Source organism: Quercus lobata, chromosome 3, assembly GCF_001633185.2.
Source record: "Quercus lobata isolate SW786 chromosome 3, ValleyOak3.0 Primary Assembly, whole genome shotgun sequence".
In the NCBI taxonomy this organism is placed as follows: Eukaryota; Viridiplantae; Streptophyta; class Magnoliopsida; order Fagales; family Fagaceae; genus Quercus; species Quercus lobata.
The window spans coordinates 202800-274888 of NC_044906.1; the positions used below are offsets into that span (position 1 = coordinate 202800).

Below are 72089 nucleotides of genomic sequence, written 5' to 3' on the forward strand. Positions count from 1 at the left end.
ACAGAATTTTGTGCCAAGTGAGCTTGCCGGTTTGGTTTAAGAGAAAAGCTACAATTCATTTCAGGCGGATGCTTCCTCCAATAGATTGGTTAATATCGAATACATATGGCTTTATTTCCACTGAAAAAGGGGAGGTTTAGGTGGAGCTTTGAGTATGTCTTGATGGCTGGCAGGTCCATGTGGAGTTAGAATTGTGTTACAGCATGACTTAGAAGCGATTAATAACACTGGTAGGGCTGTTTGGTACTCTTGTTTAAACAACGGTTTTCAGTTTAAACAACAATAACACTTTTGACACGTATTTCTATAACACTCAAACACGTATTTCCACAACACTGAAAACTGAACAATAATACTTAAATATTGCTACCAAACGGGCCAAAAGGTCAAAACACTGTACGTGCAGTGTCCTACTATAAAAAAAATTTTTTTGGAAGCTCATGGGGCAATTGACTCTCTGGCCCCTGGCTCTCCCAGTATTGGCTACAATCAAGTTGTCTCTCTCAGTTCAAATACCTGCATTAAGCCAAGAACCATGCTGGCCAATGCAAGAAAGCTAAATGTCTGTGGCAGTCTCTCTCTCTCCCCAGAACCGTGTAGATTCACATGAGGTAATTCAGAATGAAGCCAAATTACAAGAAATAGTTGTTCCAGAAAGCTAAACATCTGTGGCTGTCTCTCTCTCTCCCCAGAACCATGTAGATTCACATGAGGTAATTCAGAATGAAGCCAAATTACAAAAAATAGTTGTTCCAGAATTAAATCAGCGCTGTCCTTTTCATATCTTACTGTCGTTTTATTATTCATAGTTACCTTTTCACTTATTACATAAGTCTGTTCTTGCCCATGAATGTTATTCACATTTAAAGTTCCACTTCCACATTTACTTTGTTTTCCATATTTGTTTCTCATGTTTGGTCGGAAGTATAGAGCTGAAGCAATACATGAGCTGGAGCTTATTTAGTACATTTTGCATTTCTGGGTTTGCTTTAAAAATTAAGATAGCTTCATATAAAAAACCTTTTTTTTTTCAATTTATTATAGTCTGTGCTAAACATAATTGGTGCGAGTGATTCAGTTAGAGTGGTATATGGAACTTTCTAACTGAAAAAATTTTAGTTTATTTAAGCTTGTACTCAAGAGTGTGTTCTTGGAAAAGAGTTGGTAAGTTTTTCAATTTGTTTTTCTTGAAAAAGAGTCTGCCATGGCATTTAGAGGCCATGACATCAGTTATAGGTTTCTGGGTATTGTTCTTTTTTGTGTCGAATTCTGAGAATAAGTATGAGAGTAGAGTGCAAGTGAGGAGTTTAGGTGATGCTGATTCTAAAGTGTTATCCTCAGACTCAGTTGTGGTGAATGTAACTTCTATTGGTGGGGAGAGAGGGAGAGGTGGGACTTCAATTGATCAAGGAAATGGGCATTTAAGCTCTAAAGTTTAGGAGAAGATGAGAGGATGAAGCTTTGGAAACTTTGAAGCCTTTGTGGAATGATGGATATTGGACTGAGACTGTCAGAGATCTCTTCGTTATGGCCAAAGACATTGTTAAGCATGATGGCGGGCTGCCACGGTGGTTTTGCCCTGTTTCTTGCGGACGCCCTTTGAAGGATTCTCCAATTCCCAATTCTTCTCTTTTTGCCAGGTAATGGATGCCTGACCATGGTTGATCAGCTCAAAAATGATTTTTGAATTTGCTTTGTGCTTTGTGTTTACTAGATATGTGTAGATGCTAGATTTCAGTGAACATGTTTCTTGGTTTTCTTTAAGCGATTTTGTTCCTTGATGTTTAAGGTGTTTTTTGGTGGGTTAAAACTTTAGAGATATTGTTAGTTTTTTCATATTTAAAATTGCTGGATGTTGAAACTTTGTTGGTATGAATGCATGCAGGGATGGATGTTACTGGTTTGGGACTTGTCATGCGCCATAAAGCTCTTGGGAAGTAAGTCATATTACCCTTATGTCTATGATGAATGTGAATGCTTCTATGTTTACATGGATTAACACCTTTTAAGTTAAACATCTCAATGGTAATCACTTTAAATTAAATTCATTATTATTTATCAAAAAAGAAAAAATAAGAAATAAAAGAAAGCATCTCAAAGGTGAGAATAGAAGTTAGTTTAAACATTTTCAGCCAGGAATATAAAATAGATGCCCTTACCATTTCAAACCTGGGAAATTTATAGGTTTTTAATGAGATGACTCTTTTCTATTTGGGAAAAAACTAAATTGATTTTCTTGCTTATTAGTTCTTTTCCGACAATGAGTTCCACTTCCAGAAGGCTTGGCTTTTAAGTCAGCCTAAGAATAACAAGAACCAATTCACTCTGTGTAAGATTTGAACCAACAGCATCGGTTTTTGAGACCCATGCTCTACTAAACTGAACTAAGAGTGCTTTATTACCAGTAAATAGTTTGTAACCGTGTTGTCTCCTTCCAATTCCTGGACAAAACTAAAGTGACGTTCTCCGTGTGTGATTCTCATGGAATGTGTCTTGATCACAATTGTGTCTTAATTTTAAAGCTACCCTTTCCTATTATCTTTCCATAGTAATGAAAGAAAGTTTCACCTCTTTTTTCTTTGAGATAATTAATTCCTTGGAGATTCATATTAAAAATTGTATGCAGCGAAAATAGGTGTGTTCACATTCTGGCATGGTAGACAACTTTACTCTGCCTCTATGCTGCATTATGTAACTTCTCTTAAGAATATTTTTGTTTCCATTTCATGCCAATTACATTCCTCCTGCTTGTATGCCATGAAAAGAAATAGAAGTTGAATTAGTAGAGTACCTGTCAAGCTTATGTAAGCATTATCTCATTTAAGGAAATATCATGATACTTGAATGGATTCTGCATAATTACAGCCACTCACAAGTAAAATTACTCTCGATGACTTCTACCTTAAAATGGCTTTCATGGCTCGAATTTTGTTGTGTTGATACTACATAATGAGTGTAGTTATATGTATCCGTACCGTTCTGCTCTGGCTGCATGCCTCTTATTTGTAAATATATCAAAAATGTTTTGGCAAGGTGGTACTTGTGTGGATTACTGAGGAAAAAAAGTCACAAATTTAACAGAGAGAGTTGTGCAATTTTTTATTGCAGTTCAAAGTGTTTTCTCTACTGCTTTCCTTTTTTGGTTGCTTTTGCATTCTACATCTGCAGGTGTGCATTATTTTCAGTGACTTTTGTGGAAACTTATCTTTGTTGCACACAGTGTATGTAGTAAGTATATTGAAAGCTTCTTCTCATTGCTAGGATAATATTATGTTACTTGACCTTCATGCTTTAGCATTCTTTTTTATTTTTTATTTTTATTTTTTTTAACTTGTTAGCAACTAATTTTTATTCCTTCAACGCAGGGCTTTTGAGCTCTGGTGCCTGCATATCCCTGCTCATGATTGTACACCATTTGGAGGTCTTAATCTTTGAATACTAACTTGTGTGTGCATAAAAAATTTTCATTAAGGTTTTCATGAAGTTCGATTGCATTGTTAATTCATTGAAATGATAGATTATGTCTGTACTTCTTGTAGCTATTTGACTATCATACATAATTAAAACTAATTTGAAAAGCAACTATGATTTATTACGTTGTAAAATCTGTTTTTAAACTGAAAATAATAGTACAAACAAAATAAAAACGTTCCCAATCTTTAAAAAATAATAATAAATAAATAAAACCGTTCCCTTTTTTTTGTCCGTGGGTTGAAATAATAGATCAGTGTGAATTGTGGACCATATTGAGCAGAAGTTTGGAACTTTGGCGTGATTACTAGAAACGGGGCTTTCTCTTTTCCATATTCTCAGTGCATATATATATATATATATATATATATATATATACAAACACTTACGGTTATACCCAGTTTGTGTCCATGATAGAATTAATGAAAGTAAAAGAGCTCCACCTACACACACTGTTGTAGATAAAATGTACTAATTAGCTAGTTTCTGGGAGAATAAGCTGAGGAGAGGCTTTTGGGTCTGAGTTTCTTCTTAATTACGATCTTGTCTAGTCTCGGATTCTTTTGCCTCTATAGTTTTGTTTGGTTCTGCCGGGCTAGTGTTTTGTAATAATGCTGCTTTGTTTTTCGTTTCTGGGTGTCTATGAAAACTATAAAGTATGACACTTTTTATGTGGGGTTTTTATTTTTTATTTTTTGGGGGAAAATTTGCTTAGAAATTTTTTTTTGTGAAGGGCAAGGGCTTGTGGATCTGGAATTTTACAAGTGTATGACATGCACTGAGAAAATAAACGGAAATTTAAGTTCATTCATATAGTAGAGATTATCAGTCATAATAAAGTTATTTATTTATTTTTTTTCACAAGTGACAATGGCAAACGTTTTCACAAAAAATGGGCTTTTTACTTACAAGCAGATTTGAATCATACAAAACACCAAAGCATAAAGAATTGCAAGATTGAAAGTCCTTTATGTTCAGACCGAAGTGTGGTTATCTTACAAAATCCAACAATGTTTGACAAATAATTTATTTAGGGAAAACAGATTAACATTGTCGATACTGTATTTTGTTCAGTCTCAATTCACGCATCAAAACAAAGATCAGAAAATCAAAAAAATTGAAAAAGGTGCAAAATCGTGGATTTCAAAGCCAAAAAGGGTAAAAATAAGTGCAAAAGGTTTGAATGGTACATCAAAAAGTCACATTGATTGAAAAATCTATTTTACAGCAATTAAGACCAAAACCCTAACTGGGCATGGTCAAAAAGTTGACTTTTTATCCAATCGTTAGATCATGTTGAATTTTGGATTGTCTCGGAGGGCTTATTTTTCCCTTCGAAATGATAACTATAGGCCAAAATTAGAGTTAAAACGGATGAGATATCACCAAAATACTGAAAATCCTAATAAAATCTTCACTTTGTTTTAGAAAAAACTAGCAGTTTTTTACTCGATTTTGCGAAAAGAATTGGAACGAGCGAGCTAGACCATCTTGAAGAATAAGGTCTTAGCTAATTTTCATCAAAAGGGCTCGATGATATCTACTTTGGGTTGAAAGATATGAACTTTTCAAGAAAAAACATCTAGAATTTTCAGTTTTGCATCACCTTTCTTCCGAGCATGATATCTTAATGACCATAGCTCCAAATCGAGCAAGGCTAGGATCGTTAGAAATTAAACATCCAGAGCTTTCTGTGCATATAAAATTTGAAGGAAAAAAAAAAAAAAAAGCTTTGAAAGGCCTCCAAACAGCTATGCGAAAATAAGGCGAAAATCAAGATACACCAATGCTAACTACCCTTGCTATGGGCAGCTAACACTAGTGTATCCTGATATATTTTCCACCTTTCCCTATAAATACTCCCCCTATTTTTTAGAATATATATATATAGATTTCTTTATGGAAAAAAAAATAGAGAAATAGAGAGAAAAAAGTGAGGAAAAGTCAGAAAAAATTAGGAAATTCTGAAAAAATTCTCCCTCGTCTCTCTCTCTAGGAAACCCTACACAAAAAATCCTCATCCTTTTTCTTGTTGTAATCTTTGTGGGTAAGGCTATATAGAGGGATGGGTTAGTTCCTTAATAACTAAACCTACCCCTTTATTATATTGTAATCATCACTTCCATATATATAAAAACCATTTCTTTCACTTTGCTTTTACTTTTACTATGCTCTTGCACATATTGCGTATATATCTATCTCTTTATTTCAATGTTCATATTATTGTTGTTGGCTTATATTATTGTGTTGGTATCTCTAGATGGGTATTGGAACATCTCCTAGGCTATGTACGGGAAGTACCCTTAGGGGGAAGAAATCCCATCCCACCTAGGCATCTAGGGATTTTTCTTATTGCCTTTTATTTTATGTCATCCCATTTAATTTCTTGCACATCCCCTCTCCCCTTTTATTTTATTGCACTTATATATATATATATATATATATAGACACCTGAAATAAAAGATTTTGTACTATCTCTCTTAAATGGTTTTTAAACTTCCATTAGAGCACAATGTGGGTATGTCTCATAAGAATGGTGTTGGCTTAGAACTCCCACTTCTTTATGTTGAAGAATCCATGGGGCTTGAAAGAGATTAAAATCTATTTAAGAGAGAAAAAAAAAATTTAAATCAACCTTTACAATATTCCAATCTCGTTACTTTTATGTCATTTATATTCCAAGCTCTTTATTTTATGTCATTTATATTCTAAGCTCTTTGCTTTTATGTTATTTAAATTTCAAGTTTTTTTACTTTTACATCATTTAAATTTCAAGATCCTTATTTTCCTTGCAATCAATTTTCTAGCACTTTATTATTGTTGTCTCTTTACATTTCTCGTTAATAATGTGCCATAAAATAAATATACTTGGGTAAAACATTTCCCCTATACACTATTCTAAGAAAATTCCTTTTTCTAAAATCTTTTTCCACCACTTTCTTTAAAAATCAAGTCTTTTTTTTTTAAAGGAACTTTTTTAAAAGTTTTTTTTTTTTTTTTGTTCTTCTTAAAAATTTTCAAAACAAAAATCTTTTCTTTATGCTTTTTTTTTTTTTTAAGGAAAGATTTCAAATAAGAAAAATCTGTTTTTTAGAGGGGGAAACCCGAAACTTAAAAAAAAAAAAAATTCAAAACTTTTTTCTTTAGAATGTAAAATTTTTTTAATATATAAAACTCTTTTTAAAAAAAATATATGTTTTTATAAAACTGTTTTCATAATAAAAAAAACTGTTTTATGAATCTGTTTTTTTTTTTTAAAAAAAAACTGTTTTCAAAACTATTTTCTTAATAAAAAAACTGTTTTCTAAAAACTGTTTTCAAAATTTTTTTTAAAAAAAATCTGCTTTTCTAAAAAACTGTTTTAAAAATAAAAATCTGTTTTCTAAAAAACTATTTTCAAAATAAAATTCTGTTTTCAAATAAAAAAGAAAATCATTTTTTTAAAGGGGGAAGCCTGAACCTTTAAAAAAATAAAGCGAAAATGAACTTTTGGTCCCTACCTTTGAACCAATTCTTGATTTGGTCTCTAAATTAATTTCGCTCCTGGGTCAATCCCTGATTTCATAAAATCATTTTTATTTTGGTCCCTGTCATCAATCCAATAATAGAAAAATCTGAGGTGGCAATCAAAGTGCATAGAGTGCATGTTAGATGCTGATATGGCAAATAAAATAATATTAAAAAAATTTATTTTGCGTTTAATAATTACAAGTTGGCATTTTAATTAATAAAAAATAAAAAATAAATTTTAAAATTTTAAACTAAAAAAATTTCCAAAAAAAAAAAATTTCAATTTTAAAGATTAAGAAAACAATTTATAGCAACTATTTTAATTTTTCATGAACATTCTTAAGAAACAAACATTAAATTAACACCATTTCTCATTCTAGGTTAGCGTGTTTGTGTTTGTGTTTGTATCTATTTCATTTTCTTCTTTCTTTTAAGATAAACCAAAAAAGAAAAATCAAAACAAAAATAACTTGAAAAATAAATCTTCTTGGCAAGCGTTTGTGTTTGTTCCTTTTCATTTCCTTCTTTTTTCCTTTTTTTTTTCCCAGATCCTCTCTTTCTCTCTCTCATGGGTGTATTTGTGTTTGTATCTTTCTTTTTCTTCTTTCTTTGTTCAAGCTTCTCTCTCTCTCTCTAACTTTTTCTCTCTCTCTAAACCCAACTCTCTAATCTCTGGGTTTTTCTTGTTTTTCATGAGGGTAGGTGGTCAATAATGAAGGTGGAGATCGGTGGTTGGAGTGGAGATCAGTGTGGCCATGGGTCTTGGATTGTGGGTTTGATTTATTAGATTTATTGGGTTTGATTTGGGGAAGAACATGAAGCAAGAAATACATGTTCTGGGGAAGAAGAAGAACACTGTTCTTTCGAAAAAATAATGAAAAGATAAAAAAAGGATTTATTTCATAATTTGTTTTTTAATTTTCTAATGTGGCTTTTTTATTTAATAAAATGCTAATGTGGATGCTAACGTGTATTTATTAATGTTATTTTAATAGCTACATCAGCATCTAAGATGCCACCTATGCACTCCGTTTGTCACTTCAGATTTTTCTGTTACTGGGTTGGTGGTAGAGACCAAAATAAAAATGATTTTCTGAAATCAGAGACTAACCTAAGAGTGAAATCAATTTAGGAACCAAATCGAGAATCGACCCAAAATCTAGGGACCAAAAGTGCATTTTTGCCAAAAAATAATAATAACACAAATGTTTTCAAAAAAATTTTCCAAAGTGCTTTGAAAATTTTTTTTTTTTTCATATGTTTTCAAAAGTGCTTTCGAAAATAAGTGAAAAATGTTTTTCAAAAACGTTTTCAAAAAAAGGAATGATTCTTCAAAGATACATGTTTTCAAAAGACACTTTTGCCACCTCAAATAAATTGTTTTCAAATGGAGTATTCGTTTTCCAAAAAAAAAAAAAAAAACGTTTTCTTTGTTATTCCTAAGAGAGCTGAATTTTTGCACCCAAAAAAAAAAAAAAAAGAAGAAGAAGAAAAAAGATAGAAATGTTTTCCAAGATAAATGTGCTTTACCACGTTGGAGTTTTCTTTTAAAGAAAAAAAAAATGTTTTTCTCAAAATTTCCAAATTAAAATCTTTTCTAAGAAAACTTGCTTTTCTAAAATAATAATCTATTTCCAAGCCTTTTCTTAGAATTGTCGTAGTTTGTGGATTTGTGTTCAAGGCTCATTCTCTTGAATCTTTGAATGCCCTATAAGCTTACACTGTCCCTAACATTTCTTGGTACTAATGAGTTTCTTTTTGTCATCTTGTTGCATGAATAAAAATGAAAAAGTGGTGGATGACAACAAGATGCTACTCTTCCAATCCTCTCTTTTCTTTATGTTGTGTTTGTTTTTGTATAACATTTAGTATTCATATGCTAGTTGTAAGGACTGAAATTGGATTAGACCCAATATAGAATTGGACTTTAGCCCAAGAAGCCCAAACAATAAATTTTTAGAATGTGGATGAAAGAACTAGATCTATTTTAGAAGAAAGATGATAAAATTTATTGATTTAAGGCTATCAAACACAAGTAGCATGAGAAAGTCTGTCCTCGGAGTGGCCTGAGGAGATGATATTATATTGTCTTGTTTTTCAATACAGTTACAAGAGTTCACAATCTTATCCTAAAAATTGCATGATTTCCTTTTCTTTTTTTTTCTTGTTAGTATATCTTCCCATGCTATATACTACAATCTTTGTATCATCCCTACCACACACGTGTAGGTTAGATTCGGGGAACTCCTTCTTGTCTCATCCAACACCTCCAAGAACCATCAACTAGTAGCTGTGAGGCTGCTTGACCACTATTTAGGCATCACCTCCATATTAATGTGGTCAGAGAGTTGGTTAGGAGGCATTTAATGTAGAGGTAGTAACTTTTTAAAGATATTTGTCGCGCTTCTCCTTTCTTATCCTTTGTCCAACGTCCAACTCTTAATTTTGATGTAACTTTGAAGAAAGTCCATGATGATATGACACTTTTACTGACCTCGGACCCTTGTTGCCGAGATGGCTTTTCTCCTTGGACATTCGTTGGACTTATCTCATATTATCTCTACTCTTCTCTTTACTCTGTTCTCCTTATAATCCTATCTGGACATCTTCGGATGGTCTAATGTCTTTGAATTGGGTCATAGGCCTAGTTAGTACAGCCTTAACAGTACCTCCTGATTAACTGGCCCCCACACTAGCTATATAATAAATAAATACTAACACGCTATTCCCATAAATTTTTTTTTTAAAAAAAAATACTAACATGCTATTGTATTGTATACTTGTATGCTCTGTCTCTCTCAAATGGTACGTATGTATATATCTTACATGTTTTGATTGTATATAATTTGTTGGAGTTAATATTCTCATGATAGATATATGTAAATATTTACTCACATGTGTGTGTTTATAAAACACAAAACAATTCAAACCAAACACCCTCTTGGTGTTTTGTTTTATTTATTAATTATTTTTTAATTACTATTTTTTTAAAAAAAAAGGTGAAATAATGCCTATTATATTATCGGTTTTTAGAGAAGAAGGTAACATACTATTATGATATATTTTGTCAATTATTACTAATTAGATTTAGAAAAAAAAGTAGTATGTATAAAAGTTCTTTTTATTTATAATTATATATGTGTGTGTGCATATATATATATATATAAGATATGAAAATTTAAAAAAAATTAATTTTTTTATTTATATTAATTATGATGTTAGACCATCAAAAAGTATTCCCCTTTTTATTCTTTGATCGGTTTAATTTTAAAATCATGCTTGAGGATTCTTTCTTTTCTATTTTTGAGTAAAACCGACCTTGGTTCAAAATTATTGATAACCACCTAATCCTTAATAAGTGAAAGAAAATAGCATATTAAGAATTACTAAAAAGTGTACACTAGTTTATCACTTATTTCGGTGAGCAAATACAAAAAGCATGTTCTACCAATAAAAAATTACAAAAGGCATATACTCTTAAGCCCATTGAAGAATTCAAAATTTGCATCCCCCATAAGTACATCATCAGTACGGTTAAATAATTGTTTTTGGTTCTAAACTCCTAATTCCCAGCTCTTATTGGATTTGATCGATTTTAAGGGGTTGTAATTTATTGGATTGAAACCGGTTAATTCGGTTCGAATTTTAAAACTATGCTCAGTAGTTATATATCATTTTCTCTTTCTTTCTTTTGAGCTCTCACTGTAATCAATGAACTAAGTTTATTGACCACACTTATTTATTCAGATTGAATTCTGTAGTATTGCACTAGTTGTAGGTGACTTATCCTGTATTTTTCTTACCAAAAAAAAAAAAAAATTCATTCTCTCAATTTTTTTTTCTTTCACTTTTTTATTTTCTTGCTTATTTTAATCAACCAGTGAAATTAAAAGTTATTTTTCTCAGTAATTGCAAATTGCAAGGCTGCGTTTGGCTCTATGTAAATTGAATTCCGAGTGTAAAATGAATGCAGGGGAAAATGAATTCCCGTAAGGAAAATGAAATCTGGGTGTTTGGTTTTGCATTGGAAAATAGTTCAGAAAATGATTTTCAGTGTTTGGTAACATTCTGAAAATGCTATTTTCCTATGAATGTTTCACATTTTCTCAGCTTCCAAACAAATTTTATAACAAAAAATTTCAAAATATACACTTAACACAACCAAAAATCAAAATAAAATCATTTATTTACAATATATACATGATATACTCGGTGATAGGAGGAAGAAAGAGTGAGAGATAGATTGGGAAAGAGAGAGATCGGTACGAATAGAGGATGACAGTGGCCAGATTAGGAAAGAGAGAGATCGATACCAATGGAGGACGGCGACAGCTAGATCGAGTGGGTGTGGATTGGACAAGGTGGGTGTGGGTTTGCTGAAATGGGGATTAGGTTATGTGGGTAGATGGGTAGCTTGGATGTGGATCGGAGCTCATGGAGGAGGGTAGCTTGGATGATGGCAGGGGTGGTGATGGCCGTGGTGGAGCATTGAGTGGAGGAAATGGATGACTTGGGTGGTCAGAGTTGAGCTTTGTCACCTTGGTGCGTGAGGTGGTGTCGAAGCAGTGTTATTGCCGAGATGGATGAGTGGTCACAACTGAGCTTTAAAGAGAGCGTGTGCTGAGAGTGAGGTGTGTGAGGAGTGAGAGGAGAGTGTGAATGGTTTGAAGGTAAAATAGCTGTGTAAATCATTTTACAGGTGAAGGGGGTCTTTTTCCGATCAAAGTGTAAATGAAATTCCGTTTGACTGTAATTTTTGGTGCACCCAAACACGCTGCTAGGTGTAAAATATTTTCCGAAAATCATTTACACTCAAAACAAACACAGCCTCTTATCTACCGAATGAATCTCAATCCCTTCTCGTATCTAACATTTATTTATTTATTATTTTTATTAATAATTAAATCATTACTTGGCCATGAGCCTGAGCCCAGCTCATAAAATGCATGTCATCAAGAGGATTCACATCCCGTGCAATAGCTAAGGTATTGCACCCCGTGCAATAGCTCAATTCTCAGCCATAGATTTAATCTAATGGCTTAAGCCTTTCTCTCTCTCTCTCTCTCCTACGCAGCTGAGTCTCCTTTAGCCCATTCTCGGCCTCTCCTTCAATCCATTGTCATAGCAGCCTGGTACCAGTCCACCCAAGGCCAAGCCTCTCTCTTTGCCATCAGTGTCTACTTCTATTCTCTTTATCTTCTTAGTTCATATGTGCTGTGTGCTGTGTTATGTATTTGTTTCATTAATTCCAGCATTTAGGCTAAAACCATATGTACCAAAGATCTAATTCCAGCATTTAAAATTTAGAATGATAAAGAGTGAAGCATGGATTCACAAGTGTCTGTGTCTGTGTGTGTGTGTGCGATAAAGGTGAACCTATCAGTCACAATTTCGCGAAGCCATATATATTAATAAATCATTTGCAATAATTCCTATTTTTGTGCATTCAGATATGCATTTGATATGAGCCTTGACAGGGTGTCTCAGTATAAGGATTATGAAGGTGATGGCTTTTGAATATTTGGTCAGATAGAGTTTTGGTGGTTCTGAAAAAGGAAGGTAAATGTTACAGGGTGCCAAGAGGAGGTTTGTTTGAGCTTGTGAGTTGTCCAAACTATTTTGGGGAGGATTATCCCAAGGGAAGAAAAGCTGTAATTCCCTTCTTGTATTGACACAAAAACTTTTCTTGTTTTGTTTTGGTTTTTCGGGATTCGGATGTATAATTGCAATTAGTACTTAATAAACAAAGATTTGGATTTAGCTATTGATATTGATACGGCAATGATGAATTGCTTATCTTTTGATGTTTTCCAATAATATTGATATTGATATTTGGATGATATTGACATTCGGATGTGCCCTCTTCTCTCTCTCTTTTTTTTTTTTTTTTTTTTTTTTTTTTTTTTTTTTTTAAGGTGACAGGTTCTGAGGTTTTTTTTTTTGAAATCCCCAAGTTCTGAGTTTTTTTTTTTTTTTTTGAAGGTGATAGGTTCTAAGTTTTTTTTTTAAAAAAAAAAAACAAATTGCTTAAGAAAATATCCTTTTTTTTAAAATATGACAGTTGATTTTTTTTTTTTGGAGAAGGAAATATGACAGTTAAATTAAGAGGATTGTTTGAAAATGTTACCGTTAGAATAAGAATATTTGAAAATATGAGAGCATCCACAGCCGGAATTCTCATCTCATCCTATTTTACCATCCCAAAAAGCCATTTTTTCAATTATACAATACCATTTTACCATACATCCAGCATCCCAATTTTTATTTTCTTATTCTACTCATTAAAATAATATATTTACACATTAAAATATATTAATCAACAAAATGCACTCCTCTCAGAAAAACCCAGAAACCCTGTTCCCGAAAAGAAAAAAACCCAGAACCCACCTTGCCACCACCACACCACCGCCCAACAACCACCACCACAACCAAACTCACCACCAACAACAACCACAAGAAACAACCACCAAGAGGAAAAGAAACACAAAAAATTGCCAAAAACTACCACCACCGATCGAGGAAATTGCCAAGAAACACAAAAAATTGCCAAAAACACACCAAGAAGAAAAACCACTTCAAACCCACGCTCGAGGAAATCACTTCAAACCCACCACGCCGACTCGCCGATCTCCACAAGCCACCGATCAGCAAACCCAAGCCGTTGAAAATACTCTATCACCGATTTGAAACCCACGCCACCGATTTGAAACCCATGCCATCACCGATCAGCAAATGCCATCACCGGTCCATTGAAACCCAAGCCGTTGAAAATACTCTATCATCGATTTGAAACCCACGCCATCACCGATCAACAAACGCCATCACCGCCACGCCTTCAACGGACCTTGCTTCAACCAATAGCGAGTCAGAGAGGGAGAGAGCGTAGATGAGAAAACAGAAAGAGAGAGTTGAGAAAGAAAGAAGATGTCTCAGCCCCAGAGACAAAGAGAAAGAGAAGACAGAGGAGAGAGAGAATAAAAGTGATTAAAAAATTTATACAATAGTGCTACAGTGCCATTCTATATGTAGAATGGCACTGTAGCACAATTCTAAAATTTTTTAGAATTCTTCAGTTTTACAATCCCGGCTGCTGACTCTTTTAGGCTTGAAATGCCAAAATTTCCTTAGATTTGGCATTTACAATTTCCAGTATGTGCTCTGACTGTGTAGGAAGTTAGGAACAAATAATAAAGAAATAATAAGATAAGAATTAAAAAATATTTAAATGAAGTGGTAGAATTATAAAATACCTAATAAATAAGATTTGGTAAAGTAATGAAGTAGACTTTTGATACAGAACAGCAGCTAATAGTTATTTTTAATCTCTCTCCAACTGCTACTCGTGTCTGTCTTCTCTCTCCGATCCTGTAATCCCTCTCACTCTCACTGCCTATTTCTTCTTCTGTGCTACGGATGCTCTTACGCAGCTAATGGTTATTTTTAATCTCTCTTCAACTACTCCTCGTCTCTGTCTTCTCTCTCCGATCCTCTAATCCCTCTCACTCTCATACCTATCTCTTCTTCTGTCTTATTCTCATCCCTCTCTCGTCCCTCTCTTCTCTCTCACGTGGTCTTTGCGTCGACACTGTGGTAAGTGTTAGTTCGTGAGTTTTGGTGTGGATCGGCGTTGGAGTCCTTATTTTCTCTCTCTCGTGGTCTTGCGGCGGCGCCATAGTGTGGGCTGGTGGTTGTTCGTGGTGTGGATCGGCGTCGGAGGGTTTGGTTTTCTCTTTCGTGGTACTCGTGGCGGTGCCATGGTGTGGGTTAGGGGTGGTTAGGTTTCGATCGGCGGTGATGGGTTTGCTGTGGGAGTGGTTGGTGGTGGATGGTCCTAAAGCCACATAGATCGAAACACATTTTTTTTTTCCAGGTCTGTGAATTTGGATGTTTTGATTGATTGGGGTGGTTGGTTAAGTGGATGTTTTGATTGATTGGGTTTGGTTTTGGATTAGAATTTTAAGTTGAAAGGCTGATTTTTTTTCATAGTTATTGATTGCATGTTCTGTGATTTGGGTTTAAATCTTCAAATGAACTTTGATTTATTGTGTTTTCCTCATCATTGAGTTTTGCTGGTTGGTTCCATTCATTCATTTTTTTCTTGTTTGTTTACTGAGAAAGTTCTTGGGTTTTGTTGCAAGATTTTGGTTTTCTTGCTATGGGTTTGACTAAGTTTTGTTATGGGTTTTAGGTGGTGGTGGATTTCCAGCGAGATGGTTGTGGTTTCTGTTGTGGTTTTTTTTTTTTTTGGGGTTTTGTTGGAGTATTTTGGTTTTATTGCTATGAGTTTGGTTGAGTTTTGGTATGAGTTTCTTTTGGGTTTTTAGTTGGCTATAGTGGTGGATTTGAGGAGAGAGAGAGAAAGGAGGGAGTCTCGGAGAGGACCTTGTGAAGAGAGAAGTTTGAGAGAAGGAGAAAAATTGTCTAATGGAGTTAAAGGTGTGTAGGGACTTAGTTGAGTTTAGGGTCCAATTTGATCAATTTTGAATTATCTTGGACTTGGTTGGTATTAACTCAAGCCTTAGGAGTAGTGGGCATGGGAGGTATTGGCGAAACAACTTTGACCCAAATTGCCTACAACCATCCCAGTGAGCTGGAACATTTTGGAAAAGTGATTGGGTTTGTGTTTCTGAACCTTTTAATTGGTGTAAGGTTGTCATTGCAGTAATTGAAGCTCTTGATGATTATTGTCCTAATGTAACTGAATTTTCAAATTTGATGGCAAAGGTTTGCGAATTGATTTGGCAAAGTGGCAAGGTTTTTATTGTCCTCGATGATGTCTAGACTGAGGACTTTAATTTGTGCAATTCATTCAGATTGCATTCAATAACTGTGTCCAGGGAGTAGAATTCTTGTCACCACTTGGAAAGGTAGAGTAAAAAAAAGCAATATTACGAAAAATTGACCAACAATTTTCCTCAGACAACACCCCTAGATTGATCGTGGTCTCACTTTCCATTATTTCTGCAACTCTACTTTTGCAAGTGGTGGCTAGAATTTTACTCCCTAGGGTACAATTCTTGAATGCAATCCTGAATGGATCCCACAAATTAAAGTCCTCAGTCCAGACATCATTGAGGACAATAAAAACCTTGCCACTTTGCTGAATCAATTCATAAACCTTTGCCATCAAATTTGAAAATTCAGTAACATTGGGACGATAATCATCAAGAGCTTCAATTATTGCAATGGCAACCTTATACTGATTAAAGGGTTTAGAAACACAAGCCCAAATCACTTTTTCAATATGTTCCTGCACACTGGGATGGTTGTCGGCAATTTGGGCTGGAGTCGTTTTGCCAATATTTCCCATGCCCACTAAGGAGATGACATGGAGGTTTCATTCTATGGCATTTCAAGGATGCCCAGAGTTAAAGTCGCTGCCGGACTTCTTTCCTACAATTCCTTTGGAGATCGGTGGCTCTGTGAACGTTGCCAAAGAGAGACTGGTGAGGACTGGTGCAAGATTTCTCACTCCGCTTCTGCACATTGATAAGTATATCAAAGTCTCATAAATTTGAATTAGGGCTATTTAATATTGTGTATACGCATATGTAGCATACCATGCGGTTGCTTAGATTCAGTTATCTTGTGTTGTATCCAAAATTACTTGATGGTTTCAATATATATCCACATATTTTAAAAGTAAAAGGTTGGAATTTTAGATAGGCTAATCAAATGAACATGTCACCAATTTTCACTCATTTGCATATAAAGAGAACAACTTCCATGCTTACCTTTTTCTAAGTCATTTACGATTTAATATTTATATGGTCTTGTTCAATTTATTAATTTCTGTTATGTATGCTAAGTTCAAATTACTCATATGGTTCGCATTGGGCATGTAGGTGCTGTGATACAGAGTGGCCAATATTCAGCCTTGCAGAAATATGTTCTAGTCTAGGAAAGGTAACTTCTTACTACTTTTTTCTTTCATCGTTTGGCTGATATATCAATTAATTATCTCTCAAAAACTCCCACCAAAGAAATTAATAGCAACTTCTGTAGAGAAATTTATCAAATATTGGTCAAACTTACAAAGACACTGACGTTAATACCTGCAACATTACTGGAATGTGTGAATGTTTGGAATGTTTTTTTTAAAGAACCCAGACTGAATGTTACTGAAACTTTACTAATGAATCTTTATTATTGGCATGTGGCCTTGCCATGTAGTTTAATCATGAAAGTATATTAAAAATTGTTTTATGTAGTATGGAGAAACCATCCATTGGAGGGATCATTTAGGTTTGTGTTTCAAGCATCTGATTTCCTGTTTTTATTTGAGATTTCTGATATCAGTTAGTTTTAGTGATTCCTAAATAATTATGATTTGAAAAATCTACATTTTGAACGTAAATCCATTCGGTATAGCTGCTAAAGATGGTTTTGAGAGGGTCATTTGGTATATTGCATAGAGGATTTGCTTGTGTTGTTTTGAAATGAAAGTTTCAGTATTCTGTCAATGTGCTATTCAAATTAAATAGCTTTCTTTTCTTTCTTTTTTTTGGGGGTTGGGGGGGGGGGGGGGGGGGTGGGGGGTGTATTCCATATAACTTGCTGCATATGAATTATGGAGCCACGATATGAAGTGTGGTGCTTTTGACAAAAACATTGTAGCTATATGGTCAACTTGACGAATTGATTTTATAAATGTGCATGAGATAGTAGGTTCCAATACTTCTGAAGTGCTATTCACTTGGCAGTTTACACGGGTCCTTTTGAGGAATCCACTTTGAAACAGTGTACGAATTTGCAAGTGTGAAATGTGACCAGTTTTGCATTTCTTTGCATATATTGCTGCAGTTTCTTTATATCCTTAGTAAGAAGTATATTGAAATGCTACACTAGAAGGATAAAGTGAAGTCACCATTAGGTATTTTAGCCAATCCCAATCTTTGGTAATATGTTAATGGATAAAGTTTAAAGTAATATGCAATGCAACAACATTCTAAAAGTATATTCTAATGCAACTTCTTAGCTGTGAACTATTAGATGAATTATTGAAATCAGTTTGTTCACTTCTGGGAATACTGAGTGGTAATGGTAAGCATTTTAATCGTATTACATCAGTTTTTAATTTATAGGGTCATATTTACTCTAGAAAATATGATCGCATTTGTGTTCTTATCTGTTCATTTCTTCTCTATCACTTTCAGCAAAGCGAAGACATATATATAATCAGCTTTGGATCAATGATGCGTGGCGAATGTTGCTGCTCTCCTCTAAGAACTATTCTCATACATCTCCTACAATGTTGTACCTTTGCCATGTTTTTCATGGATTAGTCTGTCTTCATTTACATTCCAGCTTCTCCTTTAATTATGTTATAATGTTATTAAGACACTGCTCTCTTTCACGATTGTGGTCAGCATTTTGCCATTTCTTTATTTATTTATTTTTAGATTTCAAATAGATGAAATGATGCAGAATCATACTTGGCATTTCATAGAATACTTGGTATTTTATAGAATTCTAGTGAAGCAGCTAGTGTAGAATATAAGGAAATGTATTCTTCTTTTTCATCTTATTTAATTTTATTTATTCATTTATCAATCACTTACCGTCGCACAAGTTAGCAAATTGTGAAATTTGAAGTGAAAATAGATGTGTTAGTAGTATTATTGCTAAAACAAATAAGGTTGCTCCTGGTGTGCAAGCCGCGCACACACAGCTACACAAGGGTATTTTTTAAATTGATTTCTGCCCGATAATAATCTGTCTTAGAAGATTATAAAAAGACAAGTTTTATAAGCACCACCAAAAAAAAAAAAAAATCTGAATAACTCTTCTTGAGAAACAGAATTTTGTGCCAAAGTGAGCTTGCTGGTTTGGTTCAAGAGAAAAGCTACAATTCATTTCAGGCGGATGCTTCCTCCAATAGATTGGTTAATATTGAATACATATCGCTTTATTTCCACTGAAAAAGGGGAGGTTCAGGTGGAGCTTTTGAGTATGTCTTGATGGCTGGCAGGTTCATGTGGAGTTAGAATTGTGTTTTAGTATGACTTAGAGGTGATTGATAACACTGGTAGGGCTGTTTGACACATATTTTTCTAACATTAACACTCAAACACGTATTTTCACAATCATTACTACCAAATGGGCCAGAAGGTCAAAACACTGTATGTGCAGTGGCCTACTATAAACAATTTTTTGGGAAGCTCGTGGGGCAATTGCCTCTCTGGCCCCTGGCTCGCCCAGTATTGGCTACAATCAAGTTGTCTCTCTGAGTTCAAATACCTGTATGAGCTAAGAATCAAGTTTGTGTCCATGATAGAATCAATGAAAGTAAAAGAGCTCCACCTACACGCACTGTTGTAGATAAAATGTACTAATTAGCTAGTTTCTGGGAGTATAAGCTGAGGTGAGGATTTTGGGTCTTTGGTTTCTTCTTAATTACGATCTTGTCCAGTCTCGGATTCTTTTGCCTCTATAGTTTTGTCTGGTTCTGCCGGGCTCTAGTGTTTTGTAATAATGCTACTTTGTTTTTCGTTTCTGGGTGTCTACGAAAACTATAAAGTATGACACTTTATGTGGGGTTTTTATTTTTTTATTTTTTGGGGGAAAATTTGCTAGAATTTTTTTGTGAAGGGCTTGTGGATCTGGAATTTTACAAGTTTATGACATGCATTGAGAAAATAAACTGAAATTTAAGTTCATTCATATAGTAGAGATTATCAGTAATAACACAGTTTTTTTTTTTTTTTCACCTGTGACAATGGCAAACGTTTTCACAAAAAATTGGGTTTTTTTACTTACAAGCAGATTTGAATCATACAATACACCAAAGCATAAAGAATTGCAAGATTGAAAGTCCTTTATGTTCAGACCCAAGTGTGGTTATCTTACAAAACCCAACAATGTTTGACAAATAATTTATTTACGAAAAACAGCTTAACATTGTCGATACCGTCTTTTGTTCGGTCCTAATTCACGAGTCAAAACAAAGATCAAAAAATCAAAAAATTTGAAAAAGGTGCAAAATCATGGATTTCAAAGCCAAAAAGGGAAAAAATAAGCACAAAATGTTTGAACAGTGAATCAAAAAGTCACATTGATTGAAAAATCTATTTTACAGCAATTAAGACCAAAACCCTAATTGGGCATGGTCAAAAAGTTGACTTTTTGATTCAATCGTTAGATCGTGTTGAATTTTGGACTATCGGGCATATTTTTCCTTTTGAAACGATAACTACGGGCCAAAATTAGAGTTAAAACGGATGAGATATCACCAAAATATTGAAAACCCTAATAAATCTTTACTTTTTTTAAGAAAAAACTAGCAGTTTTTTACTCGACTTTGCGCGATAAACTGTATCGATTGGGCAAGAATTGGAACGAGCAGGCTAGACCATCTTGAAGAAAAAGGTCTTAGCTAATTTTCACCAAAGGAGCTCGACCATATCTACTTTGGATTGATATATATGAATTTTTCAAGAAAAAACGTCTAGAATTTTCAACTTTGCATCACCTTCCTTCCAAGCGTGATATCTTGATGACCATAGCTCCAAATCAAGCAAGGCTAGGACTGTTATAAATTAGACATGAAGTGCTTTTTGTGCATATAAAATTTGAAGGAAACAAAGCTCGGAAAGGCCTCCAAACAGTCGTGCGAAAATCAGGCCAAACCTTTTTTTTAAAAAAAGAAAAAGAAAAAAGGTTTATTAGGTAGCAAAAGTGAGAGGCTAGCATTGGTGTATCAGGATACACCAATGCTAACTGCCCCTTGCTATGGGCAGCTAGCACTAGTGTATTTTAATATATTTTCCACCTTCCCCTATAAATACCACCCCCCCCCCCCACCTATTTTTAAGAAAAAATATATATAGAGTTCTTTATGGAAAAAAAAAAAAAAAGAAAAAAAAAAAGAGAGAAATAGAGAGAAAAAAGTGAGCAAAAGTCAGAAAAATTAAGGAAATTCTGAAAAAATTCTCTCCCCTCTCCCTCTCTAGGAAACCCTACACAAAAAATCCTCATCCTTTTTCTTGTTGTAATCTTTGTGGATAAGGCTACAGGGATGGGTCAGTTCCTTAATAACTAAACCTATGCCACCCCTTTATTATATTGTAATCATCACTTCCATATATATAAAAATCATTTCTTTCACTTTGCTTGTTGTTCATAGTTGCTTTTATTTTTACTATGCTCTTGTACATATTGCGTATATATCTATCTCTTTATTTCAATGTTCGCAATATATCTATCTCTTTATTTCAATGTTCATATTATTGTTGTTGGCTTATATTATTGTGTTGGTATCCCTAGATGGCTATTGGAACATCTCGTCGGCTATGAACGGGAAGTAAACTTAGGGGGAAGAAATCCTATCCCACCTAGGCATCTAGGGATTTTTTTATTGCCTTTTATTTTATGTCATCCCATTTAATTTCTTGCACATCCCCTCTCCCCTTTTATTTTATTGCACTTATATATATATATATATATATATATACACACACCTAAAATAAGATTTTGTACTATCTCTCTTATATGGTTTTTAAACTTCCATTAGAGCACAATGTGGGTATGTCTCATGGTGATGGTTTAGAACTCCCATTTCTTTATGTTGAAGAATCCATGAGGCTTGAAAGAGATTAAAATTTATTTAAGAGAGAAAAAAAAAACATTTTTTAATCAACCTTTACAATATTCCAATCTCGTTACTTTTATGTCATTTATATTTCAAGCTCTTTATTTTATATCATTTATATTTTAAGATCTTTGCTTTTATGTTATTTAAATTTCAAGTTTTTTACTTTTACATCATTTAAATTTCAAGATCCTTATTTTCCTTGCAATCTATTTTCTAGCACTTTATTATTGTTGTCTCTTTATATTTCTCATTAATAATGTGCCATAAAATAAATATACTTGGGTAAAACATTTCCCCTACACACTATTCTAAGAAAATTATTTTTTCGAAAATCTTTTTCCACCACTTTCTTTAAAAATCAAGTCTTTTTTTTTTAAAGGAACTTTTTAAAATTTTTTTTTTTTTGATCTTCTTAAAAATTTTCAAAACAAAAATCTTTTCTTTATGCTTTTTTTTTTTAATTCAAATAAGAAAAATCTGTTTTTTAAAGGGGGAAATCCGAAACTTAAAATTTTTTTTTTCAAAGCTTTTTTCTTTAGAATGTAATTTTTTTTTAATATATAAAACTCTCTTTCTTTCTTTTTTTTTTTTTTTTTTTTTTAAATCTGTTTTTATAAAACTGCTTTCATAATAAAAAAGCTGTTTTATGAATCTTTAAAAAAAAAAAAAAAAACTGTTTTCAAAATTTTTTTTTTAAAAAAAATCTGCTTTTCAAAAAAACTGTTTTTAGAATAAAAATCTGTTTTCTAAAAACTATTTCCAAAATAAAAATCTATTTTCAAATAAAAAAGAAAATCGTTTTATAAAGGGGGAAACCCGAAATCTTAAAAAAAAAAAAGGCAAAAATGCACTTTTGGTACCTACATTTGAGCCGATTCTCGATTTGGTCCTTAAATTGATTTTGCTCCTAGGCTAGTCCCTGATTTTAGAAAATCATTTTTATTTTGGTCCCTACGGTTAACTCAGTAACAGAAAAATCTGAAGTGGCAAACAGAGTGCATAGGTGACATGTTAGATGCTGATATGGAAAATAAAATAATATTAGAAAAATTATTTTGCTTTTAAAAATGACAAGTCAGCATTTTAATTAATAAAAAAATTAAATTCAAAAAATTCAAAAAAAAAAACTTTTTTCAATTTTAAAGATTGAGAAAACAATTTATAGCAACTATTTTAATTTTTCTTGAGCGTTCTTAAGAAACAAACATTAAATTAACACCCTTTCTCATTCTAGGTTAGCATGTTTGTGTTTGTATCTATTTCATTTTCTTCTTTCTTTTAAGATAAACCAAAAAAAGAAAAATAAAAAAAAAATAACTTGAAAAATAAATCTTCTTGGCAAGTGTTTGTGTTTGTTTCCTTCTCATTTTTTTTTTTTTTCTAGATCCTCTCTTCCTCTCTCTCATGGACATATTTGTGTTTGTATCTTTCTTTGTTTAAGCTTCTGATCCCTCTCTCTTTCTTTCTCTCTTAATCTCTGACTTTCTCCCCCTCTCTAAACCCGACTCTCTAACCTCTGGGTTTTTCTAGTTTTCCGTGAGGGTGGGTGGTCGGTAATGGAGGTGGAGATCGATGGTCGAGGTGGAGATTGATGTGGCCGTGGGTCTTGGATTGTGGGTTTGGTTGGAGATGGCTAGGTTTTTCTGGGTTTCAGTGGGGGTGGGTTGTGGTCGTGGAGATCGGCGTGGCTGTGGAGATTGGTGTGCGTCTTGGATTATGGATCTCGAATTTGTGTTTACAAATTTGGTTGGAGGTGGGGTTTTTTTGCATATACATGGGGGTGGGTGGTCGGTAGTGGAGGTGGAGATTGGTGTGACCATGGAGATCGGTGTGGCTGTGGGTCTTGGTTTTGTGTTTACAAATTTGGGTCTCGGTAAGTTTGGTTTCGTGTTTGTGGTTTTTTTTTTTAAATTTTTTTATGTGGATTTGTATGTTTATTTCTTGGATTTATTGAATTTGATTTACTACTAGTTTGTGGGTTGGATTTATTGGGTTTGATTTGGGGAAGAACATGAAGCATGAAGTTCATGTTTTGGGGAAGAAGAAGAATATTGTTCTTTTGAAAAAATAATGAAAAAAAAAAGATTTAAAGTATTCTTAAAAAAATTTATTTCATAATTTGTTTTTTAATTTTTTGATGCGCCTATTTTATTTATTAAAATGCCAACATGGATGCTGACGTGTTATTTATTAATGTTATTTTAATAGCTACATCAGCATCTAAGATGCCACCTATGCACTCCGTTTGCCACCTCGGATTTTTCTGTTTCTGAGTTGACAAAAGAAACCAAAATAAAAACGATTTTTTGAAATCAAGGACTAACCTAAGAGCAAAATCAATTTAGGGACTAAATTGAGAATTTGCCCAAAATGTAGGGACCAAAAGTGCATTTTCGCCAAAAAATAATTATAACACAAATGTTTTCAAAAAAAAATTTCCAAAGTGCTTTGAAATTTTTTTTTCATATGATTTCAAAAGTGGTTTCTAAAATATGTCAAAAAAATTTTTCAAAAACGTTTTCATAAAAAGGAATGATTCTTCAAAGATACATGTTTTCAAAAAACACTTTTATCACTTCACAGAAATTGTTTTCAAATGGGGTGTTTGTTTTCAAAAAAAAAAAAAAAAACATTTTCTTTGTTATTCCTAAGAAAGCCAAATTTTTGCAAAGAAAAAAAAAAAAAGGAAAGACAGAAATATTTTCCAAGATAAATGTGCTTTACCACGTTGGAGTTTTCTTTTTTTAAAAAAATGTTTTTCTCAAAATTTCCAAATTAAAATATTTTCTAAGAAAAACTTGCTTTTCTAAAATAATAAAGTTAATGTTATAACTTTTTATTTCCAAGGCTCATTCTCTTGAATCTTTGAACGCCCTATAAGCTTACATTGTCCCTAACATTTCTTGGTACTAATGAGTTTCTTTTTATCATCTTGTTGCATGAATAAAATGAAAAAGTGGTGGATGACAACAAGATGCTACTCTTCCAATCCTCTCTTTTCTTTATGTTGTGTTTGTTTTTGTATAACATTTAGTATTCATATGCTAACTATATAATAAATAAATACTCACATGCTATTGTATTGTATACTTGTATGCTCTCTCTCTCTCTCTCTCTCTCTCTCTCTCAAATGGTACTTATGTATATATGTTACATGTTTTGATTGTATATAATTTGTTGGAGTTAATATTCACATGATTGCTATATGTAAATATTTACTCACAAGTGTGTGTGTGTAACACAAAACAATTCAAACCAAACACCCTCTTAGTGTTTTGTTTTATTTATTTATTATTTTTTAATTACTATTTTTTATTTTTAAAAAAGGTGAAATAATGCCTATTATATTAACTGTTTTTATAAAAGAAGGTAACATACTATTATGATATATTTTGTCAATTATTACTAATTAGATTTAGAAAAAAAAAGTAGTATGTATAAAAGTTATTTTAATTAATAATTATATGTGTGTGTATATATATAAGATAGGAAAATTTACATCAAATTAAATTTTTTTATTTATATTAATTATGATGTTAGACCATCAAAAAGTATTCTCCTTTTTTATTCTTTGATCTGTCTAATTTTAAAATCATGCTTGAGGATTCTTTCTTTTCTATTTTTGAGTAAAACCGACCTTGGTTCAAAATTATTGATAACCACCTAATCCTTAATAAGTGAAAGAAAATAGCATATTAAGAATTACTAAAAGTGTACACTAGTATATTATTTGGGTGAGCAAATACAAAAAGCATGTTCTACCAATACAAAAATTAGAAAAAGCATATACTGCGAAGCTCATTGAAGAATTCAAAATTTGCATCCCCGCAGTAAGTACATGACATCATCAGTACGGTTAAGAGCTTGTTTGGATGGGATGAAAACTGAGTGATATCGCTCAGTTTTCATGATCCATCATCCAAACCGAGTGGGACCCACGGATGAGCATCTGTTTGGAGGAGTTTTGGATCACTATTTTCATGACTCAATGACTCAAAAAAATGGATGTGGGTGATGGAAAGTGAAAATAGGATTCAAGTGTTTTCAAAACTTGAAAACTGGAACTCAATGGCAAGTCCGTAAATAAGATGAGATTGTGGGCCCCAAAGCCAGTGCATTGTCACATCCATCTTAGGCTTTGGGTTATTACCGTTGGGGCTCCCTTGTTCCATTTCATTTCTCCCCAAAATTTTTGCTGAATATTTTCCCTCTTCTCATTTTCCCTTCCCTTTTCATCCCCAGCGAGCTAGTTCCATGGCACCACAGTCCGTGATCGCAGCACTAAACCAGGCTTGAGAAGAACATTGCGAGATTGAAGAACAACATGTGATCAAAGCACTAAACCCGGCCTAAATCTTCATCGGCGAGTCTACCAAGCTCTGTCACCGTGTCCATACCTCTCTCTCCCTCTCCCAGGTGCAATATATCTCTCTCTATCCCTCTTCATTTTCCATGTCCATGGTCTGATTTGGGTTTTTTGTTGGATGTGAAAGGGGGTTTTTGATTTAAAGTACCGATGTTGATTGTGGCTTGTGAGATAGCATTCCTCGTAATCTTTTGAAATATTATAAATTTCTTAAGTTCTACCTTCGTTTTGAACCCGACGTGTTAAATCCTTTGGCACTTTGAAATATTTTATATTTTAGTATTGGACTATTGGATGCATCGATAGATTACTACATAAATTGATTGACTTGATAATCTAGAAATCCTATATTTAACTTTAGCATTTGTTTATGGTTTTAATTCAAACTGTTTGTAGCTTTGACTCCTGGTTTATTGAGATATCTTGCCTAAGCACCAAGTTTGATGAGCTAAGTCACATGTAAATTGTTTCCTTGCACTTTGGTCGTGTGGTGGCATGTCGTATTGGTCATTATTCTTCTCCTCACATGGAGGTCATGCCATTATGAACAAATGCACATTTTTTTTACTAGGTTAGTTGAGCACTTGAGCTTTATCAGATTTTGATGTTCATGGAATTGTGGTTGAAATATCCTACTGGTTATATCTACCTTGTTAAGAGAGGACATGCCAGTAAACTTCTTGATAATGTCTTGAATTTCTCAAAATTTAACATCTTTGGCCAAATGGCCTTGTTAATGAGAGATGTGATGCAAAAGATGGCTTCTTTATATAGATGGAAAAAATTTATCATATCATAGAACCTGTGTCTAAAAAAAAAAAACAAATATGAAGAACATTGTGTTAGAATTAATATGGAACAATATCAGATTGTTGCTTCAATTGTGTCCAAGAGTAACTATAGTCCAATCTATGAACTAGTAGTGCTACAATAATATTTTTCCCCTTTCAAGGGTAATAGTTAGATTTTAGTGACCAAAAAAGTGATGTGATATCTAGCCAAATGGTAATGGGTGCATGAGTCACAGTCTCTCACATATACATGGAATAACCATTGTTGTTGGTACCACTACAATGTGGCTTTACCAAAATATGCTAGGTGACATGTTCAATAATATGATATACTTGGTAGTATTCAACACAGGGAATGTGACAAATTCCCATATGAGTCCTATGCTTCAAATGTAAAGAACCAGAAATGAAATTCAGAAATGAGAAATCATTGGAACAAAAGCCATAGCTAGAACAACATACCCTATAACAGAACATCAAGGAACAACGCTAATAAGGTCTAATTTTATGGCAGATGAATTCTATGTTAATCACTTGAATGACTATTAATTAAAGTAGGATTGATTTGTTTCTTTATTGCTTGACATTTTCTTCCATATAGCATGTTATAATGCACAACTGTCTCATCATGGATACTCTGTTATGTCTATTGTTTTTAGAAACTTACATGTGTTATTAGAAACCTTTCATTCTTATATGTGATTTTATATTCATGGGGTTGTTTATGAGTCTTTTATATGTAAGTTTACCATTCTGCCTTGAAGAGAAATATGTGGGTTTTCTTTTTTTTTACTCCATTTTAATTAGTGCAATATGTTTTAGTTGATTTTCTTTGCAAATTATGTCACTAGTAGTAGGTAGTATCTTTTCCTCTGATTTCTTTACATCTTAATACTGCAGCTGATTATGAAACTAGCACCCGAAGAATTATGAAATAAATTACTTTCTAAATAGGTTTTCTTGTCTTCTTCACTTAAGTTGAGTGGTTGGTTAGATATTTAAGTGGCCCATTCATAGAACTATTAATATACAAATATATTAACATATGCAATTGTGTTGGGAAATTTGTATTAGATGGCACAAGAAACTTAGGATGCTGATGACAAAATGTGGCCTCCCCACATTGAACAAATTTTCATTGACATTATGGTCGATGAACAACAAAAAGGGAATATGGAACAGGGTGTCTTTAAGGTTAAAACTTGGCTATCAATTACGAAAACCCTAAATGGGCAAACTGGAAAGAATTTCCTCCCTAAGTAAGTGAAAGATAAGCATAATAGGCTTAGACAAAAATAGAGAAAGTGGGGCTAGCTTTTGCTGCATACCAGGTTGGGGTAGGATGAGACAACCCAAATAGTTACTGCTTTTGAAGAGGTGTGGGCTAAGATGGTTGTGGTATGTTATATTTACTACCCTAATTCTTTGCATATTTGTTTGTAATTTTCTATTTCATATTAGCAGGATTTTGATGTATATATTGTCATTTTAGGGGGATTCTAAGGCAGCTACATTATGGAAGAAAGAGTGTCCTAATTATGACAAGCTAAAGCAACTTTTTGCCCCTAATACTGCAACCGATTCCTTTCAAATTTCCTCAAACATGCCAATCCCAGATAGTGATGAAGGGTGTGCTCTGGAGGAGGAACTTGCCAATGAGGCATGTTGTACATAGTTGGGTGATGATGATTGGTACAATCCTAACATGGAGGGCATAACCTAAGACGATCCCCTTGTTGATGAGCAAACCCAACGTGCGAACAATCGTCCCATGGAAGAGCCTACTACCAAAGGGAAGAAGGTTGCCAAGAAAGTGGATAGGGCTAGTGAGATGATCATGGCTCTTCAAGAGTACACTGTCTTAGTAAGGGAAAGGTTTTCCAAGAAAAAGGGAAAGTCTAGTCGTAGCTTTGATCATGTTGCACAATCCACCGGTGGTGGCGATCCTTGTTCACTTGGGAGAGCTTTAGAAGTGCTAAACCAATATGAAGATCTTGATGATGACACCTATGTTAACATCCCCAAGGCTTTTCAAAAGAAGAAAAGGGTGTTGTTCATGGGCATGCTAGAGCATAGGAGAAGGAGGTGGATGGAGCACCATGCTTAGCAGCGGGATAATTAATGGGGATTGCTTTTGTGATGTTTTGTTATATGACTTCGATGTGAATCACTTGGTTTAGTTTTTAAGTACTATTTAAGGACTTTATGTGTGTGTGCTTGGACAATGTTCGACGTTTGGTTTTATTTCTCTTATTTAGTTGAATACTTTTATTTAATGTAGTTTTATTGTAATGTTAAAGTGTTGTGAACTATGTCCGTGAATTTGATGTTATTTAAATTAGTGTGTGGGCTTTGTTATGTGCTCGATATTTTTTTATAGTATTATATTTTTTATAATATTTGTTATTTAGTTCATGTTATTTGTAGGGTATAGGGTATAATGGTCTCCCCCAGTGATCCTTTCTAGCAGTATAATTTTGGTGATGCTTATTTTAACTTTGATGATGATGACATGGACATTGGTGGTTGTGGTGATGACATGGACACTAGTTTCAATGATAATGACATGGATATCAATGACTGTAATGATGACATAACCACTGGTGCAGACACAGACTCGGAGTATGACAGAGAGGAGGAGGAGTTTTGGTTTGTATTTCCACTTATTGGTGAAATGGTGGCATATTTCCAACGGCATTACGACAAGCACCCACAATGTACTAGCTTTTTAAGTGGAAGCGATTATATGGCCGAAGTGAGAGATGACAATCCTACCAATTGTAATGACATGTTCCACATGACACTAGATCTATTCTATCACTTGGTTGATGAGCTGAACCATTATGGGTGCTTGAAGGAAGGGAAAGGGCGTGTTGACGTGTAGGAGGCAGTGGTCATATTCTTGTACATCGTCAGCCATAATACTCGGATGCGACATATGGTTGACAAATTTCAGCATTCCACTGAAACTGTGGACCGCAAGTTCCTTAGGGTGTTGCAAGCTATCCACACATATGGCCAACATTTAATCAAGCCCGATCTGAATGTGGTAGGCCTTCCAAAGCATTTGCAGGGGAACAACAAGTACTACCTTTAGTTTAAGGTAAATTATTTCATAATATTAGTTCTTCCAAAATGGTTGTTCACACATTACTGTATAGTATTTCAACTAATCGACACTATTCATTGTAGAGAAGCATAGGAGCTATCGACGGAACACATATTAGTGCTCAGCGTTTAGTGGAAAAACTCCAGTCTCACAAGAGTCACAATAGCACTATTACAACCAACATCATGTGTGCATGTGACCATGACATGCAGTTTACGTATGTCCATTCTGGTTAGGAGAGAAGTGTCAGGGACTCAAGGGTGTTTGAAGAAGTTATTACAGACTCGAAGCATGGATTCCCATGGCCACCGAAAGGTATGTGTCTTTAACTTAAATTCTACCTCATATGTATTGCAACCTTTAAATTTTCACTGCTACAAGCAAGCAGCAGCTAGTCCTCTGTTTCTATGACCAGATTGTGCCCTTAGGCTTTAAAGATTGAGCTTTAAACCTCAAGTTCTGACTATTACTTCTATGGAATGAGCTGGTTGCTATATGTTACTACTCTAAATTTATTGTTTTTATGCTTTGGTTGTGTTACATTCATGATTTCATTCATGATTTCATTCATGCAAAGGAGGAGAGACCTTAAAAACTTTGTTCCATCAGTCATTCAAGTCTAGAAACTGTCCAAAAAAAAAAGGGCAAACTAGAAATGAAAGAGATCGTTCCTTGAAGTTTGTTAGCTTTGGTTGCAATATGTGAATTCCTTTTTAAATCATATCTACTCTGTAAAATCTGATCTAGAGGAAAGTACCAAAACATGCTCTCCTAGTTTTTTGCTAATGTTGTGAGAATTGACCCAATCCTGCCAAAAATAAAGGAGACTATCAACTAAATGTTGAATTTTAAACATAAAACTTAAAAATTTACAAGAAGAAATTTTTTTTAATCAAACCTACTATTCCTATAATTTGGCATTGATTTCCTCTTTAACCCTGGTAAAGTTAGTCCTGTTCTTGAAAAACAAATTGCAGTAAAGTAAGTCCTGTTTTTGGTACTTTTCTCTAGATCAGATTTTACATAGTTCCTTTTCTTTTTCCATTGTACTTGAGATAGCTTTCAACTGGCCTAATATAAACTGATGTATATATGCACCCAGGCGGCCATTATCCAAATTAAAAAAAAATAAAGGTTTGGCAGATCATGAAGAATGAAGTAACATTTAAATAAAAAATCACTCACATTAGATTTGCCTGTCTTTTTAAGCTTATCTTGTTCAAGTTTGTATTACCTTTTTGTTTATAGCTATCAACTGGCTATAATACTTGATTAGTGTGATAGGTATTGTATTGTGACAGTGGTGTATTGTATACTATTGTGGATATTTGTAAGTGTGACAGTTGTAGTTGTGTAAGGGAGTGCAAGGGGTGTGTGCATGCCAATGAGGAGTGGATTAGGTCATTTTGGAGTTGGAAGTGTGGTTTAAGTACTTTTGAGAAGTATGCATATTCAGTTAAATTTAGATGTGATATTGGTGTGGAATTTACTTGGAAGATGTTCGTGTGTTGGTTAGTTCAGTGTGAAAGATTACATAGATAGTTGTTTGATTCAAGTGCTGATTTATTTACAGCATCTTCATGGAGTAGCCTTGGTATTTAGAGTAAATAAAGGAATGGAAATTTAAACTAGACCCTGCAGGTATCCACCCACCTCACCCACCCTACCTTGCATAGCAAATAGGGTGGGGACAAGAGTTAACTTTTTCTCCTGTACCTACCTCATTTATATTTTAACAATTAAAAAGTATTTTTTATACAGGTTTTTTATAAGGCATATATATCATCCCTCCATTGCTTGTTGCATTTCAAAGTTTTGTAATTGCAGACAAAGGAATGGTTTCTTTTTGTTCCTTTCTCTCCATTATTGTCTGTCTTTTCCCTCTTTATTGGGATGGATGAATGAATATATTAAGGTTGATGATCAAATTTGGTGGATAGAAATCACTTAAATCTCACCCATAGTGGGTTGATCCTTAAAACTCCATGTTTCCAAGGAGATGTACCACTTTGTTGCCAAACGATTGTTATTGTAGGAAATGTAGTCTAGTAATGCTATCTTAGGTAATATAGTTTGTGAAAAATACAATCATTGCTGGTTCTAATCACTATATGTAAGTCAAATAAAAAAAAATCTTGAGCTCTGACTTCTAAATATTCAAGATTCCTTAAACGTTCTATTCTTATCTTAAGTTTGTTTTCTCTTTTGTGCTGCTGTTATCTTTTTTTTTTTTTTTTATCCATGGTCAAGAATATAGTAAATTTTATAGCTTGTGACTTTTCCAGAGCTTCGGCATAATTTGCATGCATTGGAGATAGCCTAGTACCAGGGGAAGGAAGTATGATGATAATGAAGATATTAGAATATTCTATTTCAAGTCTATCATAGTTTGAACAGCTTTGAACTCATGGCTACTGGTGTTTATTTTCTTTTTCTGCTCTCTTGACTGTTGCCATTCATTTATATCTCTGTTGAAAAGACCAACTCTGGTATAAAATCTCTTATTATTTGTATAATAAATGTGCTTATCATGAGGATTTGACTTTATTGGTATGAGACTTGTAGAACTAATGGAGTTCATTCAACTATCAAATAAGATGCCCAAACCTCAATTTTCAAACCTCAATTTTCTAGCTAAGATAGTTTTAACTTTAATATAATTGAAGTTGATCCACATTGTGTTTTTGTGTTTAAATCAAATAATAAAACTCCAAAGCCACAACCCCTCCCCCCTTGATTATTACTAATTCATTACTTTTATCAATATGTGTAATTTTTATTATTATTGATTTAGATATGCTATTTTTGTAGGTTCCTGTTACTTGGTTCGGGGTACCCCATTGGTGCATCGTTTCTTCCATCACATAAGGCCATCCGATATCATGCCCAATAATTCAGAAGGAGTACTAGGCAACCAAAATCGGGGAAAGAGTTGTTTAACTATAGACACTCTTCATTGTGCATGGTAATTGAGAGGGCTTTTGGAGTCTTGAAGGCTCGCTTTCCCATCTTGAGTTGCGTGGCGAAGTATAAGCAATATTGTCAATGTTTGATTGTTTCTGCGTGTTGTGCGTTACATAATTTTATACGCATCAATAATTGAAGAGATGTAATGTTTAACTCATGGGAGAATCTTGACGTTGATAGGGATGATATACAAACTGGAAACAATGGGAATTCTCCTGATTCGAGTGCAAGTGCCGAAAGGAGGCATGTGAGGGAGATGTCTAATGCGGCGAAGAAAGCAACAAGCGAATTCATGGATGATATGACTGAGCACATGTGGGAGAAGTACGTGCGATGTCAATGTTGATGGTTGACATGTTTAAGGATTCACCTATTTTGTTGGAACTTTTGTATAAAACTAGTACCTATTCCTATGACTTTTTATTGGGAGTTTTGTATAGGTCTGGGTACTGTGACTAGAAGTCACTTAGCATAATACATGATGCATTCTTTTGGACATTATGATGCATTTTTTTTGTAAATTTATATTAACTGTGGACATGCTTACATGTAATGGCTAATGTCAATAACCTATTGACATTTTTGATGTAATTCCTTTTGGCAATTTTAAAGTAGGTATATGTAATACCTATTGGTAATGTAAGTACAGGTGGACATGCTTATATGCATTTATATGTAATACCTTTACGCAATGGAGTATTTTTCAAGGACCATATATTGTGTATGTGATATGGTTATAGGTGGATAATTATGTATGTGATATGTATGTGACATGTATGCGATATGTATGTGATATCTATATGTGATATGGTTACAAGTAGTTTTAGTCTTTTGTGAGGGGCTTGGACTCATAAGCTTCCTCTTGTTCATGTTTACTTGAGAGTTGTCAAAGAGATATGACAATAATTTGATAATTGGATTGGTAGCTTATAATTGTGACACTATCAGTAAATTTTAGTGGATTAAGATAATAGATGCAAGTTTTTAGGTGGTATTAGAGTTCTGCACAACTTTACAGTAATGGATGCTTGAACCTGCAATTTGTTACTTGTTGGTAAACTGAAAAACTACAGCAGATTGTTGGATACTCTTATATATGGGGCTTGATAACTAGGATACATTTTTTTAACCAAGCTGAAATTAATAAGGAGAAAGATATTCATCAAAGAGTTATTATGTTAAATTAAAATGTCAAGTGTTACATCAGATTGTTGGAGTTATGTGTCCAAAGTCAATGGGTTACATATTACCTATTACATACACCACACTCTCATGGCAGACACAATTAACTCCTTCCAACATCCCCAAACCTAGTACTAAATAAGTAGAATACAATAAACAACACCTATGAGAGAACTATAACTTGTTTACACATGTTCATCTTCTCTTTAGCAATCCTTTGTGCAACCTTACATTTTTCTGCCTTTCATTATGCAACCTTTTCTCTTTCTTGTGCTTTTTCAAACAATGCATGTGCTTCTTTCTCACCCACAGTAGCAAGCATTGCCTCATTCTCCAGCCTTTCGAACTTTGCTATCACGATAGGTGTTGTTTCCGCGCCACGCTCGTAGGTGTTGCTGTCCAACCATCTAAAAAATTTACAATATCGATGATCATCCTACAGCGTACATGACAATATTAATTAAGACAAAATGAAGGAATTTATGACATATCACAAGCAATGTAATTAAACACAAATGTAAACTCATCGGCGTCCATTCTCTACAACCATAAAACCTCCTACCAAAGTTATGGAGCTTCAATGATATCTTAACCACAGAGCGATCCATGTTGCATAGATGGCCATTGGAGTTGGAGGAGTAGTTACTTCCTTCCAATATTAGTTCAAACACCACAACCTCTGCATATAGCACAAAATAAACAATTATAGTAAAAACAAACAAATACCACAGAGGCAGAATCACACGAGAGCAATCTAGACAAACTTAGAGCATACTTGCAAGTGAAACCAAATACCCACAATCCTGACCTCAGAGCATAGTCACAAGAAACCAAATACCCACATTCTTGACCTCAAAGCATAGACACAAGAAACCAAATACTGACATTCCTGACCTCAGAGCATAGTCACCGAAAGCTAAACAAACTCAAAATTAAAACTCAATTTTCAGTGGTCATGAAGGCATACATCAGGAAAAAAGAAATGTGGGGAAAATAATAAAGCAAGTAGAGATATGAGTTTCGGAACCCATTCATGAATTTTGGTGTTCCTTTTGGGGTAGAGAAAGAAAACAAAATGAAGACCAACAAAGCAAGAGAAGCAGAGCACCATAACTAAGAAATGAAAACAAAAACTCACCGATAATCTTTGATTTTTGCTAGAGATGGTCTTCGACTTTTGCTGGAGAAGAGAAGCTTCGAACTTTGCTTTTGATGGGTCCGTGCACAACTTCATGAGATGGGTCTCTTTGTTTTCTAGAGATAGGAATTTAGGGAGATGGGTATTAGAGATATGAGATGGAATTTGTAGTGTGTTGGAGATGGGTATTTGATGGCGTGGGTTAAAGATGGAAATCAGAGAGCTTGGGATTGGATTCTACGAGTGTTGAGATTTGGGAAGAATGGGTATTTGCTGAAATTGGGAAGAAGGGAGTTAGCGTGTGTTAAAGAAGAAGGAAGGAGTTTTTTAAACATTTTTTATATGGGCTGAGGTTACCATATTGTTCCTATGGCAGGTGTGGGCTCCACTAAAAAGGGGAAAAATGAGTGATATCAAAATCTGAATGATGAACTAAACAAATTATTTTGAGTTTTGGGTTGTTGGTGAATAATGAGTTTTGAGTGATGGATAATGAGTTTGAGTTATGAGTTTTGAGTGATGGATGTTGAGTAATGAGTTAGACCCCAAACCAAACAAGCTCTAAATAATTGTTTTTGGTCCTAAACTCCTAATTCTTGGCTCTTATTGGATTTGACCAATTTTAAGGGGTTTTAATTTATTAGATCGAATTGGTGCCATTTTCTAGTTTAACTGGTTGATTCAGTAGTTATATAGGAGTATCATTTTCTCTTTCTTTCTTTTGAGCTCTCACTCTAATCAATGAACTAAAAGTTTATTGACCACACTTATTTATTCAGATTGAATCGGTAGTAATGCACTAGCTGTAGGTGTAATTATCCTGCATCTTTCTTACAAAAAAAAAAAAAAAAAATTATCATTCTCATTTTTTTCTTTTTTAACTTTCACTTTTTTTTTCTTGCTTATTTCACTCAACTAGTGAAATTAAAAGTTCTTTTTCTCAGTAATTGCAAATTGCAATAAGTCTTGTCTACCGAATAAATCTCAATCCCTCCTCGTATCTAACATTTATTTATTATTTTTATTAATAATTAAATCATTACTTGGCCATGAGCCTGAGCCCAGCTCATAAAATGCAGCTGTCAAGACTCAAGAGCTCCTCAAAATAAAATCACAAGATGCCACCATATGAATATTATTTCTCCTTTGGTTCACGCAATCAAATGCATGTCAGAAACTTTGAAGGTTCCTATTTCACTCTCCCATTCCCACTTCCGAATGCAGTCCACAACACTCACTCTATCAGTGTCACTCACGGTCACATTGCTACACGTTAATATCGTTAAACAAAAGAACAAAAATCTCTTTACTTTTCACACCTTAAATTCCAACTCTTTCAAATTTTTTATTTTTTTTAAAAAAATTTCAACTTCTTTTCACAATGAGTAATAAACCTCTCTCTTTCCCTCTCCCTCTCCCTCTCTCTCTCTCTTGTTGTCCCAGAGTTCTTCAGCAAATTTATGTCATGGACTACTCCTCATTTCATCCAACAAAGTAGTTCTGCTTCATTTCATTTTCTCACCCCACAAATTTGAGATTTTTCCAGTTTAATTTCACCCAAATACATGAGATTTTCCTCAAGTCCTGTTTCATTTCACTACAAATTAGGGATGTGCAAAAAACTGAGGAACCGAAAAAACCATTTCAAATTGATCGAATGGTTGCAAAAATTTCGGGTTAGTTTGGGTTTTGATTCGATTCAGTTTCAATTTTATTATATAAAAAACCGAAAATTTCAATTTGGTTTTCTGTGGCTGATTTGAATGCACCGAACCGAACCAAAATATATTATTGTATTATATTTTATATTAAATATATAATATAAAGTTTGTAAATATTTGAGGTTTGGGCCTTTGACCATTGTTATTACATATGCTTTGCGTTGGGCCTCTCTTGGTTTATATATACTTTGGGCCTCTATCTTATTTTAAAACAATTGGGCCTTTTTCTTTTTATGGGAATTGGGCCTTTTTTTATTTATATGATTAAACATAGCAGTTATCAAATTAATCCAGTCCTAGCTTAATGGGTATTGCTTATTTCGCTGTTAACTGAAAATAATTAAAAAATTATAGCTAAAAAAAAATATTGAAAATGGGAAAATGAAGGAGGCTGAAACGCGTCTGCGTGGACGTAATCCAAACGCAGCTAGCATTTTAAAACCCATCAAATTAATTAACTATAAGTAAACTAATTAAACTAAAACTAAGTAGACTATAAAATCCAAAGTCAGAAACCCTACCCTATATACCACTCTTTTCACTCTCACGTTCAGACAGCCTCCACTCCACACTCCCTATTCTGCCTCTGCCGACACCTCCCAACGCCACCCTCTCTTCTCGCTGTGACTGTGCGACGAAAATGACATCCGCAGCAGGGTCTCCACCATCGCCGCCACTCCAAGACAACGTCGACGCCGAGCGCCGCCTCCGGGAAGCCGAGGACCGTCTCCGCGAAGCCATAGAGGAGCTCCTAGCCTCCAAATCTGCTTGATCATCGGCTTCTCATCTCACCGTGAGTCTCTTTTGAAAATCTCGATACCCTCTCTCTTTTTTGTGTTTTGAGTTTTGTTTTATACTGAATCAATAAAGTTAGGGCTTTGAAAATAGTGAATCAAGATCAAGATGTTTATTTTTTCAAGTTTTATATGCAAATAAAGTAAGGGTTTTGAAAAATCGATAACCCGTGTGCTTGGCTGCTTGTGCTAGTTGGTTTCTTTAATTGCCTTTGTCTCATGTGCTCTTTGAAAATCTTGATAACCCTCTCTCTGTTCTGCATTTTGGGTTTTGTTTAATACTTTATCAATAAAGTTAGGTATTTTTAAAATACTGAATCTCTGTTTTTTAAGTAACAACATACTGAATACTGCATTTTTTTTTTTTTTTAAAGCCCAAACAGAAATTTTTTGGGAAAAAAAACCAAAGGCCCAACTGGCCCAAACTCAAGGGGCAAAACCCGAACACCAACCTAAAAACCGACCGAAACCGAAACAAACTGAAACCGATTGAGTTCCAACTGTTCTGTTCGGTTTCGGTTGAGAACTTTGCAAATCGAAAATTTCGGTTTCGTTTGGCCAGATAAAAAAAATCGACCGAACCAAACCAATTACAGCCCTAATTCTAAGATTTTTATCCAGTTTTGTTTCCTCTGGCCTCAAGTTTATTCAATAAATTGACGCCATTTGGCTTAATTTGTGATGTGTTGACGCAGTTGGCTTCAGTTGCTGCTAAGGAGGCAGAACAAGAGCTACGGTTGGTTATTGGGGTCGACGAAGCAGTCCAAAAGCTTCAAGGCAATCTACTAACTGTGAAGGCGCTGTGAAATGATGCTGAGCGAAGGCAGGCAGCTCACTGACGCTTGCTACGAGACAGATGATGTGGTGGACGAGTGGAACACTGCAATGGTCAAATTAGCTATTCAGAAACAAGCAGAAGAAGATGCCGATAAGGCTACTCCTCTTCGGAAGGAAGAAGAAGGTATGCTCCTTCATCTCCTCCTCTTCAAGTTCTTTCTGTCAAGTGGCTAAGCTCTGACTGTGCAATGATATTGCTCACAACATTATAGAGCTTGATGAAAATTTGATGAAATTATGAGAGAGATGTATGGATTTGAGTTGAGAGGAGGTTCTGACTCTGAGGATTGATCAATGACTACGTTTTTAGTGGATGAGTCAACATTTGTTGGTCGTGATGAGCATATTGGTTGTATATTGAGTAGTCTCTCATCACGACCAAGTAATGTTGACTCATCAACTAAAAACGACCAAGAAATGTTGACTCATCAACTAAAAACGTAGTCGTCCTCAGAGGCAAAACTTCCACTCAACTCAAATCCATACATCTCTCTCATAATTTCATCAAATTTTTCATTAAGCTCTGTGAGCAATATCGTGGCGTAGTTTGAGCTTAGCCACTTGACGGAAAGAACATGAAGGGTAGGGGAGGAAGGAGCATAACTTCTTCTTCCAAACAGGAGGAGCCTTATCAGCATCTTCTTTTGCTTGTTTCTGAATAGCTAATTTGACCATTGCAGTATTTCACTCGTCCACCACATCGTCCATCTCGTAGCAAGCGTTGGTGAACTTTTCTAACCAAAGCCTCACAGTTTCTTCCTTAAATTTCCTTCGCTCAGCATCATTTAGCACTGCCTTCACAGAGTCCTTTGGGGGCTGTACATGCTTTCTGCACTTGTTTGAATTGAAAAGCATAGAGAGTGTTTGTGGGTAATGGGGGTATGATTTAGCTTGTTGGTTGGTCAGGTACTTCTTTAGTCTTCACTTGCCTATGGGCTCCCTTGTGCCAAACCAAAATAGGTTGGCATCTCCCAAGTGAATTTAAATTGATGAAATTTTATCACATTTTATGTTAATTTAGTTACACAATTGATTTCATTAATAATTGAGATCATTTTTTTTAAAAGAATCTTAGAAATTTCCTTTGCTGCAGTGAACAAATATTTTTATGTCCTTAACAAATTTGTCATGTGCATGTTTCTTACACGTGGGTTGGTTTGTATTATCCTTTAATATACAAGATATAATAATTTATATTCCGGTGAATTTTGTTGTATGAAGGGCTGGTAAAACTCATAGAAGAAACTGTTAGGTTTGAACATGCTTTATCTCCACATAAGCCAATTTATTTGGTTGGGGATTCCTTTGGAGGATGCCTAGCACTTGCTGTTGCTTCTCGTAATCCTGCCATTGACCTAGTTCTGATATTTTCAAATCCAGGTTAGATTCCTGATATTCTGTTCATTTTTTTCTTATAAATATAATCTTGGTATGTTTTTGTTTGATGATCAATGGTTGATCATCTGAGAAATCCTGATCTTTTATCATTTCATTTTAGCAACATCATTTGGCAGGTCTCATCTGCAACCATTGTTTCCTATCTTGGAAGCTATGCCTGCCAGACTGCATAGCACAATTCTCTATCTTCTTGGCTCAGTTATGGGTACCTAATCTTTCCCCTTCAAGTCTACTTGTGGAATTGTTCAACATGTGAAAAAATCGGATACATTATTGCTGATTTAACTAATTCACTGTGCCTTTAGTCTTAGGAATACCGCATGCCAAGTAATCAGCTACTATGGTGCATGAAATATGAATTCAGTTGCTGTGATATTTGGTGCTGCTGCTGTGAACTTAGATGCTTGATTTGATATCAATTCTTTTTTAATATTATTGCTAGTATGTTCATAAAGACTTGATCATCTTAGTTTATTTCTGTATTCTTACCCTGAGTGATATTTGATACATTTTTGCCACATTCAGCAAATCTCCATTATTGGGGAACCAAGCCTATTGAGTCCTACAGTTGAATAGTTTGATGAGATACATTTATTCAATGTGTCTCACTTGCATTACCAGAACATTTCAAGTTTTGATCACCTATATATGGGTTCAAGGTTGCCAGTAAAATACTAGCTTATGCATACAGAAGGATTGCTGGTTGGGGTGGGTTTTATTTTGTCTAGTCTAAGTTGATACCTCAGTTCATTTGCCTTAAAATGTTTATTTATTTTTTTTATGTTATTTTTCATTTATAGTTTAAATTACTTATGGAAGCAGCCCAAGTAATATTGTGGTGTCAGGGCTATTGTAAGATGTCAATATGAATTTTGCATCACTCCACTTTGTTTTCAGGGTTTTGATGATATTATGCCGTGGGACACTCTTCTTTGGAAGCTGAAGCTGCTTAAATCAGCTGCTGCTTATGCCTATTCCCGTCTCCATGCTGTTAAAGCCAAAGTTCTTGTGTTGGCTAGGTTTTTCTTCTCTCTAAATTTTAACTGATTACCAGCTGGATTTTACTTGCTGAGATGAAGAATTTACTTTTAAAGTGGGAAAAATCTTAATTATTATAAAGATTGATGAAGTATTTGCATTTCAGTGGCAAGGATAACATGCTTCCTAGTAGAGATGAAGCCGAACGATTTTAAGAACTCGTTACAAGATTGTGTTGTTTGTCACTTCAAGGACAATGGGCACCCTTTTATTTGTATGTGAGAATATGTAAATCCATCATATAATGTCATGGTTAGCTCTCATCATCACTTTCACGTTAGCAAAGCTACTAATGACACCTAGATTTTCATGAGCATTGACTTCCTCTGATTTGGTACTCTCAGTCATATTGACCAAATATTTACTTTTGTTGCATTGGTTTAAAATCACCTAATCCAACCAGGTTGAATCCCAACTTTACTAACATCCTTTTCCATCTGTTCTGGCTTCAGTTTGTCCAATGGAACATTGGTGGACTACTTTTTTCATTTGATATATGTATGGTGCCAACACTGAAATGCTTCAAAATTTCTTTTTCTTTTTTTGGATAATTCAATAGTTACAATGGGAGAGGGAGATTTGAACCCTGGATGTCTCGTTTGGAAGCACTAGGAAGTGCCAATTGAGTTACAATACTATTGGAACTTCAAAATTTCTTGGATATGGTTCAATCCATTTGGAGCCCAGGACCATGTTTAGATGATGTATTTTAAAATTTCTGTAAATTTATGATTACATATCAGCTTTGAGTTATCTCAAAATATTTAAAATATTAAAGTGTCAATGGACTAAAATTCCATGATAATTGTATTCTACTTGAAAATTGAACACTAAGGACTCAATTCAGAGCAAAAAACCTGGTGATTTTAAAGATTGAGCGGACTCTTTAACATTGAGGATCAGGCAAACAAAAAGACATACCATTTATAAACTGTTGCTATTCAGTTTAAATAGAAGATGGAATACTGGTTCCTCCTATGCTTAGGACGAACGATATGGTCATGTACTTTATGTTGGAGAACCAGCAGTCTAAAACCTTAAGCTACCCGGAAGTTAGCCAATTTTTTTCTTTTTCTTTTTTAGTAAGTATAAATTGACTGAAAGAAAAAAGAAAAGAAAAGGTGCTTCGAAGTACGCGGGTTGTGTACTAAAGGTGCATCATAAATTAGTAAAGAATACTACAATCAAGAAAATCCAGCAAAGTAGAGAAAGAATGGCCACTTAAAGTAGCCATCCAATCTTATAGAGTGCATAAAAAATCGTCTTTATATCCAATGTAGATCCTTCAAGGCCTTCAAAAGTCTGATTATTCATTCCTTCAAAATATTCCACAGGATGCGCAGAGGGATTTCCTTCCAAATTTCATAATACAGTGCCTTGAAAACTGCCCCTTCCAAGAGGCCTTTAGATCAACTACCCTTTTAGGCATGAGCCGGATAATCGACTGCATATAAAGCACACGCTAAAACTTAATGATTTTTTTTTTATTGTATATGAACTGCAAATTAACTACTTGTTTGCTTCATTGTGATAAACAACTTTATGATTTCAATTGGTCTTGGCCTTTTATTCTTAATCTCGGGCTAGTCATACTTGTTGGCTGTGTTCTTTACCTTTAGGTAGGTTAATGCAACCTGTTAGAGATATTAAAGCGCAACTCAATCTTGGTCAAAGCGGTCAAGTCTGTTATAGAACTATAGTCCATGTTCATTGTATTTTATCCTGCTTGGGGTCAAGTCTGTTATAGAACTCTGGTCCATGTTCATTGTATTTTATCCTGCTTGAAGTGCAAGCAAAGTAATCTTAAGCCTACTTGTAGTTTAAGACTCAACCTTGGGTTAGTTTAGGACTTATCCTAATAATAACATCTTTTAATGAATTTCATTGTAAAATACATAGAATATAATAGTAAATATATAGTCATTTAAAGCTTTCAGGCGTAGATATAAGCCTTTAATTGTCAATGTTTTCTTTCTTAACTTTTTTATTTTCTCATTCATATTTTTATATACAGGTTATCATGAAGTCAAAGTTATGTCTTGCCTTCTCTAGCATGGTTTTGAGTTACATATTATCTTTTCTAATATGATCTTTAATTGTCAAATCCAAAATTCTTCTTTTAAGACCGCTACCACCCACTTTGCAAGGCTCGTACTAACCTATTCCCTATCATGGACAACATCTATATTCCCTCTCTCTATCACTTCTAATGTCTTAGTACTAATTTATTCCTTGTGGACAACGTATTGACAACTTCATATGAGTCTTTCCTAGATGTGATATTTTATGAGAAGACGATCTTAATGATTTCAACTACATTTAATGTGCACATGTATCTTATTATAGTGAAAATGTTGTGGTTCTAGTTTTTTATTTAATAAGTATATGCATTGCTTTTAGCTTTTGAGTATAGCTTTTTATTATATATTTTTATAACTTTTGAGTGTTTAAACAACAATAACACTTTTGGCGCGTATTTATATAACACTTCAACTCGTATTTTCACAACATTGAAAACTGAACAATACCACCTAAACACTACTACCAGACGGGCCATAATTGCCTTTGATAGCATGAATGCAAGCCATATTTTGAATGTGCTATGATATGCTGATTTGTTTCTATTTAGTTGGTTAGAAAGTGCGAGAAAGTGAATTTTTTTGGTTTTTCTTTTAGCGATCAGTCGTATATGTTTGGTTGATCAGAAAGTGAGAGAAAGTAAAAGAAAATTTTGATTTCTTTTGGTGGTTTGCATTTGTTTGGCTTCATGGAAAGTGAGTGAATATAAAATTATATATATATATATATATATACATATATATATATATATATGTATATTTATAGGATAGAGGTTGGTGAGGACTAAGATAAGGTGAGAATATATGTTGCTGGGAAAGTTGAAATTATTTTATATATTCTCCCTTTTATTGAATTAAAAAAATTCTTTTATATATATAAGATTAAAGAAAAAGTATTATGGGTTATTTTTTTTAAAATAGATTAGTGGGTAATTGGGTGGGTTGGGTCGAGTATGGATATTAAATATTTGGTTAAATCATAAATGGGCAATAAATGGTCCAATGGGTGTTTAGTACCCGGCCATTTATGATTTACCCAAATCCACCCAATTCACACCCCTAACTTTGACTTGTTTAACTCCCAGCAGCCCATGGAGCTCTCAAACTCGTCAACAAGGCGCGGACTATTCTTGGTGATGAGACCATGAGAGAAATCTATGTGACGTGCATGTGGGTCTGCGTCCTTCAATTACTGCTTGTTGGATGGACTGCATGACATTCCACTTCAAACCTAAAATGATTATTGAGGTTTGTGGAAAATAATACTTCCTCTTTCGTTTAGTAACAGAATATTTTAATTTTTTATAAGATTTTATTTACCAAAATTTAACCATAATTAGTAAAAATATAATTGATTAATTTAAAGTCATAATGCAAAGTTTATCAAGCACAAAAAAGAAACATGCAAAGTTAAATCTCTTCACAACCAATTGAATAAAGAAAAGAAAAAAAAGTCATACTAAATATTTTAAAATGCATAATTGATGATATCAACTTTTTTTCCCTTTTTCTTTTTCTAATAGATCTCTACTTTGACCTAACTTTATGCCCATGCAATGCAAGGCTTAATCAAATTTCATATATGTAAATTCAAATAAAATTTAAAAGTATAATTAAAACTAAATTATAAATAAATAGTAAAAATAAAAAAATAATTTTTTTTAATTATATGATAAATTTATATTTGCAAGTCTAACTTGTTTTATAAAAACAAAATCATGGAGTATAAAATAATTTATGATAAATAATGAAACTTCCTTTTAATGTTTTGAAACTTTTGTTAATTGAATTATAATCATTATTTTTCGGTAAAAAGATTTTTTTTAAAAAAGATAATGCTTTTGTTAAATAGTATGTATATGATTGCATTACTAAAAAAGAAGAAGTAATAGTTGAATTATTTATTATTTATAATATTTTTACTCTAATTATGCACATATAAACACAACATGACTTTAGACAAAGAATATACCTCTGTTTGTTTCTTTTATGACTTTGAGACGTTGAGAGAGATGAAAGTGTAATTATGTAACTGAAAGATGAAACCTGTTGGTGGGAGAGAAACATGAGTATTAAAAAAGTTGATAATTCATAAATAAAAAAAAAAAAATATATATATATATATATTTATATATATAAACTTGAACCAATTGTTGTGGGAAAGACAGCGTAGTACAAAAGTTGAATATTATGAATTGGATTAATCTACCTGTCAATTTTTAATGCGAAATTTAAGTACAATGTATGTGGAGTTTTTCTTTTTATTTTTGAAGCTAAAGAAAAATAGCATAAACGTAAAGACAACTCATGCACAAAACCTATTCAATTTGATGGAAAAAAGAAAAGAAAAAAAGAAGACGACAAATACAAACTTGTTAATAGGTAGGGTAGGAAGGAGAAGGAAAGAATACACAACAAAGTTATATGGTTTGGTAGGAGAAGAGAATAATACATAAATAAAAAAAATGTTTGTATATATACTCCATTATATATAGAATTTTAAGTTTGGTAGAAGTTGATATGAGTAAGAGTAGGAGTTTCCATTAAACTCAAACTGTACGGTACTATTTACATTTTTTTTAAAAATTTTTTACTTGAACCAAAAAATAATTCTTTCCCAAGAACAAAATAAATTCTAAACTGACTACACATTTTAGTAATGCAATCATATACCAAAGAAGGTATTTGGTATCAAATGATACCATGTCAGCGGTATCAAATTCTAATAAATATGAGACATGTCAGCAAAAATAATTAACCCAATAACAATTGAAAGATATGTGTTAGTGGGTAGTTAGTTTTTGTGTACATGTATCTCGTTTATTTGATTTTGATACGGATGACATAAGATTATTTGATATAAAAGATAATCAGTGTTGTCGAGTCATCTCACGCCGGTAAGGTGTGATATTGAGAAGGGGTTTATCACTTGCTCCGTGACACTAACCGTGTGAGTGTATTCTTTTATCTCATTCCCCTTCCCCCCTATATGTGTGTGTGTTTCTCAAAAAAGAAAGAAAGAAGGTTTTATTAATTATTAAAATTTTAATTTATTTTATTAAATGTTAGGATATATTTCCTCTAATCAAAAGATAAGATTTAACAATAATTAAATTTAGCTAAAAATTTATTATCTTTTTTTTAAATAAATAAAATCCTATTCCAACTAAAAATCTATTATAAAAATTTTTCAAACTTATACTATATTTTTACCATACCAATAGTCTTTTCGTATAATCCCTCTTGCGCCCATGCTTTTGTTTTGTTTTTGTTTTTCAAGTTGCAACTTACACGTATGTATTTGTATATAATAGCTTTGAATTTTTTATTTAAAAAAAAAATTGGTGCAATATGATAGCTTTTCGTCTTCCTAATATCTGTGTGAATTAATTTCACATTAATTTTACCTCTTAATGTATTTAATATTGGGAAATGTTAACCAATGCCCTTTAGGAGCTATTTTTAAAAGCATTTTATTGAGAGAATGATAAAACAATAAATGGTACTGACAACTTTTTATATATTCCATAAAAGTGGTGCCAAAACTTTCTTATTATGATTTATTAGTAATTGCCCTAAGAGCATCTGTTAACATTTTGATTCTTTCCCACAAATTCTTTATTCTAAAGTGAGTACACTGTGCTGAACCTTAAATTCACAAGGTCAATGGTATTGTCCAATTCTCTTTATAGAGGGCTTCGAGTCCTCTTTCCCTCATTTATTGTCAAAAAAGAAAAAAAGAAAAAAAGAAAAGCAGTGGCTTATTGGAAGAAAGAGAGGGCCTTCAAAGCTTCAAAATGTTTTTGTTAATTCTCAAAGTTTTTAAGTTGTAGGGTCAGATTCTTGCTAGTTATCAATTTATAAGTAATATTGTATGCTTATTTCTTATCATAGAGTTTGAAGTATTTCTGTCACGTGAAAGTATGTACTCTTCTGCATATCTCGATAATTTTGAGTATTGGATTTGTTAGTTGAATTTCTCTAGTAGTCCATCTCATATGAAAAGCAAACTGGTTGATTTTTTAAATACAACTTACAATTACCTTGGCTTTACCATCATAATCTCTTTAAGAACTAAAAATCAAGATATGCTTGTGATTTGAACTTTGAGTATTGGCCACAGACTCGTAGTCATTAAAAGTTAGGCTGAACCATACCAAGAGTACAAGCCCGTTAAGATCAATCTAAAAAAAAAAAAATCAAAAACCCTGATGTGGCATATGCTATGTTTTTCCGTTATTAACTTCCATTTTGTTTGTTTGATTTTCAAATCCGTACTTTTTTTGCTTCTCCTTTTCATATAGTCTTTGACAGCTCTGTTTTGTTGTTTGGAATTAGATTTATACTTTTTGGGTTATTATTATGCTCCTCATTTTGCTTTTAGGAGTTAAATAAGATACTGCTTTTCAGTTGATTTTAATGTTTGTAAGTGTGTTTTCATCATCTAATTCATACTAGTGGCTTGCCCTGCCTTGGTCTTAATTCCCACAGATTCTTTCCTACAAAATCATCGACTTAAAAACCTTTAATTCATACGAATTGGAAGAAAGGAAACCAAAATTAAATTTCCAGAACAAATACACTCAAATAAACTACCTGAAAAGAGGACAGCGAGGATGAAAGTGAATGCTGGAAGTGTATAGTTAATGCTCTAACAATTGTTGAGAGTCTCAAGTGTTTTAAACCTACTATCAGAGAATTGGAAAATATTTCTCAATCTCATTAGGAAACGAGCTGTACAACTTATACTATACAAAATTAACTAATCTCTACATGTGTGAACAGAAACCTTCCCAACTATCTCACGTGTTACAACTAAACGTACTAACAAATAGATACTAAACTACATGTAGTTTATCTTCTCAAGCTACTGCCGTTTTCCGCTGTTTTCAATTCTGCAAATTCACTTGTTCTTGTTTCTGTCAAGCTCTGCTTTGATCCTTGCTCTTCATACTTCTCATGTTTCTTCTCTTTCCTCTGATACTCCTCCTCAAGGGAAACTGCAGAATGTATATTAACCATTCCCATCTTGCAAACCAGATTGAAGAATTGATTGAATCCTAGTGCCTTGGTTAGCAAATCAGCAAGTTGACAATGTGTTCTCACATGGATTAACTTGATGACCTTCTCTATCACCTTCTCCCTCACTACATGGCAATCCATTTCAATGTGTTTGGTCCTTCCATGAAATACTAGATTTGAGCCAATATGTAGGGCAGCTTGACTATCACAAAACAACAAAGCTTCCCTATTATGTTCAATCCCAATATCCTTAAGAAAATACAATATCCAAACTATCTCACAAGTGGCCACAGCCATAGCTCTATATTCTGCTTCTGCAGAGAATCTAGACACTATGCACTATTTTTTTGATTTTCGTGAAACTAGGGAGTCTCTAATGAACACACTATAACCTGTCACAGATCTCCTTGTATCAAGACATGAAGCCCAATCTAAATCAGCAAACCCTTTGACATGAATTTCTGAATTTGATGAAAACAATATGCCTTTTCTTGGTTCATTCTTCAAGTATTGCAAAACTCTATACACAGTATCTAGGTGAGGCTTTCTTGGCTTAGCCATTTATTGACTTAACCTATGAGCAACATTGGTGATGTCTAGCCTAGTAACAGTAAAGTATAACAACCTTCCAATCATTCTTTTATACATACTTGGATCCTTGAGCTCTTCCCCTTCATACTTGCTCAACTTGATGTTTTGTTCATTGGTGTCTTAGCTGGCTTGCAACCTAGGAGTCTTGCATCATTCAACACCTTAAGAACATATTTTCTTTGACACAAAGCTATTCCTTGATCTGATCTACCAACTTCAACCTCAAGTCTAAAGTATAACAACCTTACTTTTAAATTTTTTTTTTTTTTTTTTTAATAGTTAAAATCGAAAATTGATTTTTCAACTACCAAATCCCCTCCATCCAAAACTGTTGCGTTAAGGTACTGCATCTCATTTCGATTTAGATTCAAATGTCTCTTTCTTAGGGTTCCATCACAACGGATAGAAAAAGAAAAGGAACTGTAGATCAATATCAATCTCAACAAGGTTATTGATTTTCCATTTATAGTAAGTATCAGATTGGGTTCAAGACTCAAGAGCAAAACTAGGCTTGTGGCACCCCCTATCTCTTAAAGGTTGTTCAAAATGAACCTAATGGATCGAACTTTCACTTTGGGTAACCTTATAGCAGACCCCCCGGCAAAAGTGGTTGGATCCACCAACTACAGTAAATAGGGTTTCTTAGCCTTGAACCCAATAGAATCGGGTTTTGGAAAAACTCACTCGTCGCTGACTGCCGAAGTAAACGAGTTTGGTGGATCAGACTTCAATAGGTGGCGGATGGGTCAGTTAGCGACAAAGATCTGAGAAAACGGCAAGGAAACTGCGAGAAAATGTGAGAAAAACCTAGATCCAGCGAAAATCTCATTGGAATCTATGAGATTTAGCCAAATCTGGCGGTAGTCTCACCGGATTCGATGAGATTTTGCTAGATTCGGTCAAAGTCTCGTTGGATCTACGTGAAATAGCGCTTGAATCCGGGTTTTATTGCCGAGATCCGGGTTTTTTTATTGCTGAAATCTGGGTTTTTATTGCCGGAATCTGGGTTTCTAGTTGGAATTTGGGTTTTCTGCTGGCCGGTTTGGGTTTTTCAGGTTTCTCGGGGAGAGCAACCAAAATTGACCTGCCAGAGTCGGTTTCTAGTGGATAAAATTTGACGCCGACAGCTGGAGTAGGTCAGGTCAGCCAGTTTTGGATCGGTTCTGGTCGGGTCACCAAATATGTTTGGATAGCCCTATCCAAGAGAAATTTGAAGTGGTCGAGATCAATGGATTTAACCCTTTAACCAAATGCATAAGTAGCTTTGAGTAAAAAAAAATCATTCTATTTAGCACTAGAATTAAAAAAAAAAAAACTACCCGGTGGTTGGCTTCTTTGTTCCCACTCTTCAACATGCACAACTTCAAAGTTCAAACATCCCCATTATCACACTTCTCTGCATACTTATATCTTTTCTTCTTCTACTTCCAATTGGGGGGTAATTTTTTTTGTCAATCTCTTCACAATTTTATATTATGAGTTTTTGCTATAAATTTAAAATCTAAATAATTAGAAAAATAAAAATTTTAATTTTAATTATTGAACATAATTCATCTTATGATTTTGAGTTTAAACATAATGGGGAAATTATTTTCTATGAAGGATTTAGAACCTCTGCATTTTTTCTTGGTCTTGAGGTAGTATACAGTTCTGATGGTTTGTACCTAATTCAAACCAAAAATACAATGGATTTGTTCTATTTGAGTCATTTGACACTCCCATATATCCCTTTTTGCGGAAACCAAGTGTGTCAATTCATGCACCAACCTTCAGCAACTCACTAGATTGCTGTTAAACGAATCTTACGATATTTGAAGAGAACTCCTGATCATGGTCTTTTTAATCAACTTTGTTCTCTACGTTTGGAAGCATATCTGGATGCTGATTATGCTGTGTCCTGTGAGCATAATGATCGTTGCTCTCTTGGAGGCTTTTGTATTTATCTTGGTCATAGTCCCATAAATTGGAGTCTTAAGAAAAATCGTATTGTATCTCACTCGATAACTAAAGCAGAATCTTGTCAATTGGCATATACTTAGCTGAGATTTTGTGGCTTCAGTCATTATTCAAAGGTTTGGGTGTCTCTCAATCAATTCCACTTATTTACTGTGACAAAATTAGTTCAATTTCTTTAGCCTCAAACTCAGTTTTTCATGCTCGAACAAAACATTAGAAAGTAGATTAATATAATGTGCATGAAAAGGTTGTTCACAAGGAGCTTGAGGTTCGCTACATGTTGTCCAGATCGGAGATGTGTTCATTGTTTGCTAAAGGGCACTTCTTTGCTTCCTTCAATTAATTATTGACAACCAAGCTTAAAGTATGGTCACACTCCATTAGCTTGCGGGGGTGTGATAAACAGGTGACTAGTGAGTCCAATTCAAATCCAAAGTTTGCTATTAATGAGTCCAATTCTGATATAATTCAAATTTTGTTAAAAATAGGTTACCAATATCACTCCCTTAATTTTCACCAAAATTTTGGTGAAAATTAAGGGAGTGATATTTCTTGATTTAAGATTTAATTTAATTTGTAATAGTTGTTTATTCCTTGATTTAGTTAATTTAACTGAGGAGTATAATTGTAAAGGTTCATGTAGTAAAACTTGTAATACCATTTACTATTTTCTAATTGTAAATCCTTATAGTTTAGCTGCTGATTAGTTTTTACTGTATTTCCTACCCAGTTTGGGGAATTGCTTTTGATCTTTTCCATATATACAAGTCTAAACACACCTCATGTAGTTTTCAATCTAAACAAAATTCCTAAGTTTGAATTCCTTTATTAAGGATGCCGAATTCCCTATAAAGGAGCATAGAGTATAGAGAAAGACAAAGTTTAGCTATAAAATTGGTTGTAATTTAAGGTTACAAAATCATTCAATAAAATAAATATTACTACATATTTTGAAAATCTAACCGTTGAATTACATGTTCTTTACGCTCTTAATACACATGTCAAATTTTGTGTCAATTAGATATGATTTACTATGTGATCTATAAGCTCATGTTTTATGCATAATTTTACATTACAAAAACTTGCAATTTAAAAATTTTATTGGTGACATAGTTATTGATCTTTAATTTTCTTGAAATTTTGTAAGTATGGAGAATATAAGAAGAAAATATAATCCAATGGTAGATTTATCAAAATTCACCTCTAATAAAAAGATATTGAGTAAGGTTATAGCCTAAGTCTACAACTAATTTTGTAATTAAATTTTGTCCTATAGAGAATTGCATAATCCTCATACGTTGGCTGAAAAAATGCTAGTGCTAGGACCACAACAAACTTCACAACTTTGGCCACAACCATGTGAAGAGTTGTAGTGTTGGAGGTGTGGACCTATATAGACTCACTACTTTTTCTCCGCTACTCCCAGGTTGTGTAGGTCTCATGAGATCACAAGAAGGCTCAAAATCAACTTTAACCAAGATTGACTAGCCTCAATTACTTTTTACCCCAAATACAATGAAGCCTTAAAAAATACATTAAAATGAGAAGAAATACAATAAAAAAAAACTTTTAATAAAGCCAATAAAAAAAGGACAACTCCAAAACTCTTCGAACTTTTTATATTTTTCTTTTTTGAGTGTGAATATTGAAAATTTAACTGTTGAATTTCATATTCTTTATGTTCTTAATATGAATATCAAATTTTGTTCAAATTAAGTGTTATTTACTATTCGATCAATATACTTATTTTTTATACACTATTTTAGATCACAAAAAATTGAAATTTTAACATTCATTTAATAACATAGAAATTGATCTTTGATTTTCTTGAAATTATGAACAAAATAATATGAACATACAATTCAACGGTTAGATTTTTAAAATTCACACTTAATATAAAGATATATGAGGAGTAATTTGAAGGTTTTTCTCCTAATTAGTTTGGAAAGAAATTTTGTTCTTACATGGATTTAATAACTCTTCTATCTTTTGACAACCTTTACTTGTGTCTTTAATTAAAATTACAAGTTTATGTGTGTATATAAATATTGTGCTTTTTTCCCCTTAATAATTCGATAGTTGCAATAGAAATAGAGGATTTGGATATTGGATGTCTCTATTGGAAACCTAGTTGAACGACAAGACTCTTGACAAGCCTTTGTAGTTTATATATGATTTGAAGAGTGAAGGCTTATTTGTGATTATTTAAAGACTCAATATTTGTGCAGGTTCCTAGAACCAAGTTTTAATGTGTAATAATTCCTTCCTCCATCATTTTGTTTGGGATGCTTGAATGTTGGATGTTGATCTTTTGTCGGTTGAAAGAAAGTTAAAACTTTTGGGTTTGGATTATGTTCAGTGCAATTAGTTGCATTGCAGCACTAGTCACATTAGGATGTAGATAAATGTTTAGTTTTGGACATGTATCTATATCTTAATGTGTCCAGTGCATTAATACAAGCCGTGTCCAAAAAGTTTTTGGTGGGTAAGTGGAGGGGTTGATTTCAATAATATATACATGATGATGGAATCTTAGCGAACAATAATGAATATAATAAACCAACATAGACCTTCCATGTTTCTATCAAAATAAAAAAAATAGACCATCCATGCTCTTAAATAATTCGTAACACCCAGGCAAGAAGCATAGTTCCTTTTTCCTTCAACAAAAAGAAAAAGTAGCCTAGCTCTTATTTACAGTAACAACATTTTGGTTATGAGGCCTGTGGCTCCATTGCGGCCATCACTGTCACATTGTTATGACCATTGTTTTATCAAGTATTTCTCTCCATCCCCTCAAGCTAGCAGACTTGGATGATTTCATGTCATGGGCAGGTGATGATCAAGTTACACGGTTCCTCCGATGGAAGACTTCTACATCTTCGGAAGAGGCTTTGACTTTCATCAAGGATGTTTGCATACCCCATCCTTGGTGTCAATACATATGCATAGATGACCGTTACATCAGTTAACACGGGAGATTGCTCTCTCTCACCTAGGTTGCACGGACACGTCATTTTTAGCGTCATGTCAGTGTCAGACACTGAAACGGGTATGACTCGCCGGATTCCGGTGTCTGGCGAGTGTCTCTCTCTTTTCTTTTTTTTCTTTTTTTTTTTTCGACATGGTTCCGACACGTCCGACACGCTAGCGGTGAAAAAAAAAAATCATAGATTTTGATTGAATACCATTGATTTTGTGATATACCCTAAAACAAAAAAGCAAGTTTAGAGTTTGATAAGTCATTAGACTGAAATTTGAAACCAACATCTCAAGTTCTCAACCCACTGTCCCACCCTCCCTCTGACCTCTGCCTGTTGACGCTACCCTCGCTGGAGCTAGATCAGGTTGATCGGCGAGCTCCATAGACGTCGACACCGTGCCCTGTCCCTTCCGATCTCTCTCTCTCTCTCTTGGTGTGGACAACAAGTCCAACCTCTTCTCTAGTTCTCTTCTCTCTCTCTCTCTCTCTCTTTTTTTTTTTTTTTTTTTTTTTTTTTTTTTTTTTTTATTTTGGAGAATGGGTGTACTATTAGTCTGTTACCCACTTATAAGTTATAAGTTATAAATTTATAATGTGTTTGTCTGTTTGTTTTTTTTTTTAATCCCACTCTGTCACAGACTCACAGTGTCATCGTCACTGTGTTATACTTTTTATTATGAATTTATTTTTGTTTCTTTACTCAGCCTTTTGTTTTGCCTTATAAATTATAAACGTATTTTATATCTAAAAATATTAAAAAAATATGCCTAAATATAAAATTTAATTAATTATTTAACCGTTGTGTCCCTGCTGTGTCGTCTCCTTATTTTTCAAAAATTGCTATATCCCTGTGTCCGTGTCCGTGCAACATAGTCTCTCACAAGCGTTCCAAGGACTTTGCTCAAGGAGGTTATGCTGAGGAAGTATTGTTACTTAGCTTTTGTTGCTGTAGAATTGTCTTGCTTCACATGATTCTCAAAGACCTCAGCGTCTTCCTTCACATTGTTCCACGTATTAGTGATAATGTATCAGTTTGTGGTTGTGGGGGAATATTGTTTGAGGGCAATTCAGCCATGACCACCACAAGCATACAACCTCACAAAAATACGACTAAGGTCAGCCAAGTTGCAGAAACTAACATTCGTTTGATTATGATAAACACAATTGGTTAAAAAGTGTAACCAAAAAACTAATAGTAGTTGAAGGATTTGAGCACATGTACAATTAACCTCTGGTTAGTAGAATAAATAGAGGTCTGTATAGTTCAAAGATAAGTGAATATAGTTCATGCATGTTCAATCTGTCACTTTCTCTATTCTCCTCTTGCTCTTTCTGTAATATATGTTAGTCTAGTTTTGTTACGTGTTTTCAGGCTTAAATCTCTTAATAAAACTCTAAGAGCTTAAGCTTAAGTGGCTTTTTTTTTTTTTGGGTGTTTTCCACATATACATGCAGCCATCCCCTGTGGAAACTCTCAAATAATTATATATAATAATATAAATATACCCCTAGACTCTAGTTTAATAGAGACAAAACTTGAGAACAATCCGGTAAAAATATATTTCCAACTCCACGTAAAAATAAAATTTCAATCTACTTTGATATTTTCCTCAAGACCAAGTACACTAGACAAAAAAAAAAAAAAAAAAAGGCCCCTCATCACATGCACAAAACACGTGATGAGACTAGTGTGCGTGTGTGTGTGTGTGTGTATATATATATAAAGTGCTAGGCGTGGATAAATAGTATTTCAAGTTTTCAACAGTGGCCTATTGATGTTATTAATATATTTGCAATGATTAAAATATCCCATCGCCATCAAAATTTAATGGGTGTTCTTCCTCCCTTCTTCCTTCCTTTTGGGTCCTTGATTTTGAGTATGAAAGCATAGGCATAGTAAGAGATTCAACTACCATGAGGCCCCAGAGTTTTTTTTTTTTTTTTAATAGTATATATTAAATTATTTTATTGTATAAAAAATTAAAATTTAACGTTTAGACTTCTAAAAATTACAATGAATTCCCTTTCAAAGAAACCCCAAAAATAGAAATTACTCGCAAGTTTAAAATGTAAGTTTAGAATTATAACATTTTTTTTTTCAAATATAAGTATAATGTCTATATCATTGAAACCTAAATTTTAAGATAAATTTTTGAATGTTTATTATTTTTATTGGCTTTTTAGGGCCTATCTCTAATTTTTAATGTCTATTTTGTTTGTATTTTTTAACCCAAAACTAAAGATTTTGGACCAAAAAATAAAAAAATAAAAACATACTTTTTAACTCAAAAATTAAGGGGAAAAGTGAAATTTTGAGCAAAAAACGAAAAAGGCAACCTACAAACCAAAATGGACCAAAGTGGACCGACACGGACCAAATAGACCCAGGTGGATCAAAATGAACTGAATGAACCAAAGTGGACTGAATGGATCAAATTGAACCAAAATGCTATGCTGTTGTGGCTTAAAGGGAGCTGCAACAATAAAGGCTAAGTTTTAGTTTTTAGATAGTATATAGATAATTAGATATAGATGATTTGAACCTTCAACTTTAACGACAAGCAGGTAACAAGAGTTTTATAATTCAACTGATTGACATCTTATATTTTCAAGGGAGATATCTATGGTTTAAATCTCTCCACAACCCAACTATTGAATTATTGAATAATTAAAAAAAAAATGCAGCAAGCAGGGCAGGGGAAGCATAGCATATGGGGGCTATTGTGTTTTTTTTTTTTTTTTTTTTGGGGAATAGGGTATGGTGTTAAAGGTAGTATAATTGTGCTTGCCTAGCCTTTCAATTAATACAATTTAGTTAACTAGACACTTGCGATTAGCCTGAAGTTCCCACATCGAACTAACATAAATGAAGAGACAGGCGCAAGGGGGTATAAATATGTAGCACTATGCAAGGTGAAAAACATACTTACCTGGACGGGGTCTATGTTTGATCATTAAGGATCATGTCCTAGGTTAGTGACCTCCATTGCACATAAAGGAGGGGTGCTAACCTAAGGTCTTCCCAAGTGGAAGAGCCTACGTCATTATTTGTTGCTATGGGGGCTTCGGCCCCTGCCCAATTTCAGTCTTAAATATTTTGGACATTTAAATGTTAATGTATTTTCACAATAATTTGTTGAAATTTTTCTGTGACTCGTATGTATTTCTATATTGTTTTATGGTAATTGATGTTATTAGTATATAAGGAATTAATTTTAATTATACTGATATCAATGACTCCGAGTAGAAGTAGCAAACATAGAAATTTAAGCATCGTATAGTTATTATTATTAATTAAAATGATAACAAATTGAATAAAATTATACAAACTAATATATAATTATTATATGTAATTTTTTATAGTAAAAGGTCAAAGGAAAACATCAATGAGAAGCAGGGACCAACAAAAGAGCACATTTATGTGGGTGCATTAATGGATATGGTTATAAAAATTAGAATTTTACGTAGGATAGTCAGATCAAATCATAGGATTTTATCAAGAATACTAATATTATAATTTATGTAAAGAAACAAAGTGAAAATTCACCTATAGTGAAGATATAGTGATAATAAAGGAAAAACTTGGGTCCAGTGTTCATTGCATCGGACCTATTGTGATAATGACACTTGCCAACTTTTGGTTACATGTTATCATCTTAACGAACTCAACTCAAATATGATAATGAATTTTGCTAATGCTTTCTTATCTCCCATGAGTGCAAGTAGAAGAAAAATATAAAATATCATGATTAATTTTTTATTTATAAAAAATAATAAATTGATGTCTTTAATTATCTTAGAAATATAATACAAATTTTAATTTGTAATTAAAAATAAAAGATTGATTTCAATCAACTTTGAAGAAAACAAACAAAGAAAATACAGACATTCCTTAACAAAATTATTGACGATGTCTATCGGAAAGCCAATCAATAGAACCCATAGATTTTAGTATTTTACCGACAAACATCTCTTGTGAACCACCTAAAGATGGAGTGCATGTTTGGTATCTATTTTGAAGCAGCACTTTTTCAATAAAACAGTCCATTTTCAAGAGGATGAAAAAATAAGTTATTTGACCTCAATTAAACTTCAAAATCCAATCAAAAGATTGAAAGAAAGTTTTTCTAAGTAGAAAAGTAGGTGGGATAAGATCAAATATAAATTTGTTTGGGCTTGATGCCTTGATATGAAGTGGAACGCACAAGTGATCAACTGTCAATAACAAATGGAGGCTAGAGGATGCATGGTTGCACAAGTAGCCGGAGAACAAACATTAGAAGAAAATCTAAGTAATTTTATCAAGACTTTAATAATATAACAGTGTAGAAATCATATGTCCGTGTGTGGATTTGTTCACAAACGTATAAATTTTAAATTGTAATAATGAGAAAATATATTATAACACAAAACTAAGAGAGAGAGAAAAAAAAAACTACGGGTGTAATGAAAAATTATTTCACTTGCAAACACATAAGCCGGAGAACAAAATTTAGAAGAAAATCTAAGTAATTTTATCAAGACTTTAATAATATAATAGTGTAGAAATCATATGTCCATGTGTGGATTTGTTCACAAACGTATTAATCTCAAATTGTAATAATGAGAAAATTATAACACAAAAAAAAAAAAAAAAACTACAAGTATGATGAAAAATTATTTCACCTGCAAACACATTATACTCATCACACCTCTAGGTATTTTGCGATTGGAAAATGAAGTAATCTCAAATTATAATAGATGCAAATTATTAACTTTTTGTAAAAAAAAAAATAGAAGAGCCTCTGACCACACACTCACATGTGTGCTCTGAGGCTATTTTGTGTGTGTATATATATTTTTAAAAATATATGTATAATGCCTATATCATTGAAACCTAAATTTTAAGATAAACTTTTGAATGTTTTAACATTTTTATTGCTTTTTGAGGGCCCATATATCTAATTTTTAATGTCCTTTTTGTTTGTATTTTAAAGCCAAAATCTAAAGATTTTGGCCCAAATAAAATAAAATTTCATACTTTTTAAATCAAAAAGGGAAAAATGAAATTTTGAGCAAAAAAAGAAAAAGGCAACCTATAAACCAAAATGGACCGAAGTAAACCAAAGTGGACCGAATAGACCAAACAAAAAGTGGATCGAGATAGACTGAATAGGCCGAAGCGGACCAAAATAAACCTAATGAACCGAAGTGGATTGAAAGGATTGAATTGAACCGAAGTCCTACGCTTATGTGGCTCAAAGAGGGAGTAATAACAATAAATACTAGACTTTAACTTTTAAATAATATATAAATATAGCTGATTTGAACCTTCAACTTTAACACGGAAAATAGGTAACAAGTGTTTTATAACTCAATTGGTTGCCCATGGTTGAAATCCTCTCATCACAACTATCGAATTATCAAATAATTTTTTTTTAAAAAAAAGAAAAAAGAAAAAAGAAAAAAAGAGAAGAAGATGCAGCAAGCAGGGCAGGGGATGCATAGCATATGGGGGCTATAGTGTTAAAGGTAGTATAATTGAGCCTGCCTGCTTTCAATTAATACAATTTTTTTTTTTATGCATTTCAATTAATACAATTTAGTTTAACTAGACACTTGCGATTAAAAACACTAAGAGATGTTAACCAGTTGAACTATAAGAATTTTAACAAGTTTTTATAAGGTACATAACCACGACAACCTACCTCTTCCCCAGTCAGCTTTGAATCCCACATAGGTTAAACATGACATAAGAGAGACAAACAAGATGTATAAATAACCAGTAAGCAGCAATTAACAATATACTTACCTGGACGGGGTTTATGGGTAACCAAGAATGCCCATGACCTAGGTCGGTGACCTCCATTGCACTTATAGGAGGGGCTCCCTCCTAAGGTCTCCCCAAGTGGGAGAGCCTACGTCATTATTTGTTGCACTGGGGGCCTTAGCCCCCTGCCAAGTACTAGTTTAAGAATTTTGCTTTGACACGGTTAAATACTAATTTTATATCATCCATGGCATGATTAATGTGATTACTAGGGCTTTTAAATTTGAGTGGACCTCATGTCCTCGAAAGTTCAAAAAGTAGTTCAAACTGCTCATAACTCATGCCACTTGAATTGCATGGTTTGTGGGGTAAATATCCGATGTTGGACTCATCACATACCTACACACATCATACAATTAATCAAATTGGGGTATCACAACAAGTTGAACATGAAATTCAAATATAACTTTATGAGAGAATGTCATGTAATTGTGGTGCATGGTCTTTCAGATCATATATTAAGTTGAGCAATTTTGGACCTAACAAGTATTTTGCCTTCTTTTTTATTCTTTTGGGAATACACATGCTCAAATATTGGTGCCAAATATGGCCAAAACATAATTTCATGCACCAAATAGAGTCCAACTCAATGGAAAAATTATTTAATACTCTGAAATTAGTACTTCTTCCTCTCAAATGAATGATATATTCTATCAAGAATTTTATTAATAAGACCCTTTATTATATGAAAAGAGAATTTATATCATAGTACTAATTACTCCAAAATAAATGAATAAATAAATAATCCAATTGTAGTAATTAATATGTTTATATTTTGAGTTTTTGAATAAATTGATTTTGACAAGGACATAGATGAAATTTCAACCCATCCTATATATAAGTTTATTGACATTTTCATGGCATTAGACTAAAGAGTGAAGACAGAAGACTCATGGCATATGTGCAGCTTCCTATATATATTTAACCAAGTAAAATAGTGTGTAATAACTCTTTCCTATCTTTTTGTTTGGAATGCTTAGAAGTTGGATGCTTATTTTTTGACAGTTGAATGAGAGTTCTCTTTATCAAAAAGATTTACTAAATGAATTGAAGTTAGAATTTTTTTTTTTGGTGGGTGGGTGGAGGGGTTGGTTCCAATAATATATTCTTGGTGATGGAATCTTAGCAAACAATAATCAATATTATAAACTAAAATATACTTTCCATGCTCTTAAATAATGCGTAACACAACTACCCAAGCCTAGTTCTCCCTTCAAAAAGAGAAGCCAAGTTCTAATTTACAATAATAGCATTTTGGTTACAAACCCTGTGGCACCATTGTTGCCATTACTGTCACTGTTATGGCCATTGATCTATCAAGAATTTCTCTCCGTCCCTTTAAGCTAACAGACGTGGATGATTTCATGTTATGGGCAGGTGATGATCAAGTTACACGGTTCCTCCGATGGAAGACTTTTACATCTAAGGAGGAGGCTTTGACTTTCATCAATGATGTTTGCATACCCCATCCATGGCGTCGATCCATATGCATCGATGACCGTTCGATCGGCTTCATCTCCATTTTCCCAGGATCGGGTGATGACAGGTGTAGGGCTGATATGGGGTATGGTATAGCCACAAAGTACTGGGGCCAGGGAATAACTACCAAGGCAGTGAAGACTGCTCTCTCACAAGTGTTCAAGGACTTGCCTAATTTGGTAAGGTTGCAATCTTTTGTTGTTGTAGAGAATATAGCATCTCAAAGGGTCCTAGAAAAAGCTGGGTTCCTCAAGGAGGGTATGCTGAGGAAGTATACCTATCTTAAGGGGAATTTAGAGGACTTGTTTGTCTCCAGCTTTTTAGCCACAAACTCCTTCCCAGTTGTTGACCCTTAGATTGTTGTGGAAGAAGTATTGCTATTGGTATGATGATATTAATTAAGTGGAAAATTCTACCCTGCAGTCATTACAATGACTTCTACAAAATTTGGAAAGTAATGCATGTAGCACTCAACCTATAAGGTTGCACTATTCAAATTTTAATGGTTTGTAGGTCAATAGAATAACTTTGCGTATAATGATGTATGTGATGTAATGTATACATTTTCTTTGATGTATTGTGTTTATGGTATTTTGTGTGATTTTTATTGCCAATGATTTCATCAAGATGATTTGGCTATGGAAATACAGAGTTGAAATGTCCAATTATTTTTTATAATTGACGGGGATCCAAAACATACATTATTTTTCCTTACTAGTCGCAAACCCATTTGATGCGCGAAATTTTCTAAGAATTTGTATTTTTGTTAAGTAAAAAATGAAAATAGTAGATGAGACTAATAAATGTTTGTTCCAAACCATTTTTTAAATAATGTGATTATTTTCTAATAAAGTATCGTTAATAGTAATACAATAGATTTTCTAAATTAATTAAACTATATATATTTTTTATTTGAAAGTGTTTTAAATTTAGTAAGATTTTTTTAAAAAAAAATTTTTTGGTGAAGGAAACCTATTGCAATTTACATCTAATCATTATATAAGGTGAGATATTTTGTAAGTAAAGTAATGTATGATTGTGTTGATGATCATTTTCGGAAGCCCAATAGAAAGAAGAAGCCCAACAACATGGACAGAAAAGAGTTAGTAAGTGGATAGAAAAAAAACCATTAAGTCCAAATGGCAGGAATAATGGATTGCAGTCCCATGAAATAAACAAATGGGCCCTGAGGAAGTAGACGGGCCTAAAGGAGCCTAGAAAGAGAGAACAAGCAAACTCATGGGCAGTATATGATGTAGAAAAGTGAGAATGGGCCATAGTAGGCCCGAAGTAATGAAAATAAGGAAAGTAAGGGGTTGATGGAAAGTCCATGAGCCTCAAGGATGAAGGATAAGGTAATTGGGCCAGGGAAGCCCAAAGGAGTTAGTAAAAGCCCATGGGAATGCAAAACTAGGAAAAGGGCCAAAAGGGCCCAAGGAAAGTAAATGGGCCAAGGATGCCCAACGTAAGCAAAATAGCCCAAATGACTATACTGAGTCATTGAGGGAAGAATAAGCAACAAGCCCAAAGAGGCCCAACATGCTTGGTTCAAATAACGCCACAGCAAGAATAGCAAAGCAGTACAGCAAGATACGCAAAGACTGCAGAAAAGAGCAAGAGAGTGGGCTCAAGAAGGAAAAGCCCATGACCAAGCAAAAGCCTAGCCCCGAAAGGAGCAGGCTTTAAAGAATGAGAGGCCAGAAAATGGTTCATGCCATAAGAAGCCAAGGATGGGTGGCAGGTTGTGTAGATCATGACGGACTCGTAAGTAGTAGGTAGATTTCGGATATACATGGAAGTGAAGCACGTGAAAGGCCCAGACATCACCAGCCTGTACCCAACCAATACAGGAGGTGGTGAGGTCATGGGTCAGAGGTAAGAGGGCATGGTTTGACGGTGGGGAGAGGGGAAAACCTATTTTGGGGTTCCTGCTTTGGCTCTTTTGGGGGAAATGTTTTGCTGAGATGACATACCACCAAAGGAAGCAAGGACGAGCTGGGACCACTAGGTGCATGCCATGAGGGATAGGAAGAGAGAGAGAGAGCACTCACACTGTAGCACGGCAGGTAAACAAACAAAATAGCCTTCTTTGTTTGGTGTCACGGTCAGCACAGGTAAGTGGTGGTGGCTGAGCGACTGGTGAACCAGTAAGTGGTTGGCAAGGACACTCAGATCAGACAAAGGTTGTTAAAGGCTAAAATAGTAAAATCCAGTCATAGCGGGCACTATAAAAAGGGGCCTTGCCGTGCACAGCAGGAAGGGAGGACAATCACAATCACAAATACTGTAATAGCAACCTCTAGGAGAGAATCGCAACAAAGTGAGTAAACACTGAGAAAGAAAAGGAAAAAAAGAAGAAGAAAGAAATGAAAAACTAGGAAGGATAGAGAATAGGGAGTATAGAATGACAGGCATGCACCAATAGGTTGATCTCTTCTCTCCCTTTAAAGCCTTGCTCTCTATCAAAAAAGACAGAGGATCCTCATTAAACATAAACCATTCAGGCCCATTCCCTCAAAGCAATTAATTTCTTTCCCCTGGGAGATTAGTCGCATTGAGGAAGTGGTTTATCTTCTTGGTTTCAGCTTCGCAGCATTACTTGGCATGGCAAACTAATTTTTTCCTCTTTAATTCAATAACCCCATTATCATTATTACTCATTTATTTCTCTACTTTCAGCCTACGAGGTGCCTCTTGTCGCTCCCTTTTATTCATTTTGTCTACTATTTCTTGTATTGTCTTTATTATATTTGTTTGTCATAACTTACCTACAACAGCTCTGCTTGCCATGGGCCTGTGATCAAAGCCTGGCAAACGGGGCATAGTTTGTGCACAAGCCGGATCAAAGTGAGTTGCAGTTGGACCGGTCCCGACTCTCTTACTCAGAACATTTGGGCCTAATACTGTAGGAGACAGCCCAGCCCAACATTGTAAAAAAGGCCCACTACAGATTGAAATTTGTTTCTAATGCACCTTACAAACAGTCCATCTTCTATATGTCTTGAATAACCTAAAGACGAAGCAAATTTATCATTTATATATAAAAAAAAATACTAAACTTTAATAATATAACAAAAATGTAATTTTATCAATAACCTACCAGCATTATGATGAGAAGGTGACATAATTGTTAATGAAGAAACTCCTCTTCCGACTCAAATCTTTCCTCCCAAAGCACCATCAAACTGGAACGAATGAACTTAAGTGGACAAAAATGGACGGAAGTGAACTAAAATGATACATAGATATCGCTCAACAGGAATGTCGGAATAATAAATATTGTACTTCAGCTTGTTGATATTACTAGTCGCAGGCCCACGTAATATGTTTATTTTTTGTGCCGATTTTTTTAAAAAATTTATCATTATTATTCTTTTTTTTAGTAAAAAGATTGGTGCTTCTTCCAACCACAACATCAATATAAAGAACTTGCTTCATGTAGTTTTGTTTTGTCATATTAACTATTTTGAGTGCTTGCATAAACATATATATATACACATACACACACTAAATTGGTCTTCAAATTTAAATTATATCATTTCACTAAAATTTTGTAATTCACTTAAAAACTAAAATAATAATATCAGCTAAGGGAAGAAAAAAACATAAAGAAAGATAATATTGAATTATTAAATTAAACAATTAAAAATAATAATATTACTTTTTGTCATCTTGGAATGAAGTGGACCAAAATGGGCAAGAAGGATCGAAATGGACACCTTTTTTTTTAGAAGAAAAAAAAAGGTGATTAAAATGGACCGAAGTTGAATAAAATGGGCTAAAGTGGACCAAAATGTATGAAATGGACCGAATTTGACCCAATTGGACTGAATAAACCGAAGAGGGCCGAAGTGGACCCAGTTGGACCGAATGGACTGAAGTGGACTAATAAGTACGAAAATGGACTGAAGTGCACTAAATGAACCAAATTAGACCAAAATGACCGTAGTGGATCATATTTGAAGGCAAGTATCAGTAACAATCCTAGATATTAATTTAGTTACAGGCATATTACATGTGTTGATGATGTGCACATAATATTTTTTTTTTAAAGTAAGTGATAGAAATTTATTTATGGATTGTAAAAAGGATTATCAGGCGTACAATAAAGATAAATATATTTTAAAAATTAGGAACGTAATTTTTCATATTTTTAGTTGTCATTACAAAGCATTGAAAGTACTACAATGTTTCCCATTAAAGCTTTGCCTTGCATGCAATTTTTTTTTGTCTAGAGTATGCCAACAGCTTCATGGCCAAGTCATTAATTCTAGTAAAATGGAGTTATGTGGGTTCATATATCAGCATATTTTAAGCACCCCATATATCAGCATATTTCAAGCACCCGATATAGGCCGAGTAACCATTTATAGCCTATTTTTCATTCTCCTCTCTGGTTTTTGCGGCCATACACGTTGCGAAAGTGAGAAGCAATAAATTGAGTAAGAGTAACGAAGAAAAAGGAAAGTGTGAAAGAAGTTATTTCTAAATTAAAGTAGATGGATGTATAAAGGAAAAATATATGTAAAGTTAAAACTATCCAATATATTATTATGGAAAAAAAAAAGTCCAAGATGAATGGGTAAAGTTAATTGGTCAATATATTTAATATTATAAAAAAAAATTAGAGGAACAAATCAATAAAAAAATGGTGACATAGTTGATGTTGCTCAATAAGAGTATTAATATTAAATGCTACCATTTGACTTTAAGATATTATATAAATATAGATAATATTGGCATACTTTGAAGAAATTATAAAATCCTCATGGTGGACAAGTGTTGTGGTCCACCATTCCACTAAAAATCTTCCACTTGTTTAAAATTGCTGAGTTAAAATTTTTTTTTTAAACAAAAACTAATTACTAACTCAGCAATTTTAAACAAATGGGAATCTTTTAGTGGAATGGTGAACAAGTGACGTGGTTCACTAGAAGACTATATAATTTCTCCATACTTTGGGCCCTAGCAAGCACCTAAATTACACTTTATCAAAATTTCTAACGATAAACTAGGGATGGCAATTTAGATCCGACCCGCGGATACCCGACTCGGCCCGACCCAAATGGGCCGAATTTTATCCAGCTCGATAAAGAATAGGGTTGGGTATGGGTTTTAAAAAAAAACCGAAGCGGGTCCGAGTTTTATCAAAAAAACCCGAAACCCGACCTGGATAAGACCCGATTATATATATAATTACTAAATTACCCTCACATATATATAGTTAAAAACCCTAAACTTTTCTACTCCTTTTCTCATTTCAGGCTTTCAACTCACACCTCCGCCTCTCCCTCTTCATCTCTCAACTCTCTCACACACACGGCCACAAGCCCACAACACACACGGCCACAAGCAAACTGAGTCCTCTGCCTCTCTCATCTTCCTCACGTCGCCGCCACACAGGCTTTACCCCACGCCGCCGCCACACAGGCTCTCTACTCTCTCAACTCCATTTCGTCCTCGTCGTCGCCGATCTCGCACTGTCACAGACAGCACAGTCCTCTGCCCCTCTCATCTTCCTTGCCCATGGCCATAAGCGTGACATGGCCTCACTCCACCTCATTCTCCATTTTTTTTTTCCTGGGTTCAGTTCGCCTCAATCATGTGAGTTTGTGTTTGTGTTTGTGTTTGTGTTTATGATTTTTGAAAGGGAAAAATGAAAATCATAGATCTGAAATTTGTGTTTGGTTTGTGATTTTGAAAGGGAAAATCGTAGATCTGAAATCTGTGTTTATGTTTGTGATTATGTTTGGATTCGTGTTTGTGTTTGTAATTTTGGGCTGAAAAATCATAAATCAAAATTTTTGTTTCTGATTCTCTCTCAAAAAAATTTTTTGTTTTTGATTTTGGGTTGGACTGGTCATGAGGGACGAGGCCCGCAGGGCCTGTGGGGCCCGTGGGGGCGGGTCCAGGTCCCGGAAAAAAAATCCGTTTAGTAAACGAGCCTGGACCGGGTCCAGGCCACGGGCCAGGGCCCTCGGGTCAGGTCTAGGTATGAAAAAACCCGGCCCGAACCTGACCCGTTGCCATTCCTACTATAAACGAGGAACACATTGAACCCTTTGAAATCACTCACCGGCCATTCTCTTTTTTCTTATTTTGGGCTGGCTCTGCGGTCATTCAAAATTTTTAAGTGCGTGGATGATTTTAGTAGACGGGTAGTCAGCAATGATAATGCAAGTATACTGTCATTATCTTGTAGTTTCCGGTTCATATCATACAGACCAAAAAGAAACAAGATCCTGGTTACACCTTTAAATTTGTAATATTAAATTTGAACAACGAAATTGATCAATTACAAATTCCTGAAGTTTGACATTATGCAAGATTTTCATTGTAAAATGGCAGATTTGGGTATGGCATTGTTGGTAGTTATGGTGTTTGTCTTTCTATGTAGCTAGTCAACAATGTCACCATGTTTTCCTACTCAAATTTAGCATAATTTGATTGCCAGATAATAGAAAACAATTGGTAAGTTTCAAATTATAATTAGAAAAATGGCCAAAGGAAACCTGACATTAAGGGGGCATCAAAATGGAACAGTTTGTAACAGCAAAATGTAATTTTACTTTCATTATGACAATGTGCCTTTTGTCTTAAAAAAGGTATGAACACATATATTACACAGTTTCAGTTCTTGTTGGAACAAACGATGTACACCAAGCTGTACAAAAAGAGCTGCTGCAGTCTTTTTGGCTGCAGCAGAAATACATACAGAACTTTAACACAAATTACAAACCTACAAGCCTTCTAATCAAATGTTCCTTTTCTTTTCTGTGTTTTTCCTTTTAAATTTTCATATACTACTCTCATGGCAAAGAAGTAAAATGTCTCCTTATTCACACTTGAGAAAATGAAACAATTCAAGGTGTAGAATTTACTGAAATCTCTTGTGGCAGAGGTGAACTTGGCTGGTCCAGATGTGATGGCATGACAAGCCGCTGCAAAGGCTTGAGAGCTACTGTGAGCTGTGCAAATGAGGGTCGCAAGTTTGGATCCCTGGGAATTAACAGGCAAGAAGAGCAATCAATTAATCTGAATTTTAGTAAAGGAATGATAGCTGAATATATGTAACTGTTCAGATTTCTTGAACTTACGTTTGCCAACATTCCCAAATTATCCGAGCAACCATAGGATCCACTTCCTTGGGGATGTCCAGGCGACGATTCTGGAAACCTACTGCACCCACCACTTGCATTGGGTTCATCCCACTCCAAGGTAATCTCAAGGTAGCTAGCTCCCACAGAATGACTCCAAAGCTATAGACATCACACCTGAATATCCCATATGGGATAATATAATTAATGTTAGTGGAGTTCTACAGTTTCAACAAGGCTGTAAACAGAAAAGCCATATTTCCAATTTCTGGGCTCTGTTTCTTTAATCCAAAGCCCAGCAACACATGGGTTTTCACAAGGGATGTCATGATCACAAGATTTGATGGTAGAGGACCATAGTTATAGGAAGTCATGATATGCTCAGTTTCATGAAGACATGATTAGTAGGGTAAATTAGGCATATTCCAAGACCAGAAAAAACATGTTCCCAATGTTCCTAACAAACACCCTCTGACCTCCCAGCACTTATGTCTTTGATGAGAAAACATAAATGTGATGCACTGGCTTTATATATAAGGAATTTCAACATTGTCTCAAGTATCTTTCTGCCATACTTTTCAGGACTAAGACAAATCCAAGAAGGCATCAAAACCCATATCCAGACCTTTAAAACAGTAAGCCAAAATAGGCACACTTCACTCAAACTTACCTTGAGCACAAACATATGCCAAAGCTAGTAAACCAACCACAAGACAACTGGAGCATTGGTGCTCTCAATAAATCAGACCTATTAATGTTGATTGATTTTGTTGGACTTTATTGAACGTGATTGATGCTGATTACCACTGACTGATGCTATTTAGAGTCGTGGATTTTATTTCCAAACATTGTTTAATCTCATTATGATTCTCTTTCTTTCCATAATTTATGTAATCTATCTTACCTCAATCTGAGCAAGGAGACCGCATGGTTTGGAAATTGTCGAAGAAAGGGGTTTTTGACATCCGCTCGTTCTACAATAAGCTCCGAAGCTCCCTGCCTATTACCTTTCCTTGGAAAGGTATTTGGAAGGCTAAGGCTCCTACTCACGTTTCCTTCTTTGTTTGGACTGCGGCTTGGGAGAAGATTCTTACAGGGGATATTTTGCGGTATAGAGGATTCGATTTTGTTGATTGGTGCATTTTGTGCCGTTGTAACGGGGAGTCGGTGAATCATTTGCTTCTCCATTGTGACAAAGCTTATATGTTGTGGAGCATGGTTTTTAGATCCTTTGGGATTTCTTGGATTTTGCCAAGATCGGTTGCAGATATGTTTTTCGGTTGGTGGAATTGGTTTGGAAAGCACTCTTCTGGTGTTTGGAATCTAGCTCCGTTGTGCCTAATGTGGTGTATTTGGAGAGAGCGTAATTGGCGTACTTTTGAGGATAGGGACAAGTCTGATGACCAGTTGCTCGCTTACTTTAGTGGCTCTCTTTTTGATTGGTCTAGGGCTTGGGGACTCACCTCTAGTGATTCTATCCCTATGTTCCTTAGTTCTCTTCTCTGTAATTAATTTGCTATTTGTTGTCTCCGTTTGTTTTCTTATTCTTTTCTTTTTCTTCTCTCTTTTTGTTTGCTTCCTTCTCTGTATTCTCTGTTCTGCCTTGTGTTTTCATGAGGTAGCTTTTAATATATATCTTTCTTACTTATCAAAAAAAAAAAATTTATGTAATTTGGAGACTCGATTTAAAGGGCCCAAAGTTCACTATTGTAAGAAGATAATTGAGGCTTAATGAAATTTGGGTTGGAAGTTTTCTACTTTTCTTCCAATACTTGGTCATGGTTCCAAGCAGGCTCAGGTGGTTCTTCATGGGTTCCTATCTTTATCTCATGCTTGGTAGTGATTCCAAGCAAATGGTGGTGATTCCTAGGTCATTTCCCTTTCTTTTTTTTTCTTTTTTTTTTGTTTGTTTCCCAAACACAAGTTAGAGTTTGTCATCCAGCATCAAGCATATCCAGTAAGTATGATAGATGGATGGAGCATGGACTAGCCAAGTAGTGTAACAATACAGGTGAACATGCACCAAGTAAAGCTGAAAATTAAAAATATACTTATAACAATAGAAACTCACTTCTCATTTGATGGCTCGTTTCGGAGAACTTCAGGTGCCATCCACTCAGGCTAACACATAGAAGAAGATGCAGTCAGATGTAAATGAAGAAAGAGTGTCAAGTAAGCTGATGAAAATTGTGTCATCTACAGAAACAACTGAAAAAAAAATATATTGATTATTGATCTCAGATTCTCACCGTTCCTGCAGTTGATTTGGATGACAAGAAAGTGTTGTGCTTTAAGCGTGATAACCCAAAATCACACACCTGTATATAAGCATCATAGTTTGTCAGAAATAGCTCACACACCAGTGGCACCACAAACATTGACATTTGACACTTTTTTATTTTTATAGTTTGACTTTCATGCAATTCAGTGAGGAGGGTATCATATAATTTCCCACAGTGCATCAACCAGCTTGTTAAGCTTCACCAATCTAAACAAGCCATACTACAGCCTGACTTCCAGGCTAAAACAATTTTTAAAATTCAGAACCAAAGGAAATTTTGGCTTGAAAAAACCCCATAGGCAGACCAAATTTACATAGATTCAAGTGCATAATGTGTCAGGTGTGGGTGAGCATTCAAGTACCAGAGGAAAGAAACGAGGAACAAGAGATCTAGCTGCTGTTTTTCTTTTTTACATTCTAGTTTTAACAAGTAGAGCTTTTTCTGTGTGGAAACCACCTGCAATGCCTGGCTGAACAAAGATTTTTATGGCTACAAAGTTTACCTTGCAGGGTTCTGAGGCTTCAATAATTTTTGTTTTGAGTCATTGATTTGAGATTTATAGGTATATATGTGCAGGGGAGAACTAGAATTTCACAATAGTCCTAAACTGTTTTTTAAAATAAGTGTTACTATATCCACAATATTTTTACAACATTTTCACAACAAATCATAGGTGATAAGTGGTTATTGGTTCTAAATTGAATCCACAACTTAAATTACTTTTTTGGCCACCTATAACAACCAATAGCAATCTACCACTTAAGATTTGTTGTGAAAGTGTTGTGAAAATGTTGTGGACAAAGAATTTTTTTTTTAATATATATTTCCTTAGTTATGTCTGAGTCTAGAATTCTCTAGGAGTTTTAAGAGTCCTTTTTTTACCCCCTAGGCTTTAATTAAATCCCTGATTTAGCATAGTAATCAAATTAGTATTGTCATATAGGAAAAGATAACATCCAAGAGCCCATAAATATTCTTTCACTGTACTGAAAAGAATCTATAGATTCATAATGGAATATTTAGTGCTTGAATGCTGAGGCAACATTGGCTAGTGTGTTTTCTCTCTTCTTATTTTTTCTTCTTTCCTTCTTAATGTTCAGCACACTATGAGAATACTCTGCACTGTATTTCTTCTTAAAAAACTAACTTCTCATCCCCAAATACTTCCCTACCTTAAGCCACCATCCAAGCAGCCCCAAGATAATAAATACAGCCATTGCCCAATTAAGCCCCACAACATATACATCAATGAATATCGAGAAACCTATATTCTTCAAATCTGCCCCCTTTTGCCTTCAAACATTGTAATGACTCAGCCCCTAATCAGTTTAAAAATAATAAGGCCTTATGTATCCACTAAAATTCTTAAAACTAGAATACATCCCTACCTTCAGCCCACCACATAAGCAACCTTAGGAAAAATTTAAGGCCAATCCCATGTCATCAGACTGTCGCATTTGGGCACGTCATAGCTCAAAAATAGCCATCTTGAAAAATGTAGTTGTATACCATTCAAACCTTAATGACAAACAAGAAATTTGTTCCTCTTTATTACCTTTACCTAAATATCAGATACATATCCAACCATGTATCTTGACTGCATATCCTATACACACACACACACACGCCAATACCAGGTGCAGGACGTGCACTTCACGCACTTTTATGTCTCCAGTAACTAGACGAAAAGGTTCATCTAGGCCAAAAGAATGTCACTCCTGGCCTCTTGAACAAGCTCCCTGATCCAAAATCAACCAGGCTTTAGTGATTAAGGGTCATGCACTAGGTAGGTTTGAACTTTGGGCAAGTTCACCTAAGCCACACAAAACTGGTATAAAATTGATTTACATTCCCACTCATTTCCCTCAAGTACCAGA

At 34.1% G+C, this 72089-nt stretch overlaps 4 protein-coding genes, 1 long non-coding RNA gene and 2 other non-coding genes across 15 annotated transcripts in view; 6 read left to right on the forward strand and 1 right to left on the reverse strand.

Moving 5' to 3' along the window:
* The first annotated feature begins 14282 nt into the window (after positions 1-14282).
* Positions 14283-18503, forward strand: LOC115979291. Of its 2 annotated transcripts, none has more exons than XM_031101291.1 (3): positions 14283-16474; positions 16827-16887; positions 18138-18503. In XM_031101291.1, exons 1-3 carry the CDS (start codon positions 16290-16292, stop codon positions 18264-18266), a joined length of 375 nt encoding a protein of 124 aa, XP_030957151.1. In that variant the 5' UTR covers positions 14283-16289; the 3' UTR covers positions 18267-18503. The 2 variants fall into 2 exon arrangements, 1 of the variants encoding a protein (XP_030957151.1); XR_004089020.1 differs by having other exon boundaries at positions 14287-16427.
* Positions 18504-25678: 7175 nt separating this feature from the next.
* LOC115978965 lies at positions 25679-28932 on the forward strand. The gene is made up of 2 exons (XR_004088906.1): positions 25679-25990; positions 28224-28932. It is a non-coding gene; the product is annotated as an uncharacterized LOC115978965 (long non-coding RNA).
* Positions 28933-36544: 7612 nt separating this feature from the next.
* On the forward strand, positions 36545-41657 carry LOC115982244 (acyltransferase-like protein At1g54570, chloroplastic). Of its 8 annotated transcripts, none has more exons than XM_031104787.1 (3): positions 36545-36803; positions 40775-40896; positions 41022-41657. In XM_031104787.1, the coding sequence occupies exons 1-3, from the start codon at positions 36693-36695 to the stop codon at positions 41068-41070; spliced, it is 282 nt and encodes a 93-aa protein (XP_030960647.1). In that variant the 5' UTR covers positions 36545-36692; the 3' UTR covers positions 41071-41657. The 8 variants fall into 8 exon arrangements, 1 of the variants encoding a protein (XP_030960647.1); XR_004089571.1 differs by lacking the exon at positions 36545-36803 and adding exons at positions 37359-37641; positions 39701-39859 and having other exon boundaries at positions 39978-41657; XR_004089569.1 differs by lacking the exon at positions 36545-36803 and adding exons at positions 38586-39859; positions 39978-40585 and having other exon boundaries at positions 40775-41657.
* A 14810-nt stretch (positions 41658-56467) lies between these two features.
* On the forward strand, positions 56468-56620 carry LOC115983066. Its single transcript, XR_004089870.1, has one exon. It is a non-coding gene; the product is annotated as a U1 spliceosomal RNA (small nuclear RNA).
* Positions 56621-59328: 2708 nt separating this feature from the next.
* LOC115983068 lies at positions 59329-59482 on the forward strand. The gene has a single exon (XR_004089872.1). It is a non-coding gene; the product is annotated as a U1 spliceosomal RNA (small nuclear RNA).
* A 1139-nt stretch (positions 59483-60621) lies between these two features.
* Positions 60622-61358, forward strand: LOC115979504 (uncharacterized N-acetyltransferase p20-like). The gene has a single exon (XM_031101559.1). The coding sequence runs from the start codon at positions 60656-60658 to the stop codon at positions 61187-61189; it is 534 nt and encodes a 177-aa protein (XP_030957419.1). The 5' UTR covers positions 60622-60655; the 3' UTR covers positions 61190-61358.
* A 6022-nt stretch (positions 61359-67380) lies between these two features.
* LOC115979924 (serine/threonine-protein kinase EDR1-like) overlaps positions 67381-72089 on the reverse strand; it is a 16965-nt gene continuing 12256 nt past the window's right edge. The window contains exons 10-13 of the mRNA XM_031102043.1: positions 70180-70248; positions 70002-70051; positions 67931-68107; positions 67381-67832 (exon numbers count right to left, since the gene is read on the reverse strand). Of these exons, the coding sequence (XP_030957903.1) occupies positions 67697-67832; positions 67931-68107; positions 70002-70051; positions 70180-70248 (432 nt within the window). The 3' untranslated portion in view covers positions 67381-67696. The remainder of the gene's footprint in view (positions 67833-67930; positions 68108-70001; positions 70052-70179; positions 70249-72089) is intronic.

Coding starts and splice junctions, on each gene's coding strand:
- LOC115979291 (XM_031101291.1), top strand. CDS start 16,290: ATGCCCACTAAGGAGATGACATGGAGGTTTCATTCTATGGCATTTCAA. Junction 16,475..16,826: donor CCGCTTCTGCACATTGATAA/GTATATCAAAGT, acceptor TTGGGCATGTAG/GTGCTGTGATACAGAGTGGC. Junction 16,888..18,137: donor TATGTTCTAGTCTAGGAAAG/GTAACTTCTTAC, acceptor TATCACTTTCAG/CAAAGCGAAGACATATATAT.
- LOC115979504 (XM_031101559.1), top strand. CDS start 60,656: ATGGCCATTGATCTATCAAGAATTTCTCTCCGTCCCTTTAAGCTAACA.
- LOC115982244 (XM_031104787.1), top strand. CDS start 36,693: ATGAGATTTTCCTCAAGTCCTGTTTCATTTCACTACAAATTAGGGATG. Junction 36,804..40,774: donor AATGGTTGCAAAAATTTCGG/GTTAGTTTGGGT, acceptor CTTTGTTTTCAG/GGTTTTGATGATATTATGCC. Junction 40,897..41,021: donor AAAGTTCTTGTGTTGGCTAG/GTTTTTCTTCTC, acceptor TTTGCATTTCAG/TGGCAAGGATAACATGCTTC.